Source organism: Zea mays, chromosome 7, assembly GCF_902167145.1.
Source record: "Zea mays cultivar B73 chromosome 7, Zm-B73-REFERENCE-NAM-5.0, whole genome shotgun sequence".
NCBI lineage: Eukaryota > Viridiplantae > Streptophyta > Magnoliopsida > Poales > Poaceae > Zea > Zea mays.
The window spans coordinates 23,370,615-23,442,426 of NC_050102.1; the positions used below are offsets into that span (position 1 = coordinate 23,370,615).

General features: G+C 43.2%; 4 protein-coding genes across 8 annotated transcripts; all 4 read right to left on the bottom strand.

Annotated features, from left to right (window-relative positions):
- Window positions 1-22,095: 22,095 nt before the first annotated feature.
- On the bottom strand, window positions 22,096-22,499 carry LOC100857024 (uncharacterized). The gene has a single exon (NM_001254896.2). The coding sequence runs from the start codon at window positions 22,435-22,437 to the stop codon at window positions 22,213-22,215; it is 225 nt and encodes a 74-aa protein (NP_001241825.2). The 5' UTR covers window positions 22,438-22,499; the 3' UTR covers window positions 22,096-22,212.
- Window positions 22,500-28,225: 5,726 nt separating this feature from the next.
- Window positions 28,226-34,939, bottom strand: LOC100502497 (uncharacterized). The gene is made up of 8 exons (NM_001196975.1): window positions 34,641-34,939; window positions 30,423-30,495; window positions 30,210-30,310; window positions 30,044-30,109; window positions 29,859-29,956; window positions 29,047-29,109; window positions 28,817-28,909; window positions 28,226-28,705 (listed from the first exon to the last, which is right to left on the bottom strand). The coding sequence occupies exons 1-8, from the start codon at window positions 34,711-34,713 to the stop codon at window positions 28,628-28,630; spliced, it is 645 nt and encodes a 214-aa protein (NP_001183904.1). The 5' UTR covers window positions 34,714-34,939; the 3' UTR covers window positions 28,226-28,627.
- Window positions 34,940-36,795: 1,856 nt separating this feature from the next.
- LOC103632150 (pentatricopeptide repeat-containing protein At3g24000, mitochondrial) lies at window positions 36,796-40,466 on the bottom strand. Its single transcript, XM_008653981.4, has one exon. It carries the CDS (start codon window positions 40,328-40,330, stop codon window positions 38,126-38,128), a length of 2,205 nt encoding a protein of 734 aa, XP_008652203.1. The 5' UTR covers window positions 40,331-40,466; the 3' UTR covers window positions 36,796-38,125.
- Window positions 40,467-43,634: 3,168 nt separating this feature from the next.
- On the bottom strand, window positions 43,635-48,208 carry LOC100278325 (uncharacterized). 5 transcript variants are annotated; one of them, XM_035960498.1, is made up of 4 exons: window positions 47,933-48,208; window positions 46,898-47,103; window positions 46,225-46,298; window positions 43,635-44,247 (listed from the first exon to the last, which is right to left on the bottom strand). In XM_035960498.1, exon 4 carries the CDS (start codon window positions 44,234-44,236, stop codon window positions 44,069-44,071), a length of 168 nt encoding a protein of 55 aa, XP_035816391.1. In that variant the 5' UTR covers window positions 44,237-44,247; window positions 46,225-46,298; window positions 46,898-47,103; window positions 47,933-48,208; the 3' UTR covers window positions 43,635-44,068. The 5 variants fall into 5 exon arrangements, with proteins under 5 accessions (XP_035816391.1, XP_035816390.1, XP_035816392.1 ...); XM_035960497.1 differs by lacking the exon at window positions 46,225-46,298 and having other exon boundaries at window positions 47,933-48,202; XM_035960499.1 differs by lacking the exons at window positions 46,225-46,298; window positions 46,898-47,103 and having other exon boundaries at window positions 47,933-48,207.
- Between the last annotated feature and the right edge of the window lie 23,604 nt (window positions 48,209-71,812).

A 71,812-nucleotide genomic window follows, 5' to 3' on the forward strand; every position in this document is an offset into this window, starting at 1 on the left:
CCCGCTATCAATGATCCAACTTGAGCCCCCGGATGCATAAACCTACAAAACAAATTTTGGCCTTGTTCTTAGGTACCCAAATGGTCTTGGGTCCTTTGACATTAGAAACAAGCACCTTGGGTACCCAAACACAAGTCTTTGAACCCTTGTGTTTGGCCCCAACATATTTGGCAACTACTTTGCTTGATTTGTTAGTTAAAACATATGAAGCATCAAAAGTCTTAAATGAAATAATAGGCTCATTTGATGCAATAGGAGTTTTCTTTTTAGGCAATTTAACATGAGTGGATTGCCTAGAACTAGATGCCTCACTCTTATACATAAAACCATGATGAGAGCCAGAGTGAGACTTCCTAGAATGAATTCTCCTAATTTTGTGCTCGAGATAACCGACAGGATATAAAATGTAACCCTCGTTATCCTGATCCATGGGAGCCTTGCCCTTAACAAAGTTAGACAATCTCTTAGGGACATTAAGCTTGACATTGGCTCCCTGTTGGAAGCCAATGCCATCCTTAATCCCAGGGCGTCTCCCATTATAGAGCATGCTTCTAGCAAATTTGAATTTTTCATTTTCTAAGTCATGCTCATTAATCTTAGCACTAAGTTGAGCTATGTGATCATTTTGTTGTTTAATTAAAGCTAGGTGATCATGAATAGCATCAACATTAATATCTCTACATCTAGTACAAATAGTAACATGCTCAATGGTAGATGTAGAGGGTTTGCAAGCATTTAATTCATCAATCTTAGCATGTAACATGACATTTTCATTTCTAAGATTGGAAACAATATCATTGCAAACATTTAAATTCCTAGCCTTATCAATTAATTTATCATTCTTAGTTTTAAGGCTAGAAATTGATTCATTTAATTTGTCAATCTTAGCAAGTAAACTAGCATTATCATTTTTAAGATTGGCAAAAGAATCATCACAAACATTTAACTTTTCAACCTTAGCAATTAATTTAGCATTCTCAAATCTAAGGATGGAAATAGTGTCATGGCAAGTGCTTAGCTCACTAGTTAGTTTTTCACATTTTTCTACTTCCTGAGCATAAGCATTTTTAACCTTAACATGCTTCTTGTTTTCTTTAATAAGGAAGTCCTCTTGGCTATCCAAGAGTTCATCCTTCTCATGAATAGCACCTATCAATTCATTTAACTTTTCTTTTTATTGCATGTTGAGGTTGGCAAAAAGGGCAAGCAAATTATCCTCATCATCACTAGAGTTCTCATCACTAGATGTTGCATATTTAGTGGAGGCTCTAGATTTTACCTTCTTTTTGTCGTCCTTTGCCATGAGGCACTTGTGGCCGACGTTGGGGAAGAGGAGACCCTTGTTGACGGTGATGTTTGCGGCGTCCTCGTCGGCGGAGGAGTCGGTGGAGCTCTCACTGGAGTCCCATTCCCGACACACGTGGGCATCGCCGCCATTCTTCTTGTAATATCTCTTCTTTTCCCTCCTCTTTCCCTTCTTGTCGTCGCCCCTGTCACTATCACTAGATAATGGACTGTTGGGGACTTGTTCTCAAATGCTAAGAGTTAAGAACAAGGCAACATAAAAAGTGTTAAATGTTAAAGTCCTTCGTCCTTCGAAGCATTATCTTCCTTCGGATATAATGAATCCCGGACGAAGGTTATGAAGGACAAGCCTTCATAAGCACAATTAAATGATGAAGAAGGATTCATACACAAGATATGAAAAATAATATAAACACTTTAAACATTGTTATCAACTTATTTTTATTTGTGTTACCGTATCAACAATGACAAATTATAAATGTACCTTCGGCTCGAAGGAAAGTAGGGGTACAAGCGTGACGCGAAAGTAAATGTTCAGTCAGCGTGAACAGTACAGGAATACTGTTCACCTATTTATAGGCACGGGTCGCAGCCCATGCAAAATTACATCTAGGCCCTTTGCCTTTGACAATAACTCTATAGTAATCTATCTGGGTCTAGATAGTCTTTTCCTCTTTAAGTCGGTTTCCTCTTTTTTGCCATCATGCCGAAGCTCCCTTGCGCACAGCTTCGGCTCTGCTCCATCCTTCGTATTGTTTATGTGCTTCTTCATACTGTGGGCTCTTGTTCGAAGATCCCTGTCCACACATTATACTCCAGAGGCATTGTTAAATCATGTTTTTGAGGACCTTCGGAAGCCGAAGGCCCCCAACAGTAGCCCCTCGCAATATTAATTTATTAGAATGATAAATTTAGATTATGACATGGACGAAGGCCTTAAGCCGAAGGTCCGAAAAAACACCTTCCCTTTGCTAGAATAGCAACAGTCATTGACAAGCGGGACCCTCCAGTTTTCAACGTACTAGGCGTATAAATAGGAGCTCACCACGAATTCATTTGGCACGCTTTCTTGCCATCTGCTCTTGCTTACTCAATTTTTAGCTCTTGCGCACCAACACTTGATTGGCTTTTTCAAATTTTTAAGCTTCGGATCTGAGAGAAGTTTCTCAGCACTTTCGAAGATGTCTGAAGACAAGAAAGCTGTCGCTGAGTCGAAGCTGAGCCTTTCTGAAGAGAAGAATCTTGGCTTTCTTGAATTAATGGCAAAGACAAATACAGAGAAGATTACCAGGGAGCTTTTGGAAGGCTTGTCTGAAGATACTGGTGATAGCGACAGTTATGATGTGGAAAGTGGAGAAGACTCCGAAGGTCGACCCTGGCGACCAAGCCATACAGTTTTTGGAAAATCAACTATTAAACAGAGTCATCTTGATAATATGAGGGGAAGATATTTTCGGGACATGTCTATTGTAAGGGCTGATGACGGAGAGAGGACCGTGCCTACTCCCGAAGAGAATGAAATTGTGATCTTCCGAAGCTTTTTTAAGGTTGGGCTTCGGTTTCCATTAAGAAAATTTGTGGTTGAGATTTTGAAGATTTATCAAGTCTACCTACATCAAATTACGCCCGAAGCAATCATAAGAATGGGAATCTTTGTCTGGGCCGTGAGGAGCCAGGGCTTGGAGCCAAATGCAAAAAGCTTTTGTAATTTACATGAGCTAATATATGAGACGAAACCCTGGGGTAAAGAGCAATATCATAACAATTTTGGCTGTTATAGCTTCGGCGCCCGCTCTGGGTCAAGCTGTCCCGTGCCGACTTTTCGGAAGAGATGGCCCGGGGACTGGATGAAGGAATGGTTCTATGTAAAAAACAATTTGAAGGTACGAGAAGATATTAAAGATATCATCATGTGTCCTATTTGGCAACGCTTCGGCCTCCGGAAGCCGAAGGTGGAAATGGATGAAGCAGCCGAAGAATGCCAGAGGGCCTTCGGCGTGGTCTGCTCTTTCATCGGGACTAGGGACTTAGTTCAAGAGCACGTGGCCTACAGGGTATGGCCACTTGTAGAAAAGTTGGAGATACCAAAGGAAACCATCAACAAACCTGACGAAGGTGGACTAGTTAGGTTAAAATATACGTTCAAATATGGAGATAAGTTCGTCGAGCCAGATAATGACTGGCTGAAAAGTATTGAGGCCATAAGCGATGAACTGCTTGGATCATACTCGAAGGCAGAAGATACTGCATTATCTGCGGCCTTCGGAGGCCGGAAGAAGAAAAGATTCAACCGAGTATTTGATGCCATTGGGTTCGTCTATCCTGACTACTGTTATCCAATACGGGGTCAAAAAAGAAAAGATACAGCTTCTGTGAAGGAAGTTGCTTCAGCCGCTCCTAGTGAGCCGGCGCCGAAGAGGAAAAAGATGAAGGTTCTTACGCACCGGCCACGCTATATTGAACCGGCCACAGTGCCTGAGTTTGTCGGTGAGACCTCTTCAGCCACCGAAGCCAAGGAGCCGACTCTCCTGTCGAATATTGAAGAGCCGGCCAAAATGCCGGCGATGGAAAAAATAGAAGAACCGAGGGCTGAAGAGACAAAGACATCGGAAATTCTAAGTCCTTCAGCAAGAATTGAGGTGCCAATGTCAATGCCGATGGCACAAAAAGACCTTACGACAACCCCCAAGAGGAAAAGAATGGTTAACGTGCTAGATGTACTGGAAACGATAAAATCTTCAAGCTCTACTTCGAAGATAGTTGTCGAAGTTCCAAAGACACAAACTGAGGCCGAAGCTGCCATAAGTCAAGCGGAAACTGAAACTGGGCTTTCAGAGCCTACCAAGAGAGAATTCTTGGAAATTGGAAAAGAAACGGAAAAAGAATCTGCAGAAGAAACTTTATCTGAGAAAATCGCCACACCTATTCCCGAAGCATCTTCTGAAGCTTCTGACTATATATTACGTCATGCTTCGGGTAAAAGTCTGAGCGAAAAAGAAAAAAGAGAAGCTCAATTCTATGCACAAAAATTGAAATATCCGAAAGGGGTGCTGATATTCAACGGCAGCGGAGAAGAAGACTTCTTGTATTGTCTCCCTGACAGCAAGGAGATTTCTGTATGTCGGGAGATGAGCAAAAGCTTCGGATTCCCAACATTAGAAGATGGGCTCTCGGTGTTGTCAAAGAACGAGCTGGCCGACAGCTTAGCGTACAATAGTTTAAAGGTGAAAAATGAGATCTTTGTATTATTTCTTGAAACCAAAATTTTTCATTTGCTTAAACTTATTAACACACACATTTTTTTTGCAGGGCCTTATACTTAGCAATGCCCTCAGGGCACAAAAAGATGTCGAAGACAAAGGGTGTACCATAGCCTTGAGCAACCTTCGTTCCGAAGTAATTGAACTAAGGAACGAAGGTCTCGAAAAAGATAAAATATTACATTCGTTGGTGAATAAGATAAAAGAAGACGAAGCTACTTTCAAAGCTCAAGCTGAGGCTCAGAAGCGCGAAATTGAGAATCTTCGGAAACAGCTAGCCAGAGCTAAAGAAGAATGCACAGTTGAAGAAACAAAACGAGAAATTAGTGAACAATGGGCAAATCATTTAGAAAAAAACGTTGAAGAGCTTCGTGCATCCAAGAAAAAGTGTTATGAAAAATCTATAGACTGTGTTAAGAAAATAAGAACCAGCTTCGTCAGCGTTGGCGTGTTCTCGAGTGAGGAAAATTTCATGAGGGGTGACCCCGAAGGCCCAATTGGGTGGATCAGCCACGAAGCTGAAGCTTTTGAAGAAGTTTTGAATAGCCGCGGAGACATATGTGCCTTCTCGGGTGCTAGGGGGATTGCCAATGTTTTGGAGAAAAAGGCTGCGATCACGTGAAATCTTTGGCACAGACCGAAACCGATCTATCTTCTGAAAACATAAAAGACCCTTCAGCCGAGGCAAGTTTGGTTGGTGGTAAATTTTTTACCGACATCTGGAAGAATGGTGGCCGGGAGATGGCTCAAGAAATTATATGAAGAAGCGAAAAAGGTATTCATGACGCTAGAAAAGTAGCAGAGGCCGCTGAGAAAAGTGTGGATCTCGAAGGGCAAATAGGTATTGACTAGTAGTTTTTGGCTCTTTGTTGTAATTTTTGATTTCGAACTTATTTACACTTTGTAACACAGCCGCACTTTCTCCTCCCTCAGAGCGTGCCGAGCCATCGGCAGACCCCCACGTGAAGGGGGACGACGAAATTAGAAAAATGGCCGAAGCTATCATGGATAAAATTGTTGATCAACTACTAAACGAAGCTACAGAAGTAGTTCTAAGGAAAGATTAGATGTTATTGTAAAAACATTTGGAATGTAATATTTGTTGAACAATATGTGTAATATTTTGTAACTTTGAATGTAATATATAAGTTGTTTATGGTTCAATTCTTTACGATGCATGAAACTTTACATACATACCGTTTTTTGAGCCTTCGGCGAAAAACCACCTTCCCTTCTTTTCATGCTACGTAAATAATATCCGTATTTTCATAAAAACATCCAATCTTCGTAAAATCAGTAACCAATAGATCTTTTCGTTTTAGAGTTTGACGAAGGTATGCTTCTTCAATAAATTTTTTTTGTGCATTGGTACTGTTTCTTCGAAACAATCTCCGAATATCAACATTGAACCCCCCTTCTTGCGTCATTGATGCAATATGATGTATGATGTTATGCTATGCAAATGATGTGATGATGTGATGTTATGCAAAATGATATTTGCCGAAGATCGACGTTTATTTTTCACTGTAAGCCTCCCTTAGGAGCTTCTTCGCCTTTTACTTCAGCGGAATCAGCGTTTATTTTTCGCTGTAAGCCTCCCTTAGGAGCTTCTTCGCCTTTTACTTTCAGCGGAATCAGCGTTTATTTTTCGCTGTAAGCCTCCCTTAGGAGCTTCTTCGCCTTTTACTTTCAGCGAGCGTTTATTTCTCACTGTAAGCTCTGCATTCCCTTCGGAACGACTTTTGAGCAGAAAACTTACGCTACGCTCCCTTAGGAACGACTTTTTGTTATTTCGAAGGCTCTCCCTTTAACCATAAGTTCTTATGCTTCGGCAACTTTTTGGACTCCGTTATTCTGTGGAGAAAGTATATTTGTACTATGGCAAAGGCGAAGCTATTACAAGAAATTGAAAACGACAAAGAACACTTAGGCTTTCAATAATTGTTCCTTATTAAAAAGAAAATGATACTGAATGCAAAAACTGCTGCCGAGGTAGGATATTTGTTAGTAAATGTGCTTCGATTCTGGCACAGTACTATTGACTGTGCGAGCTTCGGACTCTTCTCTGAAGTCTCGTTGGTGTTGAGTATGCTGACTCCCTTCTGGCTGCTGGCCTCATTGCATTGGTGGAGGTGGAGGTTGTTGCCAAGATGCCTGAGATTGACTTGCCGAAGCAACAGAAACTGCAGGGTGGTTGCCCACGTACTCTGGGATATAAGGCGAGTGGTACGATGCAGTATGCATAACTTGCTTCGACTGGGTCTATTGGGCTGCAGCTTCTGCTATTTCCTTTTGTTTCTGGATGGTGACATGGCACATCCTGGTGGTGTGGCCCTTGTCCTCACTACAGAATAAGCAATAAATTTTCCTGGGCTGATCCCCAAATCTTCCTCTGAAGCCCCTGGCACCTCTGCCCCTTGGAGCTGGAGGCCGAGGATAACTCTGCTGCTGCCCCGAAGCCTGGGAGGAATATTGCGGCCTCTGCTGCTGGCTTCCCCTGTCATCATTCTGAGTGGAATGAATCGATCTGACATGTCTGGGATGAATTCTCCCTCCGAAGCCCCTGGCTATTTCGGAGAACCTGTAAGCTTCCTCCCTTTTCTGTCGAAAATCATTGTCAGTGCGGATGTATTCATCCATCTTCTGAAGCAATTTCTCCAGAGTCTGAGGGGGCTTCCTGGCAAAGTATTGGGCTGAAGGTCCCGGCCGAAGCCCATTAATCATGGCCTCAATGACAATTTCATTGGGCACTGTTGGCGCTTGTGCCCTCAGGCGTAAGAACCTTCGGACATACGCCTGAAGATATTCTTCGTGATCTTGGGTGCACTAGAATAAGGCTTGAGCGGTGACCGGCTTCGTTTGAAACCCTTGGAAACTGGTGATCAGCATATCCTTCAGCTTCTACCATGATGTGATTGTTCCTGGCCGAAGGGAGGAGTACCAGGTTTGTGCAACATTCTTGACGGCCATGACGAAAGACTTTGCCATGACTGCAGTATTGCCACCATAGGAAGATATTGTTGCTTTGTAGCTCATCAGAAACTGCTTCGGATCTGAGTGCCCGTCGTACATGGGGAGTTGAGGTGGCTTGTAGGATGGAGGCCAAGGTGTAGCCTGCAGTTTTGCTGACAGAGGAGAAGCATAATCAAAAGCAAAATTTCCATGATGAAAATCCTCATACCAGTCATCCTCGTTAAAGAAGCCCTCTTGATGAAGCTCTCTATGTTGAGGCCTTCAGTTCTGCTCATCTTGAGTAAGATGGCAAACTTCTTCAGAGGCTTCGTCTATCTGCCTTTGCAGGTCAGCCAACCTAGCCATCTTTTCCTTCTTCCTTTGCACCTACTGATGGAGCATCTCCATATTTCTGATCTCTTGGTCCAAGTCGTCCTCCTGAGGCGTTGGACTGGTGGCCTTCCTCTTCTGGCTTCGGGCCTCCCGAAGAGAGAGGGTCTCCTGGTTGGGGTCCAGCGGCTGCAGAGTGGCAGCCCCTGTTGCTGAAGCTTTCTTGGGCGGCATGACGAAGGTCTATGCTTGCTGAAGGTGCTCGAAACTCAAAGAGTGGAAGTGAGTTCACCGGAGGTGGGCGCCAATGTTGGGGACTTGTTCTCAAATGCTAAGAGTTAAGAACAAGGCAACATAAAAAGTGTTAAATGTTAAAGTCCTTCGTCCTTCGAAGCATTATCTCCCTTCGGATATAATGAATCCCGGACGAAGGTTATGAAGGACAAGCCTTCATAAGCACAATTAAATGATGAAGAAGGATTCATACACAAGATATGAAAAATAATATAAACACTTTAAACATTGTTATCAACTTATTTTTATTTGTGTTACCGTATCAACAATGACAAATTATAAATGTACCTTCGGCTCGAAGGAAAGTAGGGGTACAAGCGTGACGCGAAAGTAAATGTCCAGTCAGCGTGAACAGTACGGGAATACTGTTCACCTATTTATAGGCACGGGTCGCAGCCCATGAAAAATTACATCCAGGCCCTTTGCCTTTGACAATAACTCTATAGTAATCTATCTGGGTCTAGATAGTCTTTTCCTCTTTAAGTCGGTTTCCTCTTTTCTGCCATCATGCCGAAGCTCCCTTGCGCACAGCTTCGGCTCTGCTCCATCCTTCGTATTGTTTCCGTGCTTCTTCATACTGTGGGCTCTTGTTCGAAGATCCCTGTCCACACATTATACTCCAGAGGCATTGTTAAATCATGTTTTTGAGGACCTTCGGAAGCCGAAGGCCCCCAACATGGACATTTTGCGATAAAATGACCGAGCTTACCACACTTGTAGCAAACTTTCTTGGAGCGAGGCTTGTAGTCCTTCCCCCTCCTTTGCTTGAGGATTTGGCGAAAGCTTTTGATGATTAAAGCCATCTCCTCATTGTCGAGCTTGGAGGCGTCGATGGGGAGCCTACTCGACGTAGACTCTTCCTTCTTTTCCTCCGTCGCTTTGAAGGCGACGGGTTGCACCTCGAGTGTGGAGGTGGAGCCTCGCTCGATGATTTGTTTGGAGCCTTTGATCATCAACTAAAAGCTCACAAACTTTCCTATCACTTCCTCGGGAGACAATAGTTTATATCTAGGATCACCACGAATTAATTGAACTTGAGTAGGGTTAAGAAAAATGAGTGATCTAAGAATAACCTTGACCATTTCATGGTCATCCCATTTGGTGCTCCCGAGGTTGCGCACTTGGTTTACCAAGGTCTTGAGCCAGTTGTACATGGCTTGTGGCTCCTCCCCTTGGTGAAGCATGAATCGATCGAGCTCCCCCTCGATCATTTCCCGCTTGGTGATCTTGGTCACCTCATCTCCTTCGTGTGCGGTCTTGAGCACGTCCCAAATCTCTTTGGCACTCTTCAACCCTTGCACCTTATTATACTCCTCTCGACTTAGAGAGGCGAGGAGTATAGTAGTTGCTTAGGAGTTGAAGTGCCAGATTTGGGCTACCTCATCCGAGTCATAGCCTTCATCCCCCACGGATGGTTCCTGCGCTCCAAGTTCAACAATGTCCCAAATGCTAGCGTGGAGTGAGGTTAGATGGTGCCTCATTATATCACTCCACATACAATAATCTTCACCGTTAAAAACCGGTGGTTTGCCTAGTGGGACGGAAAGTAAAGGAGTGTGTTTGGAAATGCGAGGATAGCGTAAGGGGGTCTTACTAAACTTCTTGCGCTCATGGCGCTTAGAAGTGACGGATGGCGTGTTGGAGCCGGAGGTGGAAGGCGACGAAGAATCAGTCTCGTAGTAGACCACTTTCTTCATTTTCTTCTTCTTGTCGCCACTCCGGTGCGACTTGACACGGGGAGGTGATTCCTCCCTCTTCTTGTTGCCGGACTCTCCCGATGGAGCTTTCCCGTGGCTTGTGGCGGGCTTCTCGCGGTCACCATCTCCTTCTTGGCGTGAGCTTCCGCATCACTTCGACCGGTTAGGCTCTAATGAAGTACCGGGCTCTGATACCAATTGAAAGTCGCGTAGAGGGGGTGAATAGGCAAATATGAAATTTATAAACTTTAAGCACAACTACAAGCCGGGGTTAGCGTTAGAAATAAAGTCAAGTCCGAAAGAGTGGGCGAAAAACAAATCACAAGCAAATAGCGAGAGTGACACGATGATTTGTTTTACCGAGGTTCGGTTCTTGCAAACCTACTCCCTGTTGAGGTGGTCACAAAGATCGGGTCTCTTTCAACACTTTCCCTCTCTCAAACGGTCACTTAGACCTAGTGAGCTTCTCTTCTCAATCAATTGGGACACTTAGTCCCCACAAGGACCACCACACAATTGGTGTCTCTTGCTTTGATTACAAATGTCTTAGGAATAAGAATGGAGGAAGAAGAAAAGCGATCCAAGCACAAGAGCTCAAAAGAACACGGCAAAACTCTCTCTTCTAGTCACTATTGCTTTGAGTGGAATTGGGACTTGGAGAGATTTTGATTCACTCTAATTGTGTCTTGTATTGAATGCACTAGCTCTTATATTGAATGTGTTAGCTGAAAACTTGGATGCCTTGAATTGTGGTGGTTGGGGGTATTTATAGCCCCAACCACCAAAGTGGCCGTTGGGGAAGGCTGCTGTCGAAGGGCGCACTGGATAGTCCGGTGCGCCAGCTACGTCACCCAACCGTTAGGGTTTGACCGTTGGAGCTCTGACATGTGGGGCCACCGGACAGTCCGGTGGTGCACCGGACAGGTCCTGTTCACTCTCTGGTGCGCCTTCTGGCGCCTGCTCTGACTCTGCGCGTGCAGTCGCACACTGTTCACTATTACTGTAGCTTTAGCAGACGACCGTTGGCGCAGTTAGCCGTTACTCCGCTGGCACACGGACAGTCCGGTGAATTATAGTGGAGAGCCATTTCCAGAAACCCGAAGCTGAGCAGTTCGAGTGGATTCACCCTGGTGCACCGGACACTGTGTGGTGGCACACCGGACAGTCCGGTGCGCCAGACCAGGGCAGCCTTCGGTTTTCTTTGCTCCTTTGATTTGAACCCTTTCTTTTAACTTTGTATTGGTTTGTTGTGAACCTTTGGCACCTGTAGAACTTATAATCTAGAGCAAACTAGTTAGTCCAAATATTTGTGTTGGCAATTCAACCACCAAAATCATTTAGGAAAAGGTTTGACCCTATTTCCCTTTCACAGACACATAGTGCTTTTCAACCCATTTACTTCCAACGACTATATGGGTGGTTGGGGGCTATAAACACTCCCCCAACCAGCACATTAAAGACGCAAGAGCTACACCAATCAACCATACAACAAGTGCAATAACTCCAACACTTCCAAAGCTTCACAAGTGCGCATTCGATCGATTTGAGTGTCGAGAGACTTAGCACTGTGTTCATTTGAGTATTGCAAAATCTTGTGCTCTTGATTTGGATTTTCATTCTCACTCTCACCCCCATTCCCATTATTGTAATGTTGAAAGGGAAATGTGCCCTTGGGCCATTTCTAAGTATTTTGGTGTTTAAGTGCCAACACAAGTGGTGTAAGTGTTAAACTGTGCCAAATGGTGAATGAAGTGCAAATCAACACAAAGGTATGATTCTAGACTTAGTACATTGTTTTCTGTGTACTAACATATTTGTCTAAGTGCTAGAATCAGAGAAAAGACAAAAGAAAAAAGGGACTTGGCTGTGCAGCCAAGACTCTACGCAGTCTGGGTGCACCGGACAGTGTCCGGTGCGCCAGGCTGGCTTTGGTCAAACTGGCCGCTCTCGGGATTTCATCGGCGGCGTACGGATAAAAATCACCGGACTGTCCGGTGGTGCACCGGACTGTCCGGTGAGCCAACTGTCGGCCGCGCCAACGGTCGGCCGCGCAATCCGCGCGTGACGTGTGGCCGAGCCAACGGTCTGATGGGGGCACCAGACTGTCCGGTGTGCCAACAGCTCCAAATCTTCAACGGTCGGCTGCGCCAGTTTAGGAAGGTGATCTGCACCGGACAGTGAACAGTGCCTGTCCTGTGGTGCACCGGACTGTCCGGTGTGCCACACGACAGAAGGCAAGGATTGCCTTCTCAGATTGTTTCCAACGGCTCCTAGCTGCCTTGGGGCTATAAAAGGGACCCCTAGGCGCATGGAGGAGGATACCAAGCATACTTTGAGCATTCTTAATCATTCACACTCCGTCTTTGCGCACTCGATTGACATTCTTAGTGATTTGAGCTCCGTTCTAGTGGTGAACTTTGTGCAATTCATTTGAGCTCAAGTCTTGGCTGTGTGTGTGCGTATTGCTGTGGATTTGTGTGTGTTGCTTCCCTCCCTTACTCTAGTACTTTCACTTTGATCCTTATTGTAAGGGCGAGAGACTCCAAGTTGTGGAGATTCCTCGCAAACGGGAAAGAGTAAAGAAATAAGAAGATCGTGGTATTCAAGTTGATCACTGGATCACTTGAGAGGAGTTGAGTGCAACTCTCGTCCGTTGGGACGCCACAACGTGGAGTAGGCAAGTGTTATACTTGGCCGAACCACAGAATAAATCATCGTGTCTCTTGCGCTTGTTCTCACTGTGACTATTGTATTTCGCAAGAGCTCGGTCCTTAGCCACTTGATTTCATTGTACTAACACTTAACCAAGTTTTGTGGTTATAAGTTTTAAGTTTTTACAGGATCACCTATTCACCCCCCCCTCTAGGTGCTCTCAATTGGTATCAAAGTCGTTCTCTTCACGAAAGGGACTAATCGCCCGAAGAGATGGATCCTAAGGGAAAGGGGATGGTGGTCAACGACAATGAGAAGGAGTCCATCTTCAACGAGCCGAGGGACGACAAAGCAAATGACTCCGGCTCGAGTCAAAAGAAGAAGGATGGAAAGAAGAAGAGGCGCATCAAGAAGATTGTCTACTACGACAGCGACGAATCTTCCTCTTCTCAAAAGGACGACGAATACGAGGAGAAAAAGGAAACGGTTAACTCGAACTTTTCGTTCGATTATTCTCGTATTCTGCATAATTCCAATGCTCATTTGCTTTCCATTCGACTTGGTAAACCTCCACACTTTGATGGAGAGGACTACGGATTTTGGAGTCACAAAATGCGTAGCCACTTGTTCTCTCTTCAACCAAGTATATGGGAGATAGTAGAAAATGGAATGCAATTTGATAGTTCAGATAACTCCATGTTTATCAACGAACAAATCCATAAAAATGCACAAGCTACTACTGTTCTTTTAGCATCCTTGTGCAGAGAAGAGTACAATAAGGTGAGCGGCTTGGATAACGCCAAGCAGATTTGGGACACCCTCAAGATCTCGCATGAGGGGAACGACGCCACCATGCTCACCAAGATGGAGTTGGTGGAAGGCGAACTAGGAAGGTTCGTGATGACCAGGGGAGAGGAGCTAACTCAAACGTACAATAGGCTCAAGACCCTGGTCAACAAGATAAGGAGCTATGGGAGCACGAGATGGACGGACCACGACGTCGTCCGACTTATGCTAAGGTCCTTCACTGTCCTCGATCCTCATCTTGTAAACTCTATTCGTGAGAATCCTAGGTACATCAAGATGACGCCCGAAGAAATACTCGGAAAGTTCGTAAGTGGGCGAATGATGATCAAGGAGACAACATATGTTGATGAGGTGTTGAATGGCCCAATGCCGATCCACGAGCCTCAAACTGTTGCTCTCAAAGCAACAAGTAGCAGGGAGATGCTACCTAGCAAGGTGGCACAAGTTGAGGCGGCCGGGCTAAATGAGAATGAAATGGCCCTCATCATCAAGTGCTTCAAGACGGCGCTCAAAGGTCGCAAGGAGCATCCCAACAAGAGCAAGACGAAGGGAAAGTGCTCCTGCTTCAAGTGTGGTAAGATTGGTCACTTTATTGCTAACTGTCCTGACAATGATAGTGACCAGGAACAAGGAAAGAATGGGAAGAGAGAGAAAAAGAAGGTTTACAAGAAGGCTAAGGGTGAGGCACACCTTGGAAAAGAATGGGACTCAGATTGTTCTTCGTCCGACTCCGACGATGAAGGACTCGCCGCCACAGCCTTCAACAAATCGTCTCTCTTCCCCAACGAGCATCACACATGCCTCATGGCAAAGGAGAAGAAGGTAAATTCTCAAAGTACTATTACGTATGCTTCTTCAAGTGATGATGAGTCTAGTGATGATGAAGTAGACTACGCAAGCTTATTCAAAGGTTTAAAAAGAACTAAAATTGATAAGATCAATGAATTAATTGATGCTTTGAATGAGAAGAATAGATTGTTAGAGAAGCAAGAGGATCTTTTATATGAAGAGCATGATAAATTTGTTAGTGCGCAAAATTCTCTTGCTTTAGAAGTTAAAAGAAATGAAATGCTTTCATATGAATTATCTACATGCCATGAATCTATTTCTAGCATAAAGAGTATTAATGATGATTTAAATACTAAGTTAGAAATAGCTAATAAATCAAGCTCTTGTGTAGAACATGTTGTGATTTGCAATAGGTGTAAGGATTTTAATGTTGATGCTTGTAGTGAACACTTAATTTCCATTTCCAAATTAAATGATGAAGTGGCTAGTCTTAATGCCCAACTTAAGACTAGCAAGAATGAATTTGACAAACTAAAATTTGCAAGGGATGCCTACACTATTGGTAGACACCCCTCAACTAAGGATGGGCTTGGCTTTAAGAGGGAAGCCAAGAACTTAACAAGCCAAAGGGCTCCCATTTTCACAAAGGAGAAAGGGAAGGCCCCTATGGCTAATAGTGCTCAAAAGAATCATGCATTTATTTATGATAGGAAATTTTCTAGAAATGTTCATCATGATAGGAGTTGTAATGCTTATGATTCAAATGCCATGTTTGCTTCAAGTTCTTCCTGTGTACATGGTAGAGATATGCCTAGGAGAAATGTTGTTCATGTACCTAGGAAAGCAAGTAATGAACCTTCTAAAATTTACCATGCTTGCAATGCTTCTTTTACAATTTATAGGAAGAATAAGAAAGTGATTGCTAAGAAATTAGGGGCAAAATGCAAAGGAGATAAAACTTGCATTGGGTCCCTAAGGCTATTGTTACTAACCTTGTAGGACCCAACAAGAGTTGGATACCTAAAACCCAAGCCTAAATTGCCTTGCAGGTATATGCATCTGGGGGCTCAAGCTGGATTATCGACAGCGGATGCACAAACCACATGACGGGGGAGAAGAAGATGTTCACCTCCTACGTCAAGAACAAAGATTCCCAAGATTCAATCATATTCGGTGACGGGAATCAAGGCAAGGTTAAAGGACTAGGAAAAATAGCAATTTCATCCAAGCATTCCATCTCTAATGTGTTTTTAGTTGAATCGCTCGGGTATAACTTATTGTCCGTTAGCCAACTTTGTAATATAGGTTATAATTGCTTATTTACTAATGTAGATGTGTCTGTCTTTAGAAGGAGTGATGGTTCATTAGCTTTTAAGGGTGTACTAGATGGCAAACTCTATTTAGTTGATTTTGCAAAGAAAGAGGTCGGTCTAGATGCATGCTTAATTGCTAAGACTAGCATGGGCTGGCTGTGGCATCACCGTCTAGCACATGTGGGGATGAAGAACCTTCACAAACTTCTAAAGGGAGAACATGTGTTAGGTCTAACAAATGTGACTTTCGAAAAAGATAGACCTTGTGCAGCTTGTCAAGCAGGTAAACAAGTGGGAAATGCTCATCACAGCAAGAACGTGATGACCACATCAAGACCCCTGGAGCTGCTGCATATGGACCTCTTCGGACCCGTCGCCTACCTCAGCATCGGGGGAAGTAAGTATGGTCTTGTTATAGTTGATGATTTTTCCCGCTTCACTTGGGTATTCTTCTTGCAGGATAAAACAGAAACCCAAGGGACCCTTAAGCGCTTCCTAAGGAGGGCTCAAAACGAATTTGAGCTCAAGGTGAAAAGATAAGAAGCGACAACGGGTCCGAGTTCAAGAATCTTTAAGTGGAGGAGTACCTTGAGGAGGAAGGAATCAAGCACGAGTTCTCCGCTCCCTAGACACCACAGCAAAACGGTGTGGTAGAGAGGAAGAACAGGACGCTCATAGACATGGTGAGGACAATGCTTGGAGAGTTCAAGACGCCCGAGCGGTTTTGGTCGAAAGCCGTGAACACGGCTTGCCACGCCATAAACCGAGTCTACCTTCATCGCCTCCTCAAGAAGACATCGTACGAACTTCTAACCGGTAACAAACCCAACGTGTCATACTTTCGTGTATTTGGGAGTAAATGTTATATTCTAGTGAAGAAAGGTAGAAATTCTAAATTTGCTCCCAAAGCTATAGAAGGGTTTTTGTTAGGTTATGACTCAAATACAAAGGCGTATAGAGTCTTCAACAAAGCATCGGGTTTAGTTGAAGTCTCTAGCGACGTTGTATTTGAGGAGACTAATGGCTCTCCAAGAGAGCAAGTTGATCTTGATGATGTAGATGAAGAAGATGTTCCAACAGCCGCAATGCGCACCATGGCGATTGGAGATGTGCGACCACAGGAACAAAAGGAGCAAGATCAACCTTCTTCCTCAACAATGGTGCATCCCCCAACTCAAACTGATGAACAGGTTCATAAAGAGGCGTGCGATCAAGGGGGAGCACAAGATGATCATGTTATGGAGGAAGAAGCACATCAAGTCCCTCCAACTCAAATCCGAGCGACGATTCAAAGGAATCACCTCGTCGACCAGATATTGGGTGATATAAGCAAGGGAGTAACTACTCGCTCAAGATTAGTTAGTTTTTGTAAGCATTACTCTTTTGTCTCTTCTATTGAGCCTTTCAGGGTAGAAGAGGCCTTGCTAGATCCGGACTGGGTGTTGGCCATGCAGGAAGAGCTCAATAAGTTCAAGCGAAATGAAGTTTGGACCCTGGTGCCACGTCCAAAGCAAAACATTGTGGGAACCAAGTGGGTGTTCCGCAACAAACAAGACGAGCACAGAGTGGTGACAAGGAACGAAGCTAGACTTGTGGCAAAAGGTTATGCCCAAGTCGCAAGTTTGGACTTTGAGGAGACTTTTGCTCCTGTGGCTAGGCTAGAGTCTATTCGCATTTTGTTAGCCTATGCCGCTCACCATTCTTTCAGGTTGTTCCAAATGGATGTGAAGAGCGCTTTCCTCAATGGGCCAATTAAGAAGGAGGTGTATGTAGAGCAACCCCCTGGCTTTGAGGATGAACGGTACCCCGACCACGTGTGTAAGCTCTCTAAGGCACTCTATGGACTTAAGCAAGCCCCAAGAGCATGGTATGAATGCCTTAGAGACTTTTTAATTGCTAATGCTTTCAAGGTTGGGAAAGCCGATCCAACTTTATTTACTAAGACTTGTGATGGTGACTTATTTGTGTGCCAAATTTATGTCGATGACATAATATTTGGTTCTACTCACCAAAAGTCTTGTGAAGAGTTTAGCAGGGTGATGACTCAAAAATTTGAGATGTCGATGATGGGCGAGTTGAACTACTTCCTTGGGTTCCAAGTGAAGCAACTCAAGGATGGCACTTTCATTTCCCAAATGAAGTACACGCAAGATTTGATCAAGCGGTTTGGGATGAAGGACGCCAAGCCCGCAAAGACTCCAATGGGAACCGACGGACATGTCGACCTCAACAAAGGAGGTAAGTCTGTTGATCAAAAGGCATACCGGTCTATGATAGGGTCTTTACTTTATTTATGTGATAGTAGACCGGATATTATGCTAAGAGTATGCATGTGTGCTAGATTTCAATCCGACCCAAGGGAGTGTCACCTTGTGGCCGTTAAGCAAATACTTAGATATTTAGTTGCTACGCCTTGCTTCGGGATCTGGTATCCAAAGGGGTCTACCTTTGACTTGATTGGATATTCAGACTCTGATTATGCTGGATGCAAGGTTGATAGGAAGAGTACATCAGGAATGTGCCAATTCTTAGGAAGGTCCCTGGTGTCTTGGAGTTCTAAGAAACAAACTTCTGATGCCCTATCCACCGCTGAGGTCGAGTACGTTGCCGCAGGACAGTGTTGCGCGCAACTACTTTGGATGAGGCAAACCCTCAGGGACTTTGGCTACAATCTGAGCAAAGTCCCACTCATATGTGATAATGAGAGTGCTATCCGCATGGCGGATAATCCTGTTGAACATAGCCGCACTAATAAGCACATAGACATCCGGCATCACTTTTTGAGAGACCACCAGCAAAAGGGAGATATCGAAGTGTTTTATATTAGCATCGAGAACCAGCTAGCCGATATCTTTACCAAGCCTCTAGATGAGTCAACCTTTTGCAGGCTACGCAGTGAGCTAAATGTCTTAGATTCGCGTAACTAGGATTGAACTATAGCATACATGTGTTTTATGCCTTTGATCATGTTCTTTTATGCATATTGTTGCCTAATTATGGTGCTCAAGTTGTAAACATGATCCCCGGACCTCACAAGTCCATTTGCAAGTGATGCATTTATTTAGGGGGAGGCATGCTACAACTTGACACTTTGAGACTAACCTTGTGTTTGAGTTTACTTGTTTAGTCTCAAAAGTAGATTGAAAGGGAAAGGTGGACTTGGACCATGAAAGACTTCCACTGCACACCGATGAGAGAGTAACTAATTCCAAGTTCATCTCTATGCTCTTATTACCTTTTGCTCTCAATTGACAATTTTGGTGAAGCAATGAGGTTAAAGGGCCAACAATGATCCCGTTTTGGTGCTTGATGCCAAAGGGGGAGAAATTAAGGCTAAAGCAAATGGATCAGCTACCACTTGAGAATTTTGAAAATAGTAGAGTTAGAACTTTTGTTTTGTCAAAATACTCTAAGTGTCTCTTTTTGTCAAAAGTTGGTCTCTTGTGGGGAGAATGTTTGATTATGAGAAAAAGGGGGAGTTTTTGAATCTTTGATCAATTTCTCTTGGAATACCTATCTTTATGCCTCAACAAGTGTGTTTGACTTAGAGATTGGAAATTGAAGTTGATTTGCAAAAACAAAACCAAGTGGTGGCAAAGGATGATCCAAATATGCCAAATTTGAATCAAAAACAATTCTTGTTCTCATTTGCATTGATGTTGCACTTTTATGTGTTGCTTTTTGTTGTGTTGTCATAAATCACCAAAAAGGGGGAGATTGAAAGGGAAATGTGCCCTTGGGCCATTTCTAAGTATTTTGGTGTTTAAGTGCCAACACAAGTGGTCTAAGTGTTAAACTGTGCCAAATGGTGAATGAAGTGCAAATCAACACAAAGGTATGATTCTAGACTTAGTACATTGTTTTTTGTGTACTAACATATTTGTCTAAGTGCTAGAATCAGAGAAAAGACAAAAGAAAAAAGGGACTTGGCTGTGCAGCCAAGACTCTGCGCAGTCTGGGTGCACCGGACTGTCCGGTGGTGCACCGGACAGTGTCCGGTGCGCCAGGCTCGCTTTGGTCAAACTGGCTGCTCTCGGGATTTCGTCGGCGACGTACGGCTAATAATCACCGGACTGTTCGGTGGTGCACCGGACTGTCCGGTGAGCCAACGGTCGGCCGCGCCAACGGTCGGCCGCGCAATCCGCGCGTGACGCGTGGCCGAGCCAACGGTCTGATGGGGGCACCGGACTGTCCAGTGTGCACCGGACAGTGTCCGGTGCGCCAACGGCTCCAAATCTTCAACGGTCGGCTGCGCCAGTTTAGGAAGGTGATCTGCACCGGACAGTGAACAGTGCATGTCCGGTGGTGCACCGGACTGTCCGGTACGCCACACGACAGAAGGCAAGGATTGCCTTCTCAGATTGTTTCCAACGGCTCCTAGCTGCCTTGGGGCTATAAAAGGGACCCCTAGGCGCATGGAGGAGGATACCAAGCATACTTTGAGCATTCTTAATCATTCACACTCCATCTTTGCGCACTTGATTGACATTCTTAGTGATTTGAGCTACGTTCTAGTGGTGAACTTTGTGCTATTCATTTGAGCTCAAGTCTTGGTTGTGTGTGTGTATTGCTGTGGATTTGTGTGTGTTGCTTCCCTCCCTTACTCTAGTACTTTCACTTTGATCCTTATTGTAAGGGCGAGAGACTCCAAGTTGTGGAGATTCCTCGCAAACGGGAAAGAGTAAAGAAAGAAGAAGACCGTGGTATTCAAGTTGATCACTGGATCACTTGAGAGGAGTTGAGTGCAACTCTCGTCCGTTGGGACGCCACAACGTGGAGTAGGCAAGTGTTATACTTGGCCAAACCACGAAATAAATCATCGTGTCTCTTGTGCTTGTTCTCACTGTGACTATTGTGTTTCGCAAGAGCTCGGTCCTTAGCCACTTGATTTCATTGTACTAACACTTAACCAAGTTTTGTGGTTATAAGTTTTAAGTTTTCACAGGATCACCTATTCACCCCCCCCCTCTAGGTGCCCTCAAATGCTAAGCAAGAGGCTTCGTTCTTTGTGTGGAGGTCCTTGCGGAACTTGGTATCCATGAGAAGTGAGAGAAAAACTCAACTGGCCTTCGTGACAGTTTGAGAGAGGGTAAGGGTTGAAAGAGACCCATCCTTAGTGGGCACCTCAACGGGGACGTACGTTCTTTGGAGCGGAACCCCAGGAAATAAATCATCGTGTTCTTTGCGCTTGATCATTTACTTGTGATTTGCTTATTTCTCTCCCCTCTCTCTTGTTCTCTCGCTTGTGATTAATTTCATATCAATTTGAGTTGACTCCTAAAGTAATTTCGCAATAGATTGAGCAACTCTAGCGAGAAGAACACCTCTCCCGCACTCTGATTAATATTTTACCCGTTCTAACCCTAACTCGGGGTTGAAGTTTGTGTTTAAGTTTGTAAATTTCAGGTTTTGTCTATTCACCCACTCTAGGTGACTTCCACTTGGCCTGAGTTGCCCCGTTGGGTCGCCATCAAAATGCAGCGAGCCAAACGAGATGGCGTCGATTGTCAAGGTGTCAAAAACACGACTAAGATCACTCGATGCATCAACAACAACCTTAAAGCTTCCGAAGGTGATCTCTTGCCCCTATACGAAGGTGATTGCCATCTGATCTATTCTGATTGATGCACTCCCCTACCTGGTGTGTCAATTGTCGAGAATTTCTCGATAGTGAATTTGTATGTGGATGCTTCGCACGATCTAGAGCAGAAAGTAAAGAAACAAAGACACAAGAGATTTATATTGGTCCAAACTCTTCTGAGAGATAGTACCCTATGTCTAATAGGTGGTGGTTATTTCCTCGCCAGTATGCTCTTGCCCCCATCAAATGCTCGATTCCTCCTTTTACAATCTAAGGAGAGAGTTAGTTACAATAAAGATGAACTGAAATCCTTATTCAGTCCTATCTTTATCTATCGGTCCCTTATATATTAGGCATCTTTATTACAACAGATTTACTCGAATAAGTCTAACTATTGATGAGCATGGTCCTAAAGATTTGGTTCGTGTTTGAGTTGTTGGCGGGGATCGAGTTATGAGTTGTACATGGTGGTTCGAGTTGGTCCCACGTTCCAGTCCTTTGTATGACAAAATTTTGGAGATGAGTTATAATTCATATCCTTGACACACTTGTTCACACAATCACACTATCAGTGACAACATCGCTTGGCCTCTGAGTATGTGATGCAACCACTAGCAACATTATGGAGGCTCCACCCCTCAGCTATGGTGGTACAACCACGGAGCTAGAAAAAATATTTAGGAGGGACTGAACTAAACCACTATAGCAGTATAGGAGCCCTTTCTATATTATATATATGATTCAAGCGTGTTCACTTATTAAAAAAGAGTGTACTTCTACCGTTCCAAATTCCATGTCGTTTTGTTGATATATATCTGTGTTATTTGATACATAGTAAAATAGAGAAATTATCTGATGGAGTGGCTTTGACTCTTGGACACTTTAATATAATTTACAAGTTGGAACGGAACTTAGCAACCGGGGACGGGGAACTTGGCCACGTTCCTCGTTCCGGGAATGTTCGTTCTGTTCCGGGAACGTGGAAACAATCTCGTTCCAGTAGCGTTAAATCCTAGTTTTAGTAGCGTACCGTGTACCACGTTCCTGTTCCTCGATCACATTGATCCGGGAACCTGGTTACTAAGGAACGGAATGAACGATCGGAGTATGTAGTATATATAAACGCCGTATATATGCTTGTGCTGGCACTTACAACAGCAAGACAATGAGCACTTATATAAACGTGCATGCAATAATAAGAAATCGATGTGCTATATGTATATGCTTGGTGATCAGCGCGCGCCCCTGCAGCGTTCTATGGGCTCGCACCCGCGGGTGTATTTATTGGCGTTGGCGACGGGGCGGTACAGGTCCTTGTTCTTTCCGTTTGGCTCGTCGGCGACAATCGCGTCGTAGTTCAACGTGCCTGGCATGGCGGCAGCGTCCTGAACGCCACTGCTCAGGAGGAGGAGGGCCACCAGCAGGACGGTCACGTTGTTGAGCTTAGCTTCGCCCATGCCCGGCTGCGTTTATTCTTGTGCTTCAGGTAAACGAATGGAGAAGAGATCTAGCTAGCTATAGGGAGTGGATGCGCTGCAGCTCGATCTGTCTTAAGTAACGGTACGGCGTGGTGCCCCATATGCAAGCGACGGGTGGAGGAGAATGTATTCAGGAGGTTTGATGGCCTGTGTTCGGTCCAAGAACTTTGAAATAAAAATGGATGGACCTTAGCTTCGATGCCTATATATATATACAAACATGCATGCATCGATGTAGCGGGAGAGATTGTAATTAATGCTTGTAAAAATTCTCTATTCTTAGACTATCTTCAATGGCTATCTACGTAGTTACCTGATCGAGAGGTCGTTTGCTCTCACGTGGGCTATCCTTTGTGTAGAAGCTCCAACGAGAATTGGCAAGAAGCTTGTGCGCTTAATAGTTTGCATTTTTAGATTTGGTTTACTTATAGTTTTTTGAAGTGAAGGTACTGTAGGGAGGTCCTACAGTAATATTATTAAAAAAATAAAAATGAGTTTAGAAATGAGTTTAAGGAGGAGGAGGGAGATTACAAAGAAATGGAAGAAAGAGAGAGCCGAAGGGAACAAGTTACAACCCTAAATTAAGTAGCCAAGATGTAATGTCTTCTTTAAGAGCAGGCTTGATGCGATGGCATAACAGAGCAATTTCACTCCTAAACATAGCCTTACACTCAGGAACCGAAGGGGGAATTTCATTGAAGATCCAATTATTTCTGCACCTCCAAATGCACCACGTCATGATGATAATAGCTTCAAGCCTCCAGGGGACTTGCAAACGTCTTCTAATTCTCAATAGGGTATGCAGAAGATCCGTAGCACATGGCGGAAGGAGGCCTAAAAGAAGCCAACATCTCTTAGCAAAGTTGCACCTGAAGAAGAGATGGATAGATGTTTCTTCAATCTGGAGGATACAGTTATCGCAGGTGAAGGAGTCTAATGGCATTGTGTGACGCCTGAGAATGGAGCGAGTATTCAATCGATTTTTAAGCAGCGGTCAGAAGAAGACTTTGTGCTTGGGCTGGCATTTAGATTTCCATAACCAAACAAATAGAGGGAGCGTTTGACGGGAGCCAGTCAGGTGTGCATAAACCGCCTGAGAGGAAAACCGAGAGGAGGAGGCACTGCATCTCCAAATATCATTGTGATCAAGCAACTGAATATTACCAAGGGTGTCTTGAAGTTGGAGAAGTTGCTCGAACACTTCAGCAGAAAGGGGGGTATGAAACATTTCATTCGAGGAAGCTAATCGAGCTTGATGGATGTTAATCTCTTTGACCGAGGCAAAAGACCAGAGCTCCGGGAACTTTTCAGATAAACATTGCCCATTCCATCGATCATGCCAGAGAAGCGTAGACTTACCATTTCCAATTTGCACTTGGGCAATTTCCTTGAATGAGCCATGGATTTTGAGAATATCTTTCCACCAAAACGAGCCCACTGGTCTAGATGAGGGCAGCGAATTGTTGTAATGAGTGTCCCAGATGATGTTGACCCATGGGATATTGACTCTGTTAAAGAATTTGTGTAGACACTTCATAAGGAGAGCTTTATTCTGCCACTCAAGGTTAATGACTCCCAGATCCCCTTGAGTTTTTGGCCTGCAAACCGATTTCCATGCAACTTGGGGAGGTTTTTTTGCATTTATATCTGCCCCTCTCCAGAGACAATGTCGTCGAAGCTTATCAATCTGATTGATCACAGTTTTCGGGAGTTTCAGGGTGCACATGTAATAGGTTGGAAGAGAAGAAAATACCGCATTGACCATTTGGAGTCTGCCAGCCTGAGATAGAAAAATAGAGGTTGCAGCTAGTCTTCTTTCAATCTTCTGAATGAGAGGACGGAAAGCTTCCAAGTTGGGTTTTTTAAGCCCCAAAGGAAGACCCAGGTACGTGAAGGGCAAAGTCTCGACCTTGCAGTGGAATGTATTTGCTAGCAAAGCCATTTTCTGCTCCGAAACATTGATGGGGTAAATGTTAGATTTGTTACAATTCACATGGAGCCGTGTAGAATCAGCAAAAGAATTAAGCATTGCTTTAAGAAAGAAGAGTTGTCTAGGGCAGGCTTCCAGAATTAGGATTGTATCATCTGTGTATTGAATAACCGGGAAGTCAGATCCACAGGAGGTTGGGATCGGGAGCTTGAGGATGCCACAGTCCTTTGCCTTGTTGATAATTGACTGAAGAAGATCAGCAGCTAAGACAAAGAGAAGGGGGGACAAAGGGTCCCCTTGCCTAACTCCACGCCTGCAGTGAAAGCGTCTGCCCGGAACCCCATTCAAAAGAACCTGTGATGTGCCCGATCCAAGAATCAATGAAATCCAGTGAAGCCATCTGTCCCCCCAAGCCCTTATGTTTCAGAATATCAAGGATGGCAGCATGTTCTAGTTTATCAAAGGCCTTCTCAAAGTCCAATTTTAGGATGACCATTTCCTTTCCTGATTTATGACAAATAGAGATGTATTCAAAGGCCCATGCAAGACAATCTTGAATTGTCCTCCCCTTCAGGAAACCATATTGATTCTGATGAATTAGACTAGTAATAACCAGCTGTAGTCTATTGGCCAGAAGCTTCGTCAGGATTTTCATGCTGGTATTGAGGAGAGAAATCGGTCTATAGTCCCCCACTGAAGTAGGCGCACTATGCTTAGGGATGAGAGTCACATAAGAACCATTGATGCTTTCTAAGCAGATTGATCCCTCATAAAATTTATCACAAAGCTCATAGAAGTCTGATGCAATTATCGACCAACATTTTTTTACAAAATCCGTATTAAAACCATCAGGACCTGGGGCTTTATTGGAAGGAAGGTTTCTGATGATCTGATCTATCTCGCTGCGAGAGAAAGGCAAATCCAGTGAAGAGAGGTTATGAGCAGACTGAATCAATTCAGAAAGATTGAAAACCATAGATGTTGGCTGAGAAGACCCTAATCGATTTTTAAAGGCTTGAAACAGAACCTCCTCTTTATCTTTATGAGAGACAGCCACCGAGACATTGACGCAAGACAGAGACAAGATATTGTTGTGACGATGTTTGGAAGTGGCATTAGCATGGAAAAATTTTGTGCCCGCATCCCCCAACGAGGCCCATTTGATTTGGCCTCTTTGCTTCCAATAGGCACGCTGATTGGAGAGAAGACCCTGCAGGTGTTGGACTAGAGAGTGCTTAAAGTTCCATTCTTGGATTGTTAGATCTCTGTTTTCCTCAATAAAATCCATCAATTGAATAATCAACTCCGTCTTAACAATCAACTTAGCTAGATTGGGTAAAGATTTCTGCCACCCATTGATCACTTTTCTTGCTCTTTTAAATTTGGCCATAAGTCGTTTTGCAGGATCAGGCTGAAAGAGATTTTGTTCCCAGGAACCTTGGAATCTGAAATGAAAGTCCTCAAGCTGAAGCCAATAGTTCTCAAATCTGAAAATGGGCGGCTTGGGAACGTTGGATTGAATATTGACAACCCAGGGAACATGATCCGAGGCGCTCCTGGCCAGGGAAAAGGCAGAGGTGGCCGGGAATATGGTAGACCAGACAGGAGAGACGAAGCACCAATCCAGCTTTTCAAGCAAAGGATGACGCTGCATATTAGACCAAGTGAAAGCTTGCCCTTTAAGAGGAATTTCTTGTAAACTCAGCTGACTGATTGCCGCATTAAAATTGAGCATTCTGATAGGGTCACCACCCTGCTTGTTACGATTTTCAGGGAACCTAATCATGTTGAAATCTCCAAGGAAAATCCAAAGTTTGTCGTCATCAATTTGAAGGTTAGAAAACCAGGCAAGAAAATCTTCTCTACCATGAGGAGAACAAGGGGCATAAATGTTGGAGAGCCACCAGATTTGCCCATTAAGGTTGGATTGGAACCGAATGGTGTGCCCAAACTGGTTTTGATCAACTACCTCAGCCTCAAAGAGGGAGCTTTTCCAGATGGTGATGAATCCTCCAGAGGCACCAATAGAAGGGCCGAGGGCAAATTTATCAAAATGACGATTGCAGAAGAGACGAATATAAGCGTCATCGAAGGATTCTTTTTTTGTTTCCTGAATACAAATAATGTCACATTTGGATTCCAAAATATTGTTCCGCAGAGAGTTCCACTTGGAGTTAGAGTTAATGCCTCTGATGTTGTGAGACAAAATTTTAAATGAACGACAAGAATTCTGAAGAGGATTATCCATTGAAAACCAGAAGTAATTCACTGAAGAGGTCGAGTATACCAAGTATACGACGACAGAAGCCCCAGCAAACAGTATGTGCGGGGCATGCTAAATTATAGAATTCCAGAAAGGAGGGGCAGAGAGCGCCACCACCCCCCCCCCCCGAAATACAGACCAAATAAAAGCCAAAAAGGCATAAACAAACCCCAAAGTTTCATTGCACCCAGGAAATTAAAACCAATCACCCAGAAAACAATTTACTTATAGTGGTTGATCAAAATGATGAATATCCACCTTTTGTTCCTAGTGTAGCTCATTTCATGGTTTAGAAACATAGAAATTTATAGTACCTGATCAAAATTGAGTACAGAGCAGATGGTACAACATTGTAATCCATTGACACTTGCATGTGTCGGTGTAGTTGTATCAGGAGGGCTTGAGTCTTGCAAGATCACTCCAATCATGTTTATGGTGAGATCGGCACAATGTACTGCAGGGAACGAGGTCCGTGGCATTTTATCCGGAAAGTCGTAGGGAAGCATCCGAGAGAAGCCAAAAGTGGAGCATCACTTGCAGTGAAAAAGGCTCCCAACTATCTACGTAGTTACCTGATCGGGAGGTTGGCCCTCACGTGGGCTATCCTTTGTGTAGGGCTCCAACGAGAATTGACAAGAAGCTTGTGCGCTTCTTGATACCTCAAGAAAAATATCATTGCGTCAATGACATTTATATTGTTGTCTTTGGGTTTATTAGCTTAAGTTATATGTTTTGTTTAAGAGATAATAAAGACCTAGATTAGTACAAAAAATAGTTTTTCTAATTAAATCCTCTTAGACATACATGTTCCTTTCAAAACTATTAACAAGTTTGAACTTGCTAGTCTATTAATAGTTAATGGGTCTTAGCTAATAATTAGCAAGTATGTTTGTATCCTTACGCTCCGTTTGAATATCGATATTGGAGGGCAAGAAATTGAATTGGATTTAATATCAAATCAGTCGTGGTATTAAAATGAGATATAATTTCAATTCTATTATTTGGATGTCACTGAATTGGAGTTCAGAATTGTGCAATCTAATTCTACACGAGGTGATGCTCTGTATTGGAAGAGTGAGATAGTGAGTTTCTAGTTATAGTTTAATTCCAGAGAATTAGATATCTGATTCCAAATCTCAATTCTATGTGCAATCAAAGAACAGAATTTTGGAAAGCTGATTCCAAATTCTAATTACTTATTCCAATATCTACATCCAAATTGTGTATTATATGCTAATTTTTAGTGCTAATAGATCTAAACAGACCCTGAATAAATTAGAACACAGTTTTTACATTGTTTTTTTTCTGGCACTGTTGTAAATTAACTCCTCACCATCATTACTAGCAACATTTCCAGAGACAATGGGAAAAAAAAAGATGAGGCAGAGTGGATCCGCAGATACCATTCTAAATGAATTAGAACATTGTTTTTTTTTCTGGCACTGTTGTGAATTAGCTCACCATCATGGCAACAACATTTCAGAGACAATGCGAAAAAGCAGCAACATTTCAGAGACATAGCGAAAAAGCAGCAACATTTCAGAGACAAATGCGAAAAAATTGAGGTATAGAATGGATCCCCAGATGCCATGAAAGCGTAGTTGATTGAATATAATACATATGAATCCTTTTCTCGAACGAATACATATGAATCCTAAACTACCAAATATATTCTTCAGTACGAAATCCAGATATAGGGAAGAGAGGTAAAACAACAGGTTGTGGTACGGCCGCCCCTAAACTCTGCAGCGATTTTGCTAGCATTTCCATTAACACAAGGTGCATTGACTTACGAGCACTTGCATTGCTAACAGGGGGGTACAACTAAAATTGTTCACATTACAACACAGAAGTCTGAATTCAAGGAATTGCAATTAAAAGTTAGAAGTGGACGATTAAGCCAGATAAAAAGGTAGAAGGGTAAATTACAAGCATGGTATCACACTATTTATCTTCCTTGTGACAATGTAACCCCCTCACGATCCGCAGCAAGCTGATTTTTGTGAAGCCGAAGCCTCACCGCCATCAGGTCTGTTAATACTGATCGTGCGATCCTGAAACAGTAGAATTCCATGTTATTAAGCAACATCGCTGAAGTAGCAAGTCGTTAGTTTTTTTTTTTTTCTGGATGCAACTTAAAAGGAAGAACAAGATTGAAGTTGCACCTCTGGCTTTGAATCAGATTCAGAAAGCCTTTGCTTGATATCTCTTGCTATGGAGAAAAAAACCTGCTCCACATTCAGGTTGGTCTTCGCACTCTGCAGGAACAACAATCATGAGCTACACGTATAGTTTTAGCCTTTTCAGGAACCACCAAATCAAGCAGGTCGTTCCATTCAGTTAGAACAGATGCAAGGAGAACACAGCAGAAATAAAAAGTAAGAACCAAACCCACCGTTTCAAAAAACTTGATGCCATACTCGTCAGCAAGAGCCTGCCCTTTTGAAGTCGGTACAGCCTGCATTCAGACAACAAAGGCCACTTAAAAACAAGGATATAAAAACTTAAGGTTCCAAAGAACACTAGGCGCTAGACAGGAGATATAGCTGCAATCTGCATAAATATGAAAGAATAAATGGGAAACGAAAAAGGAAAGGCTACACAGCCCACCACACACTGCATTAGGCTGTCTTGAGCGGACGGAACCGTAGAACACTGTTTGACACTGTTTGTATAGTGAAGTTTGAAATAGGGAATGAGATAGGGGATCTGCTGGAGATGACCTTAAGGAAGCCCACTAGCACATCTAAGCAGTGTGCTATTGCCATCAATCCCCTACCACTACCACCACCTATTGCCAGCTGCTGCCTTCATTCTCATGCAGCTGCATCACCTCACTTGTCACCCTAAGTCTCATGTCATTCGCCTGTCCTATGCTTTGCATGCACACCACCCCTCACCTGCTCTCCTGTTCCATGGCGCACCAACTCTGCTCCACCTGCGCACACCTTTCATGTTTCCCCCTCAACGCGCCAAAGCTATGATGTTTTTTCAAACATTGGACAGACTAGAGATTACACAACGGTCATTTGAAGTGCATTGTGTTATACATGTCATTAAGTTTTCCACCTCGTAAGTCGTAACTGATCCATTTTTCCAGTTTAAATTGAGCATTGAAGTACAAAAAAATCTTGAATAGGAATGTAACATTACATTACATTACATGAACAGAAAATTTAAGACAATAAAGGGGAAAAAAGGACATACGCGTTTGCTTTCATCCATGTCAGCTTTGTTGCCTACCAAAATTTTATTCACATTGTCGGAAGCATGTTGCTCAATGTTCCTTATCCAGTTTCTTATATCTGTCAATATTAACACCAAGGTCAGAAGATAAGCCAAATGGCCATATTAGAGGACTGACTTTAGTTTCAAATGCAATGTGCACATACTATTGAAAGATGACTCATCAGTAACATCATAGACAAGCAAAATTCCCATTGCACCCCTGTAGTAGGCTGCATAGTCAGAATTATTAGCAGATTCAGAATAATTAGCCCATAAAAAATTGAAGGGTCAACATTGGTTCAGCTGACAGAAAACAAGTATATTGCATACCGGTTGTAATAGTTCGAAAACGTTCTTGACCAGCAGTATCCCATATCTGTAACTTTATGCGCTTACCATCAAGCTCAACTGTTCTTATTTTGAAGTCAATCCTTTTAAAAGATAAAATATAAACTATTTTAGAAATATTCGAATAGCAGCATTCATTTGAAAAAAAAATTATCCATTCAAAACCAACTATTTCTATACATTAGCAGTGCTTACCCAATGGTGGTGATGAAGCTAGTAGTGAAGGAGCCATCTGAGAACCGTAAAAGGAGACAACTTTTCCCAACACCTATACAATGATTGTTAAATAAGGTCGATTAGGTTGTTTGCATAAAAAAGATCAGTAATATACAAAGTGATGTAGTATTATTTTTTCAACAAACACAGTAGTAAACATGAATCAATGAACAAACCACAAAATCATTAGAAATACTCTGACAACAGTAGCAGTCAAGAAAATCAGAAGATATTATCATGCCAAACAACAGATGCTAAATATTGCAAGGAAGAGGGAATGTTGGAACTTGCTCTCCTGGGCAAGTTGATCCAACGGAGGAATGAAAGCAACGTAAACAAGGTTTTGACTCGAGGTGGCAATAGCTCTGTTCATCCAGCCTCTCAAGGGCACTGTACGGGGGTATTTATAGGTGCCTGAGTGCCTAACGTCTTGGAGTAAGGACGCATGTGCCCTCAGGCGCCTAAGCTATCCCCGGAATATTCCCATAAAGTGGGGTTACAGACTGTCATTACAGAAAAGCCATTGCAAATCGGGCCCGTAATACACTTAGCCATGCGGGGCCTGTTACAATGGGTCGAATTCCACGTGGGCCTTCGTGTTCGACGAGGACGCGGGACGTGGGCGACCTCGTCGTAGGCCTTCGTCTTGCAGCGTAGTGGACGAAGGGTGGAACCCGCCGGTCGTTTCACCTCCGTTGGTGCAGCGAGATTGGCGAAGGCATCGAGCGAAGGGTAGCGTCTTCGCCTTCGCCCCAACAGGGAACACAATTATTAGCAAGTAGGCAAGAAGTGTTGGTAGGCTCCTTTTTCTTTTCATTATTATGTTCCTGGTTCTACAAGTGATGTTTTATCTTGTAACAAGTTGGGTAAGTTGTTCGGAAAAGTGGTCGATTAAGGACAGATGCAACTATAATATATGAATGCAGTGGCGGAGCGTGACCGTTTGTTAGAGTGGACGCACTAACCAGTTCAACTGTTCAACCCAAAAGCTTAAGCTAATGGGAGAAGGTAGGCAATCCACTTATACACTTCAACACCGCCACTCACGTGCAGCCAGAGAGAAAGGCGCAAACGCATCTAGAGAGAAAGGCGCAAACGTGGAAATAAATGGGTGGATGCACAAATAAAGCATCTGCCAGGATTCGAACTCAAGACATCTGGCTTTGATACCATGTTAGAGTGGACACACTAACAAGTTCAACCCAAAAGTTTAAGCTAATAGGAGAAGGTAGCCAATCCACTTATACACTTCAACACCGTTAACAAAGGGGAGGCCAAAATCCAAAAGAATGTTGTAATAGCCAAAGCTCAATGGGAAAAAAAGGAAATCTACTAAAATAAGCAAATAGAGTAATGATATACTTTTCTAATACAAGGTCAAATCCACAAGTGTACTCACACACAGTGGGCATACCCATGTGTAAATCAGCATAGGAATTAGGAACAAGCTTTGGCATATGCTTATGCTCGTTTTATCTATGGAATCCCTACACTCGAAAATACATGTACTATTTTGCTTGAGAATAAATAAAAAATTATTAGCAAGGAGAAAACAAAAAAATAGGACTAAAGAATAGAAAGTCGCATTTGTTTAAATTAGTACCTAGAAGTAAAAAAGATGATCTAAATTAGATAAATCATACCAAATACCATATTACTACTATAGTTTCCCCTTCTACCATGCCTACTATCCAATTCTTGAAGGTTGGCCTTCTCATTTTCAGTAATAGCCCAATCTATATGAGTGATTATGCTCACTGCTGCCTTGCGCTAGAATAGGCCACTACTTATTTGACCTGCTTTTTCTACGTTAGATAGCTCTCAAAAGGGGGAGCCACAACCCGGTTACAATGTAAGAATATTACAACGTGTTTGGTTTGAGGAATGAGGTACTCTATCATCTTCTCACTCCTCACTTTCTTGTTTGGTTTGTGGTGGAATAAGTTGATCCATCACCATTTCATTCCTTATAGGCTAATAATTAGTAATAATACGAGTAATGAGTTCATTCTACCAAATTTGTGGAATGGACTCATGATACACCACCTCATCTAAAATAGATTGATTCTTCAAACCAAACATCCCTTTAAAGTGGCACCAAAAATGTATGGCATGTCTAAAACATGCCCACTACTAAGGTAGCAAAGATACTATTGATGAGACACCCAGAGATGGTATCATGCAAGAAAGGATTGCTCAAATATATTGATTTCTCGAGTTTTTTATAGTAATATTAGGAGTATTTTTTTCTTGGTGACTAAATCCACTTCAGATTCAACAATATGTATTGATATTATAACATGAACATGTCACCAACATCAGACCACTCTTTTCACCATGCACATGTCCCCTATAGCATAATTCCGTTTGGCCTACAGTGATGTGAAAATGTTACTCTGGGACTTCCCAGATAAGTAGTTTTTACTGCCTAGCCACACTTGCTAACAATACTAACAAAGTTGAACTCTACCTTAAAATATCATCACAACTCAGCAGACAAAATCCCAACAATAATGCTGGGTAGACAACAAATACAGTCAAGTTTTTAAATGTTGTGCAAGTAACAAGAGCTTCTCAAAATCTCCTAAGACCCTATTTGTTTCGTTGGAATTGAATTCCATTCTAATAACTATAATTTAGACACAAACTAATTAAGTTAATATATTTGTATATATAATATATTTGTATATTATCCTAAATCATATGAGAGAGATAGTTATACAGTACACTTATGTTATAAAGAAGCAAGTAGAAGAGTGTGCTGTAAGTTGTACATTAGAAAAGTAGCATGTAAATTTATAGAATCAATTTTCATCTCTCACCCCATGAATTTGAGATAGGCTTATATATAAACCTTGGAAAGTTGTGGAATGTCACATTCTAAAGAAAATAGCCTACTCCATTAGTTAGATTTTAATTCCTCAAAATGAAGGGAAACAAACAGGGCCTAAGTGAATTTAATGCAATAGCACTTTACAGCTTTAACCTTACTGAAAGCATGACACAGAAATTTTCATAGAAACAGATGGACTGAGTGATTTAAAATGAAAACATTAAGTATTGCTGGCAGGAACTATTTGATATGTTAAGACTGTGCTAATAACAAGAAACATCTCTTATTCAATTCAGAGTAGCTGACAAACCAAAAGAGTGATTGAACCCATATTTAGGGATGTAAATGGACCAGATACATATGAATACCTACGGATACAAATAGTCGAATACATATGGTTTTTCTATCAGATTCGGATATGGACAGTGTCAGCTGTATACTAAGATATGAATGGATATTGGCATCATATATATCTGACTACAAGCATCCGAATATGGAACAGTACCTATAGCCCTTTGATCGGACAGCCAGTCCATACCATTTAAACCCTTACCCATATGTACAACAAATATGACAATGTGTTACTTAGGCGTCTTTTATCATAGGTAGAGCTGTAGAAGATAATAATCATTTTTTAAAATATTTGGACAACGATTAAGAAAAACTCCAAACTTTCCCACAGAGGTTTCAGTCAAGTTAACATGGCCACCAGCTAGTACTGTGGCTGTAGCCTGTATGCCCTTACATACTAAAAATGTACAATTCAGAAGTGATCAAGGAACTCATGATGGGATAAGCTATGACCTGGGATGTTCGACACCAATTCAAGAACTAGCAACAGTAAACTGTGACTGAGTTTTCACTCTGTTGCCCATCCTATTGCAGTAGGAATTATTAACATAAAATCCGTGTATTTCCTTTTCTGTGAGCACCAACCATCATCATTCCAATAAGACGGCAAAAGCTGTTTGTTCTGTAACTAATACGTCCGTTGTCGCATGCAGTTTCCAAGTAGAATTCGGTTCACTTGTCTGTGTGGTTGTAAATGTAGCCCTCAAGCATCAACTAGCAAAGCACCGTCACATTTCTCTAGAGGGAGTGAATTTTCAGCGGAGCACCAACAACATTTCGTTACTATAAAAAAACTGTGGGCCGTCATCGACGAAACTGCGGCAGCTTTTTGGGCGGTACGGTTACCCACACGATCCTTCTAAAGCCCCCCTCCTAATCACAGCGCACATCAGCCTCTGCGTTTCACATGCGATCAGAATCGAACTTCGATTTCGCACTCAGATCTCACCGTAACCAATCGATCCGGACGGTGAGCGAGGTGGGGGAGGAGGCGTGATGGTGAAGGCACTCACCGCTATCTCCGATGAGGAGCAGCTTGATGAGGAAGTCGTAGTCGGCCCGGGCCCTCGCCGGAGGCGCCGCCATCTCCGAGACCCAGGAAAGGTTCCGCCTGCCTCCAGCCGAGCCCACGCGACGCACAGCAAGCGCCCGCTGCAGCAGCGAGCGGCCGTCGGATTCGACCGAGCGGAACACTATCCGGGTCGGAGGCGCGTCCTAGCCGGTCGGCGCGCCGTCGAAGCGGCGGCGGGGCGATGAAGTGAGGTACGAGATCGGATGCGGTGGGAGAGAGGAGAGAAGTAGAGAAGGAAGGTGGTGGGGGAGGGTGGAAGTGGTCCACCGTGGACTTTGAGCGGACCGTGTCACGCACACGTGGGGGCCTGGGTGGTGACCGCGTTCCACCATCCGACTGATCTGCACACGAGCTTTAACAGTTGAACACTCAACAATTGTCATTCCATATGGTTTCACTCGCTCGAGCTGAAAAAGAATACGCTTCCTACCTAGTGCTAAGTCCAAAAAAAATCATTTCACCCTTTTTTAAGGGTTTTTTAAATTGGTGCCTTTTAAAAAACCCAAATAATTATGATATCGTATTATTATCATTAACATAATCATGAAATGTATTTTTGTAATGCTCATATTTAAAATCATAATTAACGATGCTATTTTTTACAAGTTTAGTTAAACTTAAAAATATTTAGCTTGTACCAAATCATAATTAAGGATGTTCATATTTAAAATCACAATTTCTCACCATCGCTGTTAAGGATGCTGAAACTGGCCAGTTATCAGACAGACAGCATCATGTCAACTATGCAAACATAAGGCATTCAATAAACCTCGTCCTCCACCAGTTCTCATGTCTCATCCCCTATCTTATCTTTTATTTTAAACTTTATTTTATAAATAGTTTCAAACATAGTCATCTACAGTGTTGCATCCCCTATGGCCTATTTACACGCTCCACCGAAGGAGACAGCCTAACACAGTTTCGATGGCAATAATACTATTAAACACGGATGAAACCCATCAGGATATCAAAGGAAAACAAAACAATGAGGTGGTGACCAAATCCAATGGATTGATTCATTAGTTGATTGATGGTAACCATTTGAGTAATACATGCGAATTGTACGGTGGATTGGAGGGTCTCCAGTCTACCAGAGTTGATGCATAAGTACTCCTAAGAACTGTGCAAACAAATTATAAACGATATGCAAGTAACAACCAGGGTGAAGTGAGTTGTAGGTACATACAGCCAGGGTGAAGTGAGTTGTAGTTGTAGGTAAATACAGCAAGAATCTTAAGAACTGTGCAGACAAACTATAGCTGTAAGTCTGTCTATACTACTGCTTGAGAGAACAACCAGGAGTTTCATCTATTTGTACAACTACAGAACGACAAAAAAACAAAAGAGATAGCACCCTGTAACTGGAGTTGGATTACAGAGGAAACTTGCCAGTTATCACAGACAGACAGCATCAAGTTAACTCTACAAACACAGGGCATCCGATGCACCCATAAGCACTTTGGATGACAATAATACGATTTAACACTGATGAAACCCATCAGGGTTATCAAAGGAAAACAAAACATGCAGGTGGCGGCCAAATCAAATGGATGCATGATTTCATTAGTTGATCGCATGAATCCATGACCAAAAAGAATATTTCTTCCAATATAAGTGACGTGATTTTTTTTCAACACCAGTGAGCCAGAAGAGCATAAAAAAGATGGATTTGGACTTCATTGCTCACAGTAGAAACACCAGGAAAAATTAAACCAAAGTGAAACTAAAACTATTTGTTAAGGCTTGGTTGCCAACAAAAGAAAGCGCCATCGATGAATCTCCAGCCCTTGCTGAGCCAGTCGATGGACAAAGGAGAGTTCGAGCCTTTGAGGTGGTGCTTTGGTGGAAGAGGTGGTGCTCTGGTGGAAGCCTGGAAGGTCGCAGGATGTCTTTCTTTGACAGCACGCGCAAAATTAAGGGTCTGTTTGGACAGACGCCTACGGCGCCGCAACACGCCTAAGGTACGGCGGCCAATTTGGGCGCCACAACTGCGGCGTCCAGAGTGTGGCGCGGTGTGGCGCCCGAGACAGCCTTCCAAACAGGCCCTAAGTGATTGTGCAGTACAAAGCAAGGCTTGATAATGGGGCAGCCGGGAATTGAGATCGCAAGGCAGCACAGTTCCGTGACTGGATTTTCAGTACTTAGCTCACAGTTCATCTACTGCCACCATGGACAAATGGACATCAGATGCAAACTGCCCACCATAGTGGAGTGTATTTTCAAATGTTTGGAATCCTAAACAAGCACATCATGCCAAATCCACAACCATCTGTGATTTTGTAATCCTGATAAATTCCATGATGTGACTTTGATACAGTTCAGTCTAAACTTGGCTCTACGAAAGCAGCCTATAAGAAGTAAGAACCCAAAAATAAAATAAGCGCAAGAAAACTCACAAAGCCAAGCTTTACAAGCTTCTACACTTTCAGGACAGGTGAATAGCACTCAAACATGCGCCACCAATGGTTGATTGAATGTCCTGCTAACCGTCCCTGAATTGTGTCAAACACATTGATTATCCGACTAATCGTGATTAGTCGGTCTGATCAGATATCAGGTCTCGATCAGAGGTATCGATTCGATCAGAGTACCTAATTGTCCTTATTGTCCGCCTAATCGCGATAAAGATCGATTACTCGTCCTAGTGGGCGATCAACTGATCGACTTAATTGCGCTTTGTGTAGTCCAAAAGTCATTTTTGGCTTAAATGTACTCTGGGTAGTCCAAACGCCCCCACCCCCCCCCCCCCCCCAGTTTCTTCAACTCCCTGTCTAGACATCTCTTCTGCTTCCAGTCACTTCAAATCCCTGTCCAGGCACGGCAACTCCAAGTTGGTGTGTCTGCTACTTTGCTTGCTTCCCAGAGCCTCCAACTCCATTTCCATTCTCTTCTGTTCTTCACTCTTCAACAACAACAGCACTCCGGAGATGAGCAGTACTTCTGATGGACTCATGGTCTACTACTCTAGTGGTCTAGTAAGTTGTAGACTTGCAATTTCATAGTCTTATATAAACTTGTTGCTGCTATGTTGTTATGGACTATTCAAGTATTGAATAAACTTGTTGCTGCGGTGTCGGTCTAGTAAGCTGGATGTACTGCTTTTTTGGACTCCAAGTATTGAATATTGATATAGGACGACCGGGGAGCGATTAGGGGCGACTAATCGTCCTGATCGACGCCTAATCGCGACTAATCGTCTGATCTCCCAATGGCATCGATCAGGCGATCTGAAAACTATGGTCCGACATGAAACTAAGCCCTTCACTTTCTTTTTCTGCTGTTATTTTTCAGCACATCAACTCCTTCCCACGCTGTGCACTTATGCTATTTGTCAACCAGATACCTTACTTTATTAGTCAATCACTATCTCTACGTGCAGATATAGTACAGCCTACACTTTATCAACCAATATCAAAGCAGAACCTTTCACCAGAAATCCTCACAGGAACATTGGCCATCCTTGAAATGATGGAACCGATACAAATCTCGAACAACAATCTCCCGATCTGTGGCTCGGGTTATAAACTTGATTGCCTCGTGGCAGTCCTCACAAACACGCAGATTCTTGAAGATCCGAAGTGCCGTCCCAACAGGCGTGCTGATGATCCCGAATGCAATAGCAAGTTTCTCGCTGTGGAACTTCAGAGATGTTTCTCTCTGTTCCTCCTCGATATCGTGTACAACAAGATCAGTTCTACTTGTGTACCCCATCTCCTTCAGCCTCTCCATCAGCTTCTCCAAGTAAGCATAAATTTCAGCCGATCTTGGGTGAGATGTGTCCAGTGCAACAAATCTATGCACAACGTTTTTCAGATGGATCCATGATTGACCTGGCTGCTTCCGGACTCTCCTTTCCTTCATTGAACTTCTGAGCTTGAAAGTGTCAAGCCATTTGTTGTTGGTGGCATACATGTTTGACATCAGAACATATGATCCAGCATCATATTGTTCTAGTTGAACCAACTTTTCAGAAGCCAATTGTGCATACTCGATGTGCTTGTGAAGTCGACAAGCTGACAGCAAAGTCTTCCAAACAACAGCTTCATGGCTGATCTTGTTTTCCTCAATGAAATTTTTTGCTTTGTCGAGTAGCCCAGCTCGTCCATAAAGATCAACCATGCAATTGTAGTGCTCGGTGTTTGGAACAATTCCATACTCTTCCTGCATAAGGTTGAAGTAGTGGTATCCGTCGCTGACCAAACCAGAATGGCTACAAGCAGATAGAACAGCGACAAGGGTTATCTCATTTGGCATGATCTTTTCGGCCTTCATTCTGCTGAAGATCTCTAGTGCCATTCTTCCTTGCCCGTGAGATGCATAGGAGCACAGCATTGTAGTCCAGAGAGCAACATTCTTGGTCTGAGCACTTCTGAATATCCTGCAAGCATCTTCAAGGCTGCCAGACTTTGAATACATGTCAACAATGGCAGACGCCAATGGTGCATCAAATCTGTGACCCAACTTCTCAACAAATCCATGCACTTGCCTGCCTTGCTCAACCATCCCTGCATTTGCACAGGCTGAAGCTACGCTAGTGAGGATGAACTGGCCAGCAGGAACTCCTTCACGCAGCATCCTGCGGAAGAACTCAAGAGCTTCCTCCTCCCTGCCATTCTGGACATACCCAGCGACCATCGTGCTCCACGCAAATTGTCTGTCCTCTGTGAAGTCTGACCAGCGATCAAAGATTGACAGAGCAGACTCCATTTCCCCACACTTGCAGTACATGTCCATGAGAGAGCAGCCGACAAACGCATCCTCCTCCAATACAGCCACCACCACACGACCATGGAGCTGCCGGCCTAGGTCCCGCGATGAAAGCAAGCCAGCCAAAGCAAACACCATGGAGTAAGTGTAGTTACTAAATGTAACTCCAGCTCGCACCATTTGCTGCAGGCGACCCAACGCCTCAGTGGTGTGCCCATGCCGCATAAGCCCGCTGACGATCGTGTTCCAGCTCGAAACATCCCTCAAAGACGATTCATCGAACAGCTGCGTCGCCCCCACAAGGTCGCCATCCTGAAGACACGCCCTGATCACAATGTTCCAGGATGTGGCGTCCTTCTGGGCCATCGCCCCGAACGCCCTCCTAGCGCGCCCATGGTCGCCGCACTTGGCGTACATGTCGAGGACTGCATTGCAGAGCACCACGTCCGGACACACGCCGCTCCGCAGGATCCACCCGTGGATGCGCCTGCCAGACTCGACGTCGCCGAGCCCCGCGCAGCACCGGAGGACGCCTGCGAGCACGAAGGCGTTCGGCGCGGTCGCGCCGCATTCGTCCAGCATCTCCGCGAACGCGCGCATGCCGTCCGCGTGCCTGCCTTCACGCGCGCAGCCGGAGATGATCGATGTCCATGCCGGCAAGCTCCGCGTGGGCGTTCCGTCGAACACCCTGTGCGCGTTGTGTAAGCCACGGGCTATTACCGAGGAGGACGGAACACAACCGCGCACGCTCTGTCGATGTATGGCCTTTTTAGCCGCGCAGGCCCCGGCCTCCGGGAGGAGCCGAGCGGAGGAATGAAATATGAAAGTCTGCGGCGAGAGCAGTACGGCGCAAGCAGCTTTCCTCGCCGCCTGGGCCATCCGTTCCTTCTCCTGGCCGTCGAAAAGGTGAAGTTGCAGTCGCATCTGCACCTGCTTCTGTTGCGCCTTCCTAACTCATGCGGCCGTGCCGGGGAAGGGCGAGCATGGCACCCGGGTCCGGGTTCTGGTCTGGCCGTCTCGGACTGGGAGAGCGGCGGGCGGTTGGTCTTAGGATGGCAACGGATCGGATTTGCATATTGAAAATATCCGTCCACAGTTATATCTATGGTCATAAATAATATCCGTCCGCGACTATACCTGTGGGTAGAAATTCATATTTATATCCATGTCCATCGAGTTTTGGATATCCATCGGATATAACAAAGAACTATTTTCGGATATCAATGATATTAGAATCATGTTCACCCGGTGATCGGTGGAGGCTAGCCGTGGGTAAGGGGCGGTGGCGTCTGGTCGCTGGAAGGGGGCACGACGCTTAGATCTAGTGGCGCCGTGGCGGGATGGCGGCCGAGCTAGCAGGGATGCAGCCGCGTAGCGCGGCGCGCCCTGCAACCTCGGGTGTCAGCACCTCGGCGACAGGCTATTGCCTGCTGGCCGCCTGGGGGCTGGGCTGCTGGGGGTGGAGAGCCGGGAACGCGAGGTGCGGTGCTCAGCGGACGGTGGCTCGGCTGCTCGGGGCTGCGGGTGGGATGCAGCCTGCGGGTTGGCCTGGGGGCTGGGGGTTGACCAAGAGTGAAAGACGACAAGGGATTAGGGTTTGGGCGTTTGGTTGATTGGTGCCTTGGTGGGCTGGCGGCTAGGCTCATTGGTGGGCTGGTGGCTAGATTCATTGGTGGGCTGACGGTTTGTTCATTGGTGTCCATGAGTGGGCCGACAGTAATGATTATTTTCGGATATCCAATGGATAATCCGCGGGTGAGATTTAATATCCAAATTCATGCTCATTTTTCCTCGGATCGAATACAGGTCTAACCCACGGGTCAAAAAACATATTCATATCCTGATCCGTCGAGTCGGATATCCGACGGATATCCAAATCCACAGATTAAATTGTCATCCCTAGTTGGACTTATCAACGCTCTGCCCCAACTTCGTGGGACGTAAGCTCCCCGGAGTCGCTGCGCGTGGGGGCGGGTGCGGACACGCGGGTCGCGTGCGAGCCCACGAGCACTAACCCAACTGCGGTTCTACATCTCCAGACGTACTCCAGAGGACTTTGTTTCCCAATTCTCTTTGGATTGCGGGGAATTCGCGTTTCCTATTTTTTTAAAAAAAAATAACTGATTCAGTAAATTTTTGTATGAATCTTTGGAATTCATGCTTTTCAAAGAAATCCTAAGATTTATAAAATTGTTACAGATGTTGCATGCAAGATAAATGTTCGATATTTAAAATGTGTACGTGACCAACTTAACCGGATATCATAATTTTCATTTAGGCTACTATTTCTTACATAATAACTTAATATGATTTGGCATAATATGATTTAAATCGTGCACAGTGATACTAAAACTTTTTATCAAATATTTGTAGTAGTCATCTAAACAGAAGCCACACAAAATTGTGCACACCTAATGATGAACCAAACAATCTGATTTTACCACATGGCAAGCCGCAAGTATATGAAAGAGGAGCTTTTTATTAGACCAGCAATGGGAGGGTTACTTATTCAAAACATTTAAAAAACACTTAACCTTAGGCTGTCAGCAAACTATCAAACTGTTTGGCGGCTAGAAAAGTTGCTGCAGTGTTTCACTGAAAGGGGAAAAAAACCTCGTTGCTGCAGCAGCAGCACCTACAAGCCCAAAGCGAACTAAATTCTTCTTTCTATTCAATGTTTTGAAAAGAAGAGGGGTCTAGACTTCCTAATGGTTAGTTTGACAACCCCATTCATTTTTCTAAGAATTTTCATTTTTCCAAAGAAAACTAATTCATTTTTTCTTGAAAAATAAGAATCACTTAGAAAAAAATGGTGCTACTAAACTGGAGATCTATGGGGGAGTAATCTCCCTCGCTATTCAATTTTGAATAGCGAGGGAGATTCCTCCTTCATGGATCCACTCCATTTTCATGTCTCATTCTTTGTTCACCAAACCACCACTAATCCCTTCCAATTTGCTTGCTTCCAAAACTACCTCTGAAGGGTTCTTTGGTATATGCAGAATTGAGAAAGGTGGATCTTCGCCTCTTTATATGAAGAGTGGTTGGCAACGAAACCGGTCCAAAGATCACCTACCGGTCAGAAGGGTGAAGTGAGTTTCAATTGAGGGGTTTATGTGCAGAAAAAAAAATTACAACTGTTATTTGTTCATGTGTAAAATTGAAGGGCATTTTTGTTGCAAAGTTGAAGGGGCCTCTTTGCGACTTTGCATCTTTGTATGTGCCGCTATAGTATTTTTTTGGGCTAGAAAGGTATTAATAAGATGAATGTATAATGTCATCAAGTGGCTTAGAGCGCTCCAACACTTCATTTTGTAGCTGTTGATTTTTTCTAATTTGCCCATAAGAGCTTCGAGGATATGGATTTAGAAAATTATTATTCACTCAATCGTGGTCTTTAGAAAAAGAGACTTGCCTCTAACCACTACAGCTTATATTGATTTGCTTTATGCAAAGAAACATAGCAAAAAACTCATTATATATATATATAGAACTGTATATTATATATATAGAAATTGTAGCGATGGACTGACAACTAAGGCTGTCTCCAGCAACATTCTCTAAAGTAATATTATTTGTACTTTACAGCACTCTCTAAAAGATTTCATCATCTATATTTTCTCCGTCTCAGCAATGTCCTCTAAATTAGATCATCTACATCTATAATGTTACATTTCACAATACAATTATATTATATTTTTTCCTAGTCGTATACTTAATAAAAAATTCTTTCTGTGCTGCGAAAAAATAAATTAGAAACTAATTATAATAATTATATTTTGTAAGCTATCTATTTATCTTCATGTTTACGTACGTATTGGAAATTTGGAATGTCTATTGTGCTGCGAAAAATGAATTAGAAACTAATTATAATAATTACATTTTGTAAGCTATCCATCTATCTTTATGTTTACGCACGTATTGAAAATTTGGAATGTCTATATTTTTTCTCTGACATTTGAGCATCAGCCAAGCGTGTAGCATTGTCTTCGCTGCACGAGCGTGTCCTCCCCAAGCCATGGCCGATCGCTGATAGGACGCACCTCCTCCTCATTTGTCTCTGTTGCCGTTGCCATGAGAGGAGTCTGCCTCGTCGAGGTTGGCGTTCGCAACCTTGCAGGTCTCCACCCACGATTTCGACGGCGACAGGGTACGCGACAAGTACCAGGAGCACGGCGACAAAGATAACCGAGACAAGCCCACCCTCATCGACAAGGCTTATGGGTGGTGAAAGGCACATCCCCACTATCTGGTTGCAAATACAAATGTCATCATCCATCGTGGTAAATCGAAGAACAAACAATTTAAAGAAACAAAGATAAATCTAGATTCAACTAAACACATCATCCCATCCTAAGTTAACTTGACAAACACACTAATATGTGCTAGATTATCCATGGCCGCACTTCAACAGTTCAACTACAAAGTTCAGTGCATTTCTCAGGCACAGGAACACGAGCAAAGGCCAAAAGGGGATGATCTAGAAGCCCATGCGACCAAAAACTATCACAGCAACTGAATTCCACAACTAACATTTACCACTGGAGTTCAAACTAGACCATAAACAAAAATGCCTTCACCATTTCAAAAAAGCACCTTTCTGTATTACGTCAGCTGTACTTGCTTTCCCAGGGCATAACATGGAAAACAAATGTAAAAGGATCAATCATCGTCTTTCTTCGGCTTACGGTAGGTTTCCTCAATGTGCTTTGCCAGAAAAACATATGTGTTGAATAGCTTCTTGACGTTCGGCACATTGTAGTTCTGAGCTATATAGACACCACATCCCATTCCCACCAAGAGAGTGAAGCTGCCCCTGAATAACCCCATCGCAACAAAACCTGGTACCAAGATTAAAACAAAACAGTTATGTACAGCCAAAAACTACTACAAAGCAGAATAGAGTTGAAAATGGTTGGGATCATAAGTATGAACAGTGTTATTAAAACTACGTTTAAACGTCAAAACTCTAATTAGAGGTTGAAACCACGTTTTAGCGTTTTGGCGTTCTAAACTGTAAAACACAGTGTTTTATGTATTTTAGACCATTAGCTACTTTTGGGCCCAGTCTATTAGTTACTTTTGAGGTTCAATCCAGCTCATGGGTGAAGTTTTAGTAAGCCACTAGCCTCTCTATTTTGGTATTTAACTTCATATTATAATGTATTGGTATTTTTCCGATGTTTAAAACTAAGTTTAAACGTTTAAAAGTCAAAATTTCACCCATGAGCGTTCCAACGTTTTATCGTTTTAATAACCTTGAGTATGAACATCATATTGGTTGTCAAAAGTGTCACAAAATGATATTGCTGTCCAAAAAGGCAAGCTGTTCAAGCTATCATGGTGACAGTCACAGTCTCTCCAATGAAACTAGCAACATAGCTCATCCAGACTTGAGCTAAGTTTATCTTCAATGAAACGCAAAACTGTACCTGCAAGAAGAAATTCACTAGATCCCCTAATAAGGTTTCATGTCATTAGAGACACAGTTAAAACATAAGCCATAAGACTGCCATTTTCCGATACATAGGCTAACACAACTGCAAGATGCAAAGACGAGGAATCTTCTGCCAGACTGGGTCAACTGGAGAAGCACTAGAGCAGGACAAATTAAACCGTAGTTGCTAATCTGCAATTCATTGCAAATTTGACACCGAACAGTAAGATACAAGGTGAAACATGAGATTAAGCTGAGTAAATCTGATGGCCAAGAAGATAAAGTTCATGCACCTATGAACTAACTTTTTGCGAATAGATGTTGTATCCTGTGGCACCAGTGGAACTGTTTATTTATCAAGACAACTAATATTGCTTGACATTTGGCAATGCTGTGATAAATTAGCAGCGTAATCCTTTCCTAGTGTAACATCTAAACACTGGTAAATTTCTAAAGCTTAATAAGCATACCATCTCACGTGGAAAGAAATACATAGTTGGATTGGATATTTAAGAAAAGTAGCCATTCTAAGTAAATATTATAGAGTTATCTGAGAGAACAGGATGCATGGAGGATTGGAGGGTAGCAGGTCTACCAGAGTTAATGGGTAAGTAATCCAATCAACAAATGACCAAGGTAAAGTGAGCTGTAGGTAATAAGGTAGGTATAACAAGAAATCTCTATTAAAGACCTGTGCCGACAAATTACAGCTGTAAATCTGTTTATATTATTTGTTGAGAGAATATCCAGGAGGTTCATCACTTTCTACAACTACAAAATGGTGAAGGAACACTGGAGTTGGAGTATAGATACTGAAAATTATCATGGACAGGCAGCACCATATTAGCGCTGCAAACATAGGACATCAAACCCATGAAGACTTTGGACTATAGAAGTAAAATAACAGTGATGAACCCCACCAGGATATCAGAAGAAAAGAAAACATGTAGGTGGTGACCAGATCAAACATAAGTAGATTGACCGTAAATGAATCCATCCATGACTAAAAGGGATTTTCCTTCCAATAAGTGACACATTTTTTGCATTGAGCTTGAGCATGAAAAGGGCTCAATTGCTCAAAGAAAATATACAGGACAAATTAAACCAAAGTTACACCAAACCGATTAGTTAAGGCTTGGTTGCCAATAAAGTAAGCACTACGAATGAATCCCCAGCCCTTGCTGAGCCAATCAATGGATGAAGAATTTGAGGTGGTGCTATGATGGAGACTGCCAAGCACATGTAAAGATAAAGTGATTGGAGACTGCCAAGCAGGGCTTAATAATGGGACACCCAGGAATAGAGATTGAGATGCAGCACATATTTGTGACTAAATAAATCTTCTTTACTTAGCTCAGTGCATCTACTGTCACCAACTCACCATGGATAAATGGAAATCAGAAGGAAACTGCCAACAACCGGTCATGGTGGAGTTGGATTTCAAATGTTGGAATCCTGATAAAAAATACAGGCTGTGACTTCTATACAAATGCTTTCTACCGCCATAACAAGGATCATCCTAAAATTGGCTCCACATAAGAAACAGCCTAGAAGTAAGAACCCCAAAACAAAATAAACATGGAGAAATGCACAAAGTAAAGCGCTAAAAGCTTCTAAACTTCCAGCCTTCAGGACAGGTGAGCAGTGTTCAAACATCTGCTACTTCGGCATGGCGCGGGATAATTATGAAAAACAACAACAACACGATTTCTAGATCCCTACCAATCCGAGAAGATCCGACCCCGGTATATTAGACATGGGTGTACGCATGTACACCAGGTAGCATTGTTATTGGTTCACACCCAAATACAGATACCTCGGATTAGGGTTTGCGGTACCGCGCCGCAGGAAGCGAATAGAAGGGTGCGGGCATCAGGAGCGGACAGCGGACCCAATGATACACAGACACATCAGATTATTTTTTTGCCAGAAAAAACGAAACTAGTAACACCTGTGAACTGTGATTAGATCAGACCCGAATACAGCAAGCCTAAATTAGAGTTCAGGTGCTCAATTTTGCACAGAAGGAAGGGACGAGAGGGATTCAGGCATACGTGTTGGTCGTTGGTTAGTGCTTGTCGCCGGCGAAGGGTCCGGCGAAGAACAGGGCAACTGGGAGTAGAGCGGCGGCGGTCGCCAAGGGCGTGTTCAGTGGGTCAAGGCCTCAGCCCTCAAGGGCGTGTTCAGTGGGCGTAGAGTCCGGCGAAGACCTTCTGTTGCCGTGTGCCCGTGTCCGCGAAGTCAGCCATCCGATATACGTCTAGTTTCATGTAAATGGGACGGATATTATTAGTTTGAATTTAAATTCGATCGATTTAAGATGGGTTCAAAGTTGACCTAAGTTGTCCAAAAAAAACTGAATATTTAAGACATCGATTCTAATCTAACATAACCCGATAATATTTGTATCTAATCCGAATCCGAAGAGAATATGAAATTATCAGTTTGTATTCAATTTAATTACACTTATATCCAGTGGACAGAGAAATACAAAACTTTTGCCAAAAACCCCGCCTGTCAGCTGTTTATGCAATAAGGCACGAGCACGATTCACCGCCGTGATGTTAATATTAAGTCCAATTACTTTACTGTGGAAGCAAAACTAGATGCACACGACGCCGCCTCACATTTTTTCCTCACATTTTATCAAAAGCTTAGGGTCACTTTTAGAAAATGCTCAGGCCGAAGGGGTATTTTTGATTCCCAGCCGCCCGATAAGATTCAACGGCTCGGATTAGACCTACCCCAATCCGAACCGGTAGGGATCAGGGCCGCCCAACCAGCGATCTATGGTACGGATTTAAAGTGTCTAGATCCAACCCTGGCCATCCGCTATTAACTCAACGGCCAGGATTGAATACACCGAATCGTTACCTAGGATCTAATCATAGTCGTCCGCTGAGGATCTAACGACTGACGACGCGTCTTCCTCATATCACCACTCCCCTATTCTCCGGTCAGGTGCGCAGGCCACAATGGCGGTGCCCACCACTGGCGTTCGGTCAACAAGCGCCCTGGCCCCAAACCCCCACATATACCCAAGATTAGCGAATAGAAGATGGAGGTGAACACAACTGAAGCAAACTCACCGGCGTTGGTGACGCGGAGAAGCTGGTTCACGCGGAGGGCGGGTCCCCGGCCAAGTTTTGCTCCGGTGAGCAATTCGGTGGGAGAGAGACGACCCAGGTCCTAGGAGATCCACGCGTATGCTTCACTGGTTCCCCAACGATGATCCCCAGGCACACACAGAGGCCAAGTCGCCAGCGAGTCGGAGATGGCTCGCGGCGGCGCTCTCTGCACCCTGGCGCTCCCCGCTGGTAGTTCTCTCTCCGATTGGCTCGTGGTTCCTTCGATGATGGTCAAGGGAGCGGGCATGGGGCGTGGTTTTATATCCCAGTGGAGCGAGGCTGGCATCCCCATCGGGCAGCACAAGTGGACCTCAGAGGGAATCCCAACAAAACGGAGCGCATGCGGGGGAGAAGTCCACGCGGCTGGTTCGGCGATGGGTGGTTGCAGGAGTAGCTGACAGTGTGACCCCACGCGTCAGTGACTGTAACCCTGGGTGTGCGCACGACTCGGAGTGGGCCGGCACATGGCCCATGCGGTGAGGAGAGATTGGAGCTGGCGGCACGGGAGGTGGGCCAACGGAGCACATTGGGCCCAAATTGAGGTTTGCTCTCTTTTTATCTTTTCTTTTCCATTTTCTTTTCTATTTCTAAGTTATTTTCTAAATTAAATTTTCAAATCCTAATTTTAATTATAAGTTCAAATGCTTATTCCATAAAATATCAGGATGAATGCAAAACATGGTTGTTTCAATTTATTTATTTATAAAAAATGTTTTCCATTATGAAACCCGCACCTTATCATTTTTAAGGAAGCATTATTTTTGAATATGGGATCAAATCAAAAGATAAAAAATGATTATTAATATATAATATTTTACATGGGGTTATGTTCATTCAAATATTTTCAAGGAGCGATTTTATAAAGTTTATGAAGAGAATAAAAAAATAGGTTGGAAGTCATTTTATTCTTAAGTCTTTGGATAAATTTTTTTATACCTCACAGATTAGGATTTTAGGTGTTATAGTAGTGACAGGGACAAGACAACGTGACGTGCTAACCTCAAGCGGCACTATTGGTTTGATGGCCAGAGGATTGAAGGAGACCATAAAGAGGAATTTTCCGTTCAAAATAGACTTTTTCCTTGGATGGAAGGAAAATGCTACAACGCATTATTTTTCCATTATTTTTTCCGTGAAAGAAGGGGGCTATTTAATTACTCCTTTTTCTGCTTGTGCTGTGATGTGAAAGTGAACCTATTTTTTATGGTTTGCATCACACATCCGAAGTTAACTTCCTGATGTTTTTATTGACTTCTATCAAAAATAATTTTATGCTTGCTTGAAAAGATATAATATGAGATCACTTATTACTAAGACTGTATCTACTCATATGATCATCTAAAACACGGTTATAGTATACCATCCATATTCGTTACCTACGGCTACCACAAACTCACATGTAGTTGCACACATATTTTATCTATATAAATTTATATGTACATGTATATAATGCGGGTTTTCGGACACAGGTACAATTTTTTCAAACCCGCGAGAAAAAATTCGTAGATTTGAGACTTAAACCCACACGCATGCCTGAGTATATAAACTCACCTCCAAATCTACCCCTATAGAGTAACTAGTTAGATACACGTGCGTTGCGACGACAAATAAATTATTGAGGGGATATGTTTTCAAGCACAACACATGAGCAAACTTTGTGCCATGTTTTCAAGCATAGGATTTTTTTGCAGAAACCAAACTACAAGTCAAAACAAGATCGCAATGTCCTCAACAACAAAAAGACCACGAGAAATTCTTCGAGTAAAAAAATGTCTTGGGTTTTAAGAACAATCAACGACTCAACCATATCCCTCAGAATGCCACATCTCAACAACGTAATCTAGAGATACGGGTTCCTTCAACTTCCCTTTGGAGTGACGAGGGAGCACCAGGTGAATGAGATACTGGGATTACTAAAATGGTCATCACAGGGATACAAAGAAATTACATGGACAACTTGCAAGGGTAGTCTTGTGTCAGCTATAAGCAAAATTTTCCAAAGCAAGCAAAATATCTAAATTTATCAGAAACCTTTTCCCCATCTGTAAATAAAGAATTTACAAATGATAGCCTAGGAAAGCATGCTCTATCATGGCTAGCTGCCACTATAGAAAAAGATACCATTTGATCTTGACCCAATCGGGTCATGGTCAAGTTAAGGTTCCACAACATCAAAGTATTTCTCAAGAAGTCAAGTTAAGTGCACAAGAACCACAAAAAAGAGAAGAGATCACAACAAATGGATAAAGAGAGTGATATCATGTGACAAAACTCACCATAGTTCGTATGTGAGAATGTTTTCAAAAGAGCACTGATAGTAATGTTCTAGAGCTTAACAGTTTTGTCCATGGAGAATGAGATCAAGTACTGCCGGAGAAGGTGTAAATTACTAATTATTTTCTTACAGTAGGGACCAATAACTTGTACTAATTGTTTCCTTATCGAACATTGACAAGACCTAAAAGTGCTAAAAAGAATAGACCTAGAAGAACAGGGCAGTAACCTTCTTATAACAGCTGAAGGATCACGATGAATATAAATATGTTATATTTTCTTTATCAGATAGACATGTCAGTTATATCATATTTGTACAGATAAGTAAAGGGCAAACTAAATTACAAGCACGAATAAACTTCACTCTGAACTTTGTGTAGTGCTCAGTAACAAAATCTACTATTACATGATGTTTAGTTTTACATGCTGAGTTTATGCCCAATTTTCACATGTGGCAAAATGTCGAAAATGATTTGTTTGCAACATTGTGCATTCATTTGGTTTGTCACCATTTTGGCAACAGAATTACTTCTGTCTAAAGAACATTGAGCTGTGCAGTTTTTAAATCAGATGTTTGAGAATTAATACCAAAAATACCCCAAAAAATGTGGATGGGCAGTTGAACATTGAGAGTTGAGACAGAAGATCGCAAATTCACAACTGAATTCTAATCCTTGTAAAATCAATTGCAGAATAGATTAGTAAGTGCATTCTAATCCTAGTAAACACCTTTTGGAGAACTTTTTTAAGTTGGCCATATGCACGGGAATAAATATGTATATTGGTACATATATTTACTAAAACATGCTTGTATTGATTCTTAGGAACAACGAGCATTCATGTAAAACTTGATGCAACTAAAAGAAATGGCCCTCTCTTAAGCCTTATTATTTTAGCGCATGTTGTGTTTAGATAGTCAACCCTATTCTTATTCATTTTCCTCCATGGGACCATTAAGCAATACACTGCCTTTGTATTCTCAACCTAGGCCCAAAAAACCACCATAAAAAGCAGCTAGATAAGTAGCAGCAGGTTAGGAGTATTTTTTGCGTCTAAGCTACCCGTACTATATCTACAATGTAACAAGGTATGACTTGCATCTGGACTGATGCAACACATGAGAAATCAGGTAGAAGAATTCAGAGTCTATAATATAATAAATAAACTTATGTCAATTTTAGAACGAATCCCCTAGGTGAGCGTCGGAAGATCGCAAACCCCTTGGGCCTCTGATTCACGCAATTTTAACCAGGCAGCACACCACATTACCTTAATAGCCAATGACTCAGCAAGTGTGACGAGGAGGAGGGGTCAATCACCTATGGAGGCGTCTCCATGAGAGAACGACCAGGCGCTAGCAACGACAATCTGTGCGGCTCCAGTGGCACAAGGTGGGCAACTTGGTGGCGCCTGCGGATGACTTCTTCTCCACCTCCATTGTGGTAGATATGGCGTGGAGTTGAGCGAGGGAAACAGGGGGCGGCGGCGCTAGGTCGAGCAGGTTGGCGGTGTTCTCAAAGAAGGCGAGGAGGCGGAAGGAGCAGGTCGTGGGTACATCGGCACCACCTCCTCGGGGAGCGGCGGTGGCAAGTGGGCCGATAGTCGATGGTTGGAGAGGTTCGCGGCATCGCTGCTGGCGGCCTCGTGCGCGTGCGTCTGGTCGGCCGGCATCATATGGCGCTCGGAGGGATCGGGTTGTAGTGGAACCCGTGACGGATGGGCAGAGCGAGGTAGTGGGTCACGCATCTACCGGCGAGTCGGAGGATGGGGGGAGCGAGGTTGGAGGCGGGGATTGACGCTCCCAGCTCTTGCACGGCTAGGGAAATAGACAGGGGGAGGAGAGGATCGTGAGCGGGACTAGGGAGCGGCGCCGTGGTGGGGGCACTCCCTTGCCCTATGCGCAAGGATGGCAGAGGCATAGGTTGGACTGGGGTGGGGTTGGTGTCACGGCGGTCGCGGACTTTCATTGAAGGCGCTAGCGCTAGGATGGGGGTGAGAATGGTGGTAGGGGCGGACACGAGGATCTTTGGGAGATGGTGTCGCGGGCGCGGTGGCGAGAATGGCGGAGGTCCGGCATGAGAATCCTGGAAGGCGGAGGCAGAGGCGCGGTGCGAAAATCCTGGGAGGCGGAGGCACGACTGGACGGGGAGGGGGCGGGGGCATTGGTGTAGCCGTGGACGCCCACGTTACCTCCTTATAGAGTAGTAAAGATAACTTTTTTATACCTCACAGATTAGGATTTTAGGTGTTACAGTACTGAAAGTCGCCTAGAGGGGGGGTGAATAGGGTGAATCTGAAATTTATAAACTTAAGCACAACTACAAGCCGGGTTAGCGTTAGAAATATGAACGAGTCCGAGAGAGAGGGTGAAAAATAAATCGCAAGCAAATAAAGAGTGAGACACAAGGATTTGTTTTACCGAGGTTCGGTTCTTGCAAACCTACTCCCCGTTGAGGTGGTCACAAAGACCGGGTCTCTTTCAACCCTTTCCCTCTCTTAAACGGTCACTTAGACCGAGTGAGCTTCTCTTCTCAATCAAACGGGACACAAAGTCCCCACAAGGACCACCACACAATTGGTGTCTCTTGCCTCGGTTACAATTGAGTTGATCACAAGAAAGAATGAGAAAAAGAAGCAATCCAAGCGCAACAGCTCAAATGAACACAAGTCACTCTCTCACTAGTCACTATTTGATTTGGAATGATCTATGGACTTGGGAGAGGGTTTGATCTCTTTGGTGTGTCTTGTATTGAATGCTATAGCTCTTGTAAGGTGTGGGAAGTCAGAAAACTTGGATACAATGAATGGTGGGTGGTTGGGGGTATTTATAGCCCCAACCACCAAACTAGCCGTTTGGTGAAGGCTGCTGTCGCATGGCGCACCGGACAGTCCGGTGTGCCACCAGACACTGTCTGGTGCGCCTGCCACGTCACCTGGCCGCCATTGGATTCTGACCATTGGAGCTTCTGTCTTCTGGGCCACCGGACAGTCCGGTGGTGCACCGGACAGGCACTGTTCAGTGTCTGGTGCGCCATCTGGCTCTGCTCTGACTCTGGCGCGCACTGTAGCGCATTTAATGCCTTCTGCAGACGACCGTTGGCGCGAAGTAGTCGTTGCTCCGCTGGCACACCAGACAGTCTGGTGCGCCACCGGACACTGTCCGGTGCTACACCGGACGGTCTGGTGAATTATAGCGGAGCGACCTCCAGAATTCCCGAAGGTGAGCAGTTCGGAGTTGGAGTCCCTGGTGCACCGGACACTGTCCGGTGCGCCAGACCAGGGCACACTTCGGCTGACTTTAGCTCTCTATTTTTGAATCCTTTCTCGGTCTTTTTATTGGTTTGTTGTGAACCTTTGGCACCTGTAGAACTCATAATCTAGAGCAAACTAGTTAGTCCAATTATTTGTGTTGGGCAATTCAACCACCAAAATCAATTTAGGAAAAGGTGTAAGCCTATTTCCCTTTCAATCTCCCCCTTTTTGGTGATTGATGCCAACACAAACCAAAGCAAATATAAAAGTGCATAATTGAACTAGTTTGCATAATGTAAGTGCAAAGGATACTAAGAATTGAACCAATAAATATTCTCATAAGATATGCATGGATTGTTTCTTTATTTTTAACATTTTGGACCACGCTTGCACCACATGTTTTGTTTTTGCAAATTATTTTCAAAGTCCTTTTGCAAATAGTCAAAGGTAAATGAATAAGATTTTGAGAAGCATTTTCAAGATTTTAAATTTTCTCCCCCTGTTTCAAATGCTTTTCCTTTGACTAAACAAAACTCCCCCTCAATCAAATCTTCCTCTTAGTGTTCAAGAGGGTTTTAGATATTAGTTTTGAAAGGGTTGTATCAATTTGAAATTCTATCAAAAATAAGATACCGATTGAAAAATCACTAATTGAAAAAATCTTTTCTTAACTCAAATTTTTGAAAATCGGTGGTGGTGCGGTCCTTTTGCTTTGGGCTAATACTTTCTCCCCCTTTGGCATGAATCGCCAAAAACGGATACTTGAGTGAAATATAAGCCCTTTGAACTCTCCCTATGGTAAATAACATATGAGTGAAGATTATACCAAAGATGGAGAGCGGTGCGGAGCGACGGTGAAGGATGAGTAATTTGATGGAGTGGAGTGGAAGCCTTTGTCTTCGCCGAAGACTCCAATTCCCTTTCAATCTATGACTTGGTTTGAAATATAGTTGAGAACATATTAGTCATAGCATATAAAAGAGATATGATCAAAGGTATATTAGTGAGCTATGTGTGCAAAATATCAAAAGAAATTCCGAGAATCAAGAATATTTAGCTCATGCCTAAGTTTGTTAAATGTTTGTTCATCTAGTGGCTTGGTAAAGATATCGGCTAATTGTTCTTTGGTGTTAATATATGCAATCTCGATATCCCCCTTTTGTTGGTGATCCCTTAAGAAATGATACCGAATGGCTATGTGTTTAATGCAGCTATGTTCAACGGGATTATCCGCCATGCGGATTGCACTCTCATTATCACATAGAAGAGGAACTTTGGTTAATTTGTAACCATAGTCCCTAAGGGTTTGCCTCATCCAAAGCAATTGCGCGCAACAATGGCCTGCGGCAATATACTCAGCTTCGGCGGTAGAAAGAACGACAGAATTTTGCTTCTTTGAAGCCCAAGACACCAGAGACCTTCTCAAGAACTGGCAAGTCCCCGATGTGCTCTTTCTATTAATTTTACACCCCGCCCAATCGGCATCCGAATAACCAATTAAATCGAATGTGGATCCCCTAGGATACCAAAGCCCAAACTTAGGAGTATAAACTAAATATCTCAAGATTCGTTTTACTGCCCTAAGGTGAGCTTCCTTAGGATCGGCTTGGAATCTTGCACACATGCATACGGAAAGCATTATATCCGGTCGTGAAGCACATAAATAGAGTAAAGAACCTATCATCGACCGGTATACCTTTTGATCTACGGATTTACCTCCCGTGTCGAGGTCGAGATGCCCATTGGTTCCCATGGGTGTCTTGATGGGCTTGGCATCCTTCATCCCAAACTTGTTTAGAATGTCTTGAATACACTTCGTTTGGCTAATGAAGGTGCCCTCTTGGAGTTGCTTCACTTGAAATCCCAAGAAGTACTTCAACTCCCCCATCATAGACATCTCGAATTTTTGTGTCATGATCCTACTAAATTCCTCACATGTAGATTCGTTAGTAGACCCAAATATAATATCATCAGCATAAATTTGGCATAAAACAAATCATTTTCAAGAGTTTTAGTAAATAGAGTAGGATCGGCCTTTCCGACTTTGAAGCCATTAGTGATAAGGAAATCTCTTAGGCATTCATACCATGCTCTTGGGGCTTGCTTGAGCCCATAAAGCGCCTTAGAGAGTTTGTAAACATAGTTAGGGTACTCACTATCTTCAAAGCTAGGAGGTTGCTCAACATAGACCTCTTCCTTGATTGGTCCGTTGAGGAAGGCACTTTTCACGTCCATTTGATAAAGCTTGAAGTCATGGTAAGTAGCATAGGCAAGTAAAATGCGAATTGATTCTAGCCTAGCTACGGGTGCATAGGTTTCACCGAAATCCAAACCTTCGACTTGTGAATACCCCTTGGCCACAAGTCAGGCTTTGTTCCTTGTCACCACACCATGCTCATCTTGCTTGTTGCGGAAGACCCACTTGGTTCCTACAACATTTTGATTAGGACGTGGAACTAAATGCCATACCTCATTCCTAGTGAAGTTGTTGAGCTCCTCTTGCATCGCCACCACCCAGTCCGAATCTTGAAGTGCTTCCTCTATCCTGTGTGGCTCAATAGAGGAAACAAAAGAGTAATGTTCACAAAAATGAGCGACACGAGATCGAGTAGTTACCCCCTTTTGAAAGTCGCCGAGGATGGTGTTCACGGGGTGATCTCGTTGAATTGCTTGGTGGACTCTTGGGTGTGGCGGTCTTGGAACTTGTTCATCTTCCTCATCTTGATCATGGGCATCTCCCCCTTGATCATTGCTCTTCTCTTGAGGTGGCTCAACTTCTTGATCTTCTCCTTCATCATTTTGAGCTTCATCCTCATCTTGAGTTGGTGGAGATGCTTGCATGGAGGAAGATGGTTGATCTTGTGCTTGTGGAGGCTCTTCGGATTCCTTAGGACACACATCCCCAATGGACATGTTCCTTAGCGCGACGCACGGAGCCTCTTCATCATCTGGCTCATCAAGATCAACTTGCTCTACTTGAGAGCCGTTAGTCTCATCAAACACAATGTCACAAGAAACTTCAACTAGTCCAGTGGACTTGTTAAAGACTCTATATGCCCTTGTGTTTGAATCATATCCTAGTAAAAAGCCTTCTACAGCCTTAGGAGCAAATTTGGATTTTCTACCTCTTTTAACAAGAATAAAGCATTTGCTACCAAAGACTCTAAAATATGAAACATTGGGCTTTTTACCGGTTAGGAGTTCATACGATGTCTTCTTGAGGATTTAGTGTAGATACAACCGGTTGATGGCGTAGCAAGCGGTGTTGACCGCCTCCGCCCAAAACCGATCTGAAGTCTTGTACTCATCAAGCATGGTCCTTGCCATGTCCAATAGAGTTCTATTCTTCCTCTCCACTACACCATTTTGTTGTGGGGTGTAGGGAGAAGAGAACTCATGCTTGATGCCCTCCTCCTCAAGGAAGCCTTCGATTTGTGAGTTCTTGAACTCTGTCCCGTTGTCGCTTCTTATCTTCTTGATCCTCAAGCCGAACTCATTTTGAGCCCGTCTCAAGAATCCTTTCAAAGTTTCTTGGGTGTGAGATTTTTCCTGCAAAAAGAATACCCAAGTGAAGCGAGAATAGTCATCCACAATAACTAGACAGTACTTACTCCCGCCGATGCTTATGTAAGCTATCGGGCCGAATAGGTCCATAGGAGCTCGAGTGGTCTGTCAGTCGTCATGATGTTCTTGTGTGGATGATGAACGCCAACTTGCTTCCCTGCCTGGCAAGCGCTACAAACCCTGTCTTTCTCAAAGTGAACATTTGTTAGTCCCAAAATGTGTTCTCCCTTTAGAAGCTTGTGAAGATTCTTCATTCCAACATGTGCTAGTCGGCGATGCCAAAGCCAACCCATGTTAGTCTTAGCAATTAAGCAAGTGTCGAGATCAGCTCTATCAAAATCTACTAAGTATAGCTGACCCTTTAACACTCCCTTAAATGCTACTGAATCATCACTTCTTCTAAAGACAGTAACACCTATATCCGTAAAAAGACAGTTGTAACCCATTTTACATAATTGCGAAACTGAAAGCAAGTTATAATCTAAAGAATCTACAAGAAAAACATTTGAAATGGAATGGTCAGGTGATATAGCAATTTTACCCAATCCTTTGACCAAACCTTGATTTCCATCCCCGAATGTGATCGCTCTTTGGGGATCTTGGTTTTTCTCATAGGAGGAGAACATTTTCTTCTCCCCTATCATATGGTTTGTGCACCCGGCATCGATGATCCAACTTGAGCCCCCGGATGCATAAACCTACAAAACAAATTTAGTTCTTGATTTTAGGTACCCAAACGGTTTTGGGTCCTTTGACATTAGATACAAGAACTTTGGGTACCCAAACACAAGTCTTTGACCCCTTGTGTTTGCCCCCAACATATTTGGCAACTACCTTGCCGGATTTATTAGTTAAAACATAAGATGCATCAAAAGTCTTAAATGAAATGTTAGAATCATTTGATGCAATAAGAGTTTTCTTCTTAGGCAATTTAGCACGGGTTGATTGCCTAGAGCTAGATGTCTCACCCTTATACATAAAAGCATGATTAGGGCCAGAGTGAGACTTCCTAGAGTGAATTCTCCTAATCTTGTGCTCGGGATAACCGACAGGGTATAAAATATAACCCTCGTTATCCTGAGGCATGGGAGCCTTGCCCTTAACAAAATTAGACAATCTTTTAGGAGGGGCATTAAGTTTGACATTGTCTCCCTTTTGGAAGCCAATGCCATCCTTGATTCCAGGGCGTCTCCCACTATAGAGCATGCTTCTAGCAAATTTAAAATTTTCATTTTCTAAGTCATGCTCATTAATTTTGGCATTAAGTTGAGCTATGTGATCATTTTGTTTCTTAATTAAAGCTAGGTGATCATGAATAGCATCAACATTAATATCTCTACATCTAGTGCAAATGGAAACATGCTCAACGGTAGATGTAGAGAGTTTGCAAGATTTTAGTTCAACAATCTTAGCATGTAGAATGTCATTTTCACTTCTAAGATTGGAAATGTTAACGTTGCAAACATCTAAGTCTTTAGCCTTAGCAATTAATTTTTCATTCTCATTTCTAAGGCTAGCAAGAGAGACATTCAATTCTTCAATCTTAGCAAGTAAACTAACATTATCATCTCTAAGATTGGGAATTGAAACATCACAAACATTTGAATCAACCTTAGCAATTATTTTAGCATTTTCATTTCTAAGGTTGGTAATAATATCATGGCAAGTGCTTAGCTCACTAGATAGTTTTTCACATTTCTCTACTTCTAGAGCGTAAGCATTTTTAACCTTAACATGCTTCTTGTTTTCTTTAATTAGGAAGTCCTCTTGAGATTCCAAGAGTTCATCCTTCTCATGAATAACACTAATTAATTCATTTAATTTTTCCTTTTGTTGCATGTTTAGGTTGGCAAAAAGGGTACGCAAATTATCCTCCTCATCACTAGAATTATCTTCATCACTAGAGGATGCATATTTAGTGGAGGATCTTGATTTTACCTTCTTCCTTTTGCCGTCCTTTGCCATGAGGCACTTGTGGCCGACGTTGGGGAAGAGGAGTCCTTTGGTGACAGTGATGTTGGCGGCGTCCTCGTCGGAGGAGTCGGAGGAGTTCTCGTCGGAGTTCCACTCGCGGCACACATGGGCATCGCCGCCCTTCTTCTTGTAGTATCTCTTCTTTTCTCTCCTCTTTCCCTTCTTGTCGTCGCCCCTGTCACTGTCACTTGATATTGGACATTTTGCAATAAAGTGACCGGGCTTACCACACTTGTAGCACACTTTCTTGGAGCGGGACTTGTAGTCCTTCCCTCTCCTTTGCTTGAGGATTTGGCGGAAGCTCTTGATGATGAGCGCCATTTCCTCGTTGTCGAGCTTGGAGGCGTCGATGGGGAGTCTACTTGATGTAGACTCTTCCTTCTTCTCCTCCGTCGCCTTGAATGCGACCGGTTGTGCTTCGGGCGTGGAGGGGCCATCTTGCTCGATGATTTTCTTTGAGCCTTTGATCATCAATTCAAAGCTCACAAATTTTCCTATTACTTCCTCGGGAGACATTAGTGTGTATCTAGGATCACCACGTATTAATTGTACTTGCGTAGGGTTAAGAAAAACGAGTGATCTAAGAATAACCTTGACCATTTCATGGTCATCCCATTTTTTGCTCCCGAGGTTGCGCACTTGGTTCACCAAGGTCTTGAGCCGGTTGTACATCTCTTGTGGCTCCTCCCCCTGGTGAAGCCGGAAGCGACCGAGCTCCCCTCGATCGTCTCCCGCTTGGTGATCTTGGTCACCTCGTCTCCTTCGTGTGCGGTCTTGAGTACATCCCAAATCTCCTTGGCACTCTTCAATCCTTGCACCTTGTTATACTCCTCTCGACTTAGAGAGGTGAGGAGTATAGTGGTGGCTTGGGAGTTGAAGTGCACAATTTGGGCCACCTCGTCCTCATCATAATCTTCATCCCCTACGGATGGTACCTGTACACCAAACTCAACAACATCCCATATGCTTTTGTGGAGTGAGGTTAGGTGATATCTCATCATATCACTCCACCTAGAATAATCTTCACCGTTAAATGTCGGTGGTTTGCCTAGTGGGACGGAAAGTAATGGAGTATGCTTAGGAATGCGAGGATAGCGTAGGGGGATCTTACTATACTTCTTGCGTTCTTGGCGCTTAGAAGTGACGAACGCGGCGTCGGATCCAGATGTAGAGGGCGAGGAAGAATCGGTCTCGTAGTAGACCACTTTCTTCATTTTCTTCTTCTTCTCGCCACTCTTGTGCGATCGAATGCGTGAAGGGGATCCATCCTTCTTGTTGTTGGCGGACTCCCCTGATGGAGCCTTTCCGTGGCTTGTAGCGGACTTCTCACCGCCGATCACCATCTTCTTGGCGTGATCTCCCGACATCACTTCGAGCGGTTAAGCTCTAATGAAGCACCGGGCTCTAATACCAATTGAAAGTCGCCTAGAAGGGGGGTGAATAGGGCGAATCTGAAATTTATAAACTTAAGCACAACTACAAGCCGGGTTAGCGTTAGAAATATGAACGAGTCCGAGAGAGAGGGTGAAAAACAAATCGCAAGCAAATAAAGAGTGAGACACAAGGATTTGTTTTACCGATGTTCGGTTCTTGCAAACCTACTCCCCGTTGAGGTGGTCACAAAGACCGGGTCTCTTTCAACCCTTTCCCTCTCTCAAACGGTCACTTAGACCGAGTGAGCTTCTCTTCTCAATCAAACGGGACACAAAGTCCCCACAAAGAACACCACACAATTGGTGTCTCTTGCCTCGGTTACAATTGAGTTGATCATAAGAAAGAATGAGAAAAAGAAGCAATCCAAGCGCAAGAGCTCAAATGAACACAAGTCACTCTCTCACTAGTCACTATTTGATTTGGAATGATCTATGGACTTGGGAGAGGGTTTGATCTCTTTGGTGTGTCTTGTATTGAATGCTATAGCTCTTGTAAGGTGTGGGAAGTCAGAAAACTTGGATGCAATGAATGGTGGGTGGTTGGGGGTATTTATAGCCCCAACCACCAAACTAGCCGTTTGGTGAAGGCTGCTGTCGACACCGGACACTGTCCGGTGCGCCTGCCACGTCACCTGGCCGTTGGATTCTGACCGTTGGAGCTTCTGTCTTCTGGGCCACCGGACAGTCCGGTGGTGCACCGGACAGGCAATGTTCAGTGTCCGGTGCGCCATCTGGCTCTGCTCTGACTCTGGCGCGCACTGTAGCGCATTTAATGCCTTCTGCAGACGACCGTTAGAGCGAAGTAGTCGTTGCTCCGCTGGCACATCAAACAGTCTGGTGCGCCACCGGACACTATCCGGTGCTACACCGGACGGTCTGGTGAATTATAGCGGAGCGGCCTCCAGAATTCCCGAAGGTGAGCAGTTTGGAGTTTGAGTCCCTAGTGCACCGGACACTGTCCGGTGGTGCACCGGACAGTCCGGTGCGCCAGACCAGGGCACACTTCGACTGACTTTAGCTCTCTATTTTTGAATCCTTTCTCAGTCTTTTTATTGGTTTGTTGTGAACCTTTGGCACATGTAGAACTCATAATCTAGAGCAAACTAGTTAGTCCAATTATTTGTGTTGGGCAATTCAACCACCAAAATCAATTTAGAAAAAGATGTAAGCCTATTTCCCTTTCAAGTACTGACAGGGGCAAGACAACGTGACGTGCTAACCTCAAGCGGCACTATTGGTTTGATGGCCAGTGGATTGAAAGAGACCATAAAGAGGAATTTTCTGTTCAAAATAGACTTTTTCCTTGGATGGAAGGAAAATGCTACAACGCGTTATTTTTTCCGTGAAAGAAGGGGGCTATTTAATTATTCCTTTTCTGCTTGTGCTGTGATGTAAAATTGAACCTATTTTTTATGGTTTGCATCACACATCCGAAGTTAACTTCCTGATGTTTTTATTGACTTCTATTAAAAATAATTTTATGCTTGCTTGAAAAGATATATATGAGATCACTTATTACTAAGACCGTATCTACTCATATGATCATCTAAAACACTGTTATAGTATACCATCCATATTCGTTACCTACGGCTACCACAAACTCACATGTAGTTGCACACATATTTTATCTATATAAATTAATATATAATGCGGGTTTTTGGACACTGAAAGGGAAATAGGGTTTAACCTTTTCCTATAAATAATTTTGGTGGTTGAATGCCCAACACAAATAGTTATACTAACTAGTTTGCTCTAGATTATATTCCACAGGTGCATAAAGGTTCAACACAAACCAATAAAAAGATTAAAGAAAGGGTTCAAAAAGAAAGGAGCAAAAAAACACAAGTGTGCCCTGGTCTGGCGCACCGGACTGTCCGGTGTGCCACCGGACAGTGTCCGATGCACCAGGACCGTACAGATGCGAACTCTTCACCTTCGGGTTTCTGTGGCTGCGCTCCACTATAATTCATCGGACTGTCCAGTGCACCAGTGGAGCAACGGCTCTCCAGCGCAACGGTCGACTGCACAGTGCCCCTGACAATGCTACAGTTCGCGGCAGAAGTCAGAGCAGAGGTCAGAGGCGCACCGGACAAAGAACAGTGCTTGTCTAGTGCGGCACCGGACTGTCCGGTGCCACCAGAAGTCAGCGCTCTAACGGTCGACTGCGTCAGAACCCTAACAGTTGGGTGATGTGGCTGGCGTACTGGACAGTGTCCGGTGGCGCACCAGACTGTCCGGTGCGCCCATCGACAACAGCCACCCCAACGGTTGGTTTGGTGGTTGAGGGCTATAAATACCCCCAACCACCTCCACTCCAACCATCCAAGCATTCAACACAATGCATTCAATACAAGAGCAATAGACTCCACTCCAAAGACACAATTCAAGTGATCGATCCGCTCAAAGTCCCCAATTCAACTCTAGCGCATTTGGACTTGTGAGAAGATCATTTGTGTTTCTTTGTTGCTCTTGTTTGCTTGGTTGGCTTTCTTTTATTTCTCACTTCTTACTCTCAAGTGCTTTGTAAGCGAAGCAAGAGACACCAATTGTGTGGTGATCCTTGCGGGGTCTAAGTGACCCGTGAGATTAAGGAAGAAGCCTCACTCGGTCTAGGTGACCGTTTGAGAGAGGGAAAGGGTTGAAAGAGACCGAGTCTTTGTGACCACCTCAACGGGGACTAGGTTCTTTAGAACCGAACCTCGGTAAAATAAATCACCGTGTCATCCGCTTTATTTTCTTGGTTGATTTGTTTTCCCCTCTCTCCCGGACTTGGATTTTATTCTACGCTAACCCCGGCTTGTAGTGTGTTTAAAGTTGTAAATTTCAGTTTCCGCCTATCCACCCCCTCTAGGTGACTTTCAATTGGTATTAGAGCCTGGTACTTCATTAGAGTCTAACCACTCGAAGTGATGTCGGGAGGATCTGCCAAGAGGGAGATGGAAACGACCACAAGCCATGGGAAGGCTCCATCAAGGGAGTCCGACGCCAAAGGAAGGGAGGAATCACCTCCCCGCGTCAAGTCGCATCAGAGTGGCAACAAGAAGAAGAAGATGAATAAAGTGGTCTACTACGAGACCGATTCCTCGTCGCCCTCCACCTCCGGCTCCGACGCAGCATCCGTCACTTCTAAGCGCCATGAGCGCAAGAAGTTTAGTAAGATCCCCTTATGCTATCCCCGTATTTCAAAGCGCGCTCCTTTACTTTTTGTCCCATTAGGCAAACTACCGGTTTTTGATGGTGAAGATTATTCTATGTGGAGTGTTAAAATGAAAGGCCATCTAACCTCACTCCACGAAAGCATATGGGATGTTGTTGAGTATGGAGCGCAGGTACCACAGGTGGTGGATAAAGACTATGACTCGGATGAAGTCGCTCAAATACGGCACTTTAACTCCCAAGCAACTACTATACTCCTCGCCTCTTTAAGTCGAGAAGAGTATAACAAAGTGCATGGGTTAGAGACTGCCAAAGATATTTGGGACGTCCTCAAGACCACACACGAAGGGGACGAAGTGACCAAGATCACCAAAAGGAAGACGATCGAGGGAGAGCTCAGTCGATTCGTCCTCAACCATGGGGAAGAGCCGCAAGCCATGTACAACCGGCTAAAGACCATGGTGAATCAAGTGCGCAACCTCGGGAGCACCAAATGGGATGACCATGAAATGGTCAAGGTTATTCTAAGATCACTCATTTTTCGCAATCCTACGCAGGTTCAATTAATTCGTGGTGATCCTAGATATAAGCTAATGTCTCTCGAGGAGGTTATAGGAAAGTTCGTGAGCTTTGAATTGATGATCAAAGGCTCCAAACAAATTGTCAACTTGGAGCAAGGCGGCACCTCCACACACGAGGTGCAACCCGTCGCATTCAAAGCGACGGAGGAGAAGAAAGAAGAGTCTACATCAAGTAGGCTCCCCATCGACGCCTCCAAGCTCGACAACGAGGAGATGGCGCTCATCATCAAGAGCTTTCGTCAAATCCTCAAGCAAAGGAGGGGGAAGGACTACAAACCCCGCTCCAAAAGGATGTGCTACAAATGTGGTAAGCCCGGTCATTTTATCGCTAAATGCCCTATGTCTAGTGATAGGGACAACGACAAGAAGGGGAGGAAAAAGAAAAATTAAATGAATTGATAGGTGCTATTCATGAGAAGGATGAACTATTGGATAGCCAAGAGGAATTTCTTATTAAGGAAAATAAAAAGCATGTTAAGGTGAAGAATGCTTATGCTCAGGAAATAGAGAAAAATGAAAACTTGACTAAGGAGCTTAGCATTTGCCATAATTCAATTACCAATCTTAGAAATGAGAATGCTATTTTAATTGCTAAGATTGATAAATTGAATGAATCTATTTCTAGCCTTAGGACTGAGAATGCTAGCTTAATTTCCAAGGCTAAGGATTTTTAAATGTTTGCAATGATTCTATTTCATGTCTTAGAGATGAGAATGCCATATTACATGCTAAGATAGAAGAATTAAAATTATGCAAACCCTCTACATCTACTGTTGATCATGTCACTATTTGTACTAGATGTAGAGATATTAATGTTGATGCTATTCATGATCACCTTGCTTTAATTAAACAACAAAATGATCATATAGCACAATTAACTGCAAAAATTAATGAGCATGAAATAGAAAATGAAAAATCTAAATTTGCTAGAAGCATGCTCTATAATGGGAGACACCCTGGCATCAAGGATGACATTGGTTTCCAACAGGGAAGCAATGTCAAACTTAATGCCCCTAAAAGATTATCTAATTTTGTTAAGGGTACGACTCCTATGGTTCAGGATAAGGAGGGTTACATTTTATACCCTTCCAATTATCCTGAGCATAAAATTAGGAGAATTCATGCTAAGAAGTCTCATTCTGTTTCTCACCATGCTTTTATGTATAAGAATGAGACATCTAGCTCTAGGAATTCTACACATGTTAAAATGCCTAAAAAGAAAACTCCTATTGCATCAAATGAGCCTAATGTTTCATTTAAGACTTTTGACGCATCTTATGTTTTAACTAACAAATCAGGCAAAGTAGTTGCCAAATATGTTGGGGGCAAACACAAGGGCTCTAAGACTTGTGTTTGGGTACCCAAGGTGCTTGTTTCTAATGTGAAAGGACCCAAGACCGTTTGGGTACCTAAGAACAAGGCCTAAATTGTTTTGCATGTTTATGCATCTGGGGGCTCAAGTTGGATTATTGATAGCGGATGCACAAACCACATGACAGTGGAGAAAAGAATGTTCTCCTACGAGAAAAACGAAGATCCCCAACGAGCTATCACATTCGGGGATGGAAATCAAGGTTTGGTCAAAGGACTTGGTAAAATTGCTATATCACCTGACCATTCCATTTCCAATGTTTTTCTTGTAGATTCTTTAGATTATAACTTGCTTTCAGTTTCTCAATTATGTAAAATGGGCTACAACTGTCTTTTTACGGATATAGGTGTTACTATCTTTAGAAGAAGTGATGATTCAGTAGCATTTAAGGGAGTATTAGAGGGTCGACTATACTTAGTTAATTTTAATAGAGCTGAACTCGATACTTGCTTAATTGCTAAGACTAATATGGGTTGGCTCTAGCATCGCCGACTAGCCCACGTTGGGATAAAGAATCTTCATAAGCTTCTAAAGGGAGAGCACATTTTGGGACTAACAAATGTTCATTTTGAGAAAGATAGAGTTTGTAGTGCATGCCAAGCAGGAAAGCAAGTTGGCACCCACCATCCACACAAGAACTTCATGACGACCGACAGGCCGCTTGAACTACTCCACATGGATTTATTCGACCCAATCGCTTACATAAGCATCGGCGGGATTAAGTATTGTCTTATAATTGTGGATGATTATTCTCACTTCACTAGGGTATTCTTTTTGCAGGAAAAATCACAAACCCAAGAGACTTTAAAAGGATTCTTGAGATGGACTCAAAATGAGTTCGGATTGAGAATCAAGAAGATAAGAAGCGATAATGGGACAGAGTTCAAGAACTCACAAATAGAAGGCTTTCTTGAGGAGGAGGGCATCAAGCATGAGTTCTCTTCTCCCTACACACCTCAACAAAATGGTGTAGTGGAGAGGAAAAATAGAACTCTACTAGACATGACGAGGACCATGCTTGATGAGTACAAGACTCCGGACCGATTTTGGGCTGAGGCGATTAACACTGCCTGCTACTCCATCAACCGGTTATATCTTCACTGAATCCTCAAGAAAACATCGTATGAACTCCTCACTGGTAAAAAGCCCAATGTTTCATATTTTAGAGTCTTTGGTAGCAAATGTTTTATTCTTGTTAAAAGAGGTAGAAAATCTAAATTTGCTCCTAAGGTTGTAGAAGGCTTTTTTACTAGGATATGACTCAAACACAAGGGCATATAGAGTCTTCAACAAATCCACTAGATTAGTTGAGGTTTCTTATGACATTGTGTTTGATGAGACTAATGGATCCCAAGTGGAGCAAGTTGATCTTGATGAGCTAGATGATGAAGAGGCTCCGTGCGTCGCGCTAAGGAACATGTCCATTGGGGATGTGTGTCCTAAGGAATCCGAAGAACCTACACAAGCACAAGATCAACCATCATCTTCCATGCAAGCACCTCCACCAACCCAAAATGAGGATCGGGCTCAAGAGGATGAGCCACCTCAAGAGGAGGACAATGATCAAGGGGAGATGAAGTTGAACAAGAGGAGGAAGATGATCAGGAGATTCAGGGTTAAAGACCGCCACACCCAAGAGTCCACCAAGCGATTCAAAGAGATCACCCTGTGAACTCCATTCTCGGTGACATTCATAAGGGGGTAACTACTAGATCTCAAGTCACTTATTTTTGTGAACATTACTCTTTTGTGTCCTCTATTGAGCCATACAGGGTAGAGGATGCACTAAAAGATTCGGATTGGGTGCTGGCAATGCAAGAGAAGCTCAACAACTTCACGAGGAATGAGGTGTGACATTTAGTTCCACGTCCTAATCAAAATGTTGTAGGTACCAAATGGGTATTCCGCAACAAGCAAGATGAGCATGGTGTGGTGACAAGGAATAAAGCCCGACTTGTGGTCAAGGGATATTCACAAGTCGAAGGTTTGGATTTTGATGAAACCTATGCACCCGTAGCTAGGCTTGAGCCAATTCGTATATTACTTGCCTATGCTACTTACCATGGCTTTAAGCTTTACCAAATGGATGTGAAAAGTGCCTTCCTCAACGGACCAATCAAGAAAGAGGTCTATGTTGAGCAACCTCCTGGCTTTGAAGATAGTGAGTACCCTAACCATGTGTATAAACTCTCAAAGGTGATTTATGGGCTCAAGCAAGCCCCAAGAGCATGGTATGAATGCCTAAGAGATTTTCTTATCACTAATGGCTTCAAAGTCGGAAAAGCTGATCCTACTCTCTTTACAAAAACTATTGTAAATGATTTGTTTATATGCCAAATTTATGTTGATTATATCATATTTGGGTCTACTAACAAATCTACTTGTGAAGAGTTTAGTAGGATCATGATTCAAAAATTCGAGATGTCTATGATGGGGGAGTTGAAGTATTTTCTAGGATTTCAAGTCAAGCAACTCCAAGAAGGCACCTTCATTAGCCAAACCAAGTACATTCAAGACATACTTAACAAGTTTGGAATGAAGGATGTCAAGCCCATCAAGACACCCATGGGAACAAATGGGCATCTCAACCTCAACACGAGAGGTAAGTCCACAGATTAAAAGGTATATCGGTCGATGATATGATCTTTACTCTATTTATGTGCATCTCGACTGGATATTATGCTTTCTGTATGCATGTGTGCAAGGTTCCAAGCCGATCCTAAGGAAGTTCACCTTAGGGCCGTGAAAAGTATCTTGAGATACTTAGTTTATACTCCTAAGTTTGGACTTTGGTACCCCAAGGGATCCACTTTTGATTTAATAGGTTATTCAGATGTTGATTGAGCAGGGTGTAAAATTGATAGAAAGAGTACATCAGGGACTTGTCAATTTTTGGGAAGATCCCTGGTGTCTTGGGCTTCAAAGAAACAAAACTCAGTAGCTCTTTCTACCGCCGAAGCCGAGTATATTGCCACAGGTCATTGTTGTGCGCAATTACTTTGGATGAGGCAAACCCTCAGGGACTATGGCTACAAATTGAGCAAAGTCTCTCTTCTATGTGACAATGAGAGTGCAATCCGCATGGCGGATAATCCCGTTGAACACAGCCGCACTAAGCACATAGATATTGGGTATCACTTTTTGAAGGATCACCAACAAAGGGGGATATCGAGATAGCTTATGTTAGCACCAAAGAACAATTAGCCGATATCTTTACCAAGCCATTAGATGAGAAAACCTTTAGCAAACTTAGGAATGAGCTAAATATACTTGATTCTCGGAATTTTGATTGAAACATTGCACACATAGCTCATTTATATACCTTTGATCATATCTCTTTTATGTCTACGACTAATGTGCTTTCAAGTGTATTTCTATGCTAAGTCGTAGATTGAAAGGGAAATAGAGTACTCGACGAAGACAAGGCTTCCACTCCACTCTACCGGTATCTTTTATCCTTCGTCGTTACTCCACATTCCAAATTGGTATAATCTTCACTCATATTTTATTTACCAATGGAGGAGAAAGTAAAGAGGGCTCTCCAAAGTCTCCGTTTTTGGCGATTAATGCCAAAGGGGGAGAGAGTATTAGAGCCCAAAGCAAAAGGACCGCACCACCACCTTTTCGATTTTTTTAAGTTGATATATTTCAAATTGGTATGATGATTTTCAATTAGTATATTTTCAAAAGCAGCTCAATATATTTCCAATTGATTCCCATTAAAACCCTCTTGACAGCTAAGAGGAGAATTTCATTAAGGGGGAGTTTTGTTTAAGTCAAAGGAAAAACATTTGAAACAGGGGGACAAAATTTCAAATCTTGGAAATGCTTATCACAATCTTATTCATATACCTTTGACTATTTGCAAAAAGACTTTGAAAAGATTTTCCAAAAGAATTTGCAAAAACAAAACAAGTGGTGCAAGCGTGGTCCAAAATGTTAAATAAAAGAAAGCAAACCATGCATATCTAGTAAAAGTATAAATTGGTTTAATTCCAAGAAACCTATGCACTTACATTATGCAAACTAGTTCAATTCTACACTTATATTTGCTTTGGTTTGTGTTGGCATCAATCACCAAAAAGGAGGAGATTGAAAGGGAAATAGGGTTTAACCTTTTCCTATAAATAATTTTGGTGGTTGAATGCCCAACACAAATAATTGGACTAACTAGTTTGCTCTAGATTATATTTCACAGGTGCATAAAGGTTCAACACAAGCCAATAAAAAGATTAAAGAAAGGGTTCAAAAAGAAAGGAGCAAAGAAACCCAAGTGTGCCCTACTCTAGCGCACCGGACAGTGTCCGGTGCACCAGGACCGTACAGATGCGAACTCTTCACCTTTGGGTTTCTGTGGCCGTGCTCTGCTATAATTCATCGGACTGTCCGGTGTGCCACCGGACTGTCCGGTGCACCAGCGGAGCAACGACTCTCCAGCGCAACGGTCAACTGCACCGTGCCCCTGACATCGCTACAGTTCGCGGTAGAAGTCAGAGCAGAGGTCAGAGGCGCACCGGACAAAGAACAGTACCTGTCCGGTGCCACCAGAAGTCAGCGCTCCAATGGTCGACTGCGTCAGAACCCTAACGGTTGGGTGATGTGGCTAGCGCACCGGACTATCCGGTTCGCCCATCGACAGCAGCCACCCCCAATGGTTGTTTTGGTGGTTGAGGGCTATAAATACCCCCCAACCACCTCTACTCCAACCATCCAAGCATTCAACACATTGCATTCAATACAAGAGCAATAGACTCCACTCCAAAGACACAATTCAAGTGATCGATCCGCTCAAAGTCCCCAATTCAACTCTAGCGCATTAGGACTTGTGAGAGGATCATTTGTGTTTCTTTGTTGCTCTTGTTTGCTTGGTTGGATTTCTTTTCTTTATCACTTCTTACTCTCAAGTGCTTTGTAAGCGAGGCAAGAGACACCAATTGTGTGGTGATCCTTGCGGGGTCTAAGTGACCCGTGAGATTAAGGAAGAAGCCTCACTCGGTCTAGGTGACCGTTTGAGAGAGGGAAAGGGTTGAAAGAGACCTGGTCTTTGTGACCACCTCAACGAGGACTAGGTTCTTTAGAACCGAACCTCAGTAAAAAAATCACCGTGTCATCCGCTTTATTTTCTTGGTTGATTTGTTTCCCCCTCTCTTCTGGTCTTGGATTTTATTCTAACGCTAACCCCGGCTTGTAGTGTGTTTAAAGTTGTAAATTTCAGTTTCCGCCTATCCACCCCCCTCTAGACGACTTTCAGACACAAGTACAATTTTTTAAACCCGCGAGAAAAAATCGTAGATTTGAGAATTAAACCCACACACATGCCTGAGTATATAAACTCACCTCCCAATCTACCCCTATAGAGTAACTAGTTAGATACCCGTGCGTTACGACGACACATAAATTATTGAGGGGATCTGTTTTCAAGCACAATACATGAGCAAACTTTGTGCCATGTTTTCAAGCGTAGGATTTTTGTGCAGAAACCAAACTACAAGTCAAAACAAGATCGCAATGTCCTCAACAACAAAAAGATCACGAGAAATTCTTCGAGTAAAAAAATGTCTTGGGTTTTAAGAACAACCAATGACTCAACCATATCCCTAAGGATGCCACATCTCAACAATGTAATCTAGAGATACTGGTTGCTTCAACCTCCCATCGGAGTGATGAGGAGGGAGCACCAAGTGAATGAGATACTGAGATTACTAAAATGGTCATCACAAGGATACAAAGAAATTACATGGACAACATGCAAGGGTAGTCTTGTGTCAGCTATAAGCAAAATTTTCCGAAGCAAGCAAAATGTCAGAATTTATCAGAAACCTTTTTCCCATCTGTAAATAGAGAATATACAAATGATAGCCTAGGAAAGCATGCTCTATCATGGTTATCTGCCACTGTAGAAAAAAGATACCATTTGATCTTGACCCAATCAGGTCATGATCAAGTTAAGGTTCCACAACATCAAAGTATTTCTCAAAAAGTTAAGTGCACAAGAACCACCAAAAAGAGAAGAGATCACAACAAATGGATAGAGAGAGTGAACAAAACTCACCATAGTTTGTATGTTAGAATGTTTTCAAAAGAGCGCTGGTAGTGATGTTCTAAAGCTTAACAGTTTTGTCCATGGAGGATGAGATCAAGTACTATTGGAGAAGGTGTAAATTACTAACTATTTTCTTACAGTAGTGGCCAATAACTCGTACTAATTGTTTCCTGATCGAACATTAACAAGACC

Excerpts from the sequence above, each read along its gene's own strand:
- LOC100857024 (NM_001254896.2), bottom strand. The coding sequence starts at position 22,437 with ATGGGCGAAGCTAAGCTCAACAACGTGACCGTCCTGCTGGTGGCCCTC.
- LOC100502497 (NM_001196975.1), bottom strand. The coding sequence starts at position 34,713 with ATGGCGGCGCCTCCGGCGAGGGCCCGGGCCGACTACGACTTCCTCATC. Across the intron at positions 30,311-30,422 it reads AGCTTCATCACCACCATTGG|GATTGACTTCAAAATAAGAA; the intron begins GTAAGCACTGCT and ends ATCTTTTAAAAG. Across the intron at positions 29,957-30,043 it reads TGATGAGTCATCTTTCAATA|ATATAAGAAACTGGATAAGG; the intron begins GTATGTGCACAT and ends TAATATTGACAG.
- LOC103632150 (XM_008653981.4), bottom strand. The coding sequence starts at position 40,330 with ATGCGACTGCAACTTCACCTTTTCGACGGCCAGGAGAAGGAACGGATG.
- LOC100278325 (XM_035960498.1), bottom strand. The coding sequence starts at position 44,236 with ATGGGGTTATTCAGGGGCAGCTTCACTCTCTTGGTGGGAATGGGATGT.